At 38.7% G+C, this 60,455-nt stretch overlaps 6 protein-coding genes across 12 annotated transcripts in view; 1 reads left to right on the top strand and 5 right to left on the bottom strand.

Moving 5' to 3' along the window:
• Window positions 1-13,188: 13,188 nt before the first annotated feature.
• Window positions 13,189-14,659, bottom strand: m17 (IL-6 subfamily cytokine M17). The gene is made up of 3 exons (XM_039780308.1): window positions 14,581-14,659; window positions 14,016-14,164; window positions 13,189-13,853 (listed from the first exon to the last, which is right to left on the bottom strand). Exons 1-3 carry the CDS (start codon window positions 14,633-14,635, stop codon window positions 13,404-13,406), a joined length of 654 nt encoding a protein of 217 aa, XP_039636242.1. The 5' UTR covers window positions 14,636-14,659; the 3' UTR covers window positions 13,189-13,403.
• Window positions 14,660-17,274: 2,615 nt separating this feature from the next.
• On the bottom strand, window positions 17,275-25,883 carry taok3b (TAO kinase 3b). Of its 4 annotated transcripts, none has more exons than XM_039780863.1 (8): window positions 25,121-25,883; window positions 24,090-24,326; window positions 23,812-23,940; window positions 23,473-23,676; window positions 22,188-22,472; window positions 21,314-21,526; window positions 20,817-20,999; window positions 17,275-19,095 (listed from the first exon to the last, which is right to left on the bottom strand). In XM_039780863.1, the coding sequence occupies exons 2-8, from the start codon at window positions 24,273-24,275 to the stop codon at window positions 18,934-18,936; spliced, it is 1,362 nt and encodes a 453-aa protein (XP_039636797.1). In that variant the 5' UTR covers window positions 24,276-24,326; window positions 25,121-25,883; the 3' UTR covers window positions 17,275-18,933. The 4 variants fall into 4 exon arrangements, with proteins under 4 accessions (XP_039636797.1, XP_039636799.1, XP_039636798.1 ...); XM_039780865.1 differs by having other exon boundaries at window positions 22,227-22,472; XM_039780864.1 differs by having other exon boundaries at window positions 22,188-22,466.
• Window positions 25,884-27,889: 2,006 nt separating this feature from the next.
• LOC120546055 (heat shock protein beta-1-like) lies at window positions 27,890-29,763 on the bottom strand. The gene is made up of 3 exons (XM_039780811.1): window positions 29,097-29,763; window positions 28,887-28,950; window positions 27,890-28,730 (listed from the first exon to the last, which is right to left on the bottom strand). The coding sequence occupies exons 1-3, from the start codon at window positions 29,485-29,487 to the stop codon at window positions 28,571-28,573; spliced, it is 615 nt and encodes a 204-aa protein (XP_039636745.1). The 5' UTR covers window positions 29,488-29,763; the 3' UTR covers window positions 27,890-28,570.
• Window positions 29,764-30,862: 1,099 nt separating this feature from the next.
• Window positions 30,863-39,536, bottom strand: LOC120546054 (sushi domain-containing protein 2-like). Of its 2 annotated transcripts, XM_039780809.1 has the most exons (16): window positions 39,436-39,536; window positions 39,069-39,267; window positions 38,772-38,923; window positions 38,483-38,650; window positions 38,207-38,381; window positions 37,928-38,129; window positions 36,772-36,857; window positions 35,388-35,656; window positions 35,167-35,301; window positions 34,832-34,990; window positions 34,434-34,682; window positions 33,832-34,015; window positions 33,227-33,321; window positions 32,973-33,152; window positions 31,776-31,872; window positions 30,863-31,658 (listed from the first exon to the last, which is right to left on the bottom strand). In XM_039780809.1, exons 1-16 carry the CDS (start codon window positions 39,497-39,499, stop codon window positions 31,613-31,615), a joined length of 2,460 nt encoding a protein of 819 aa, XP_039636743.1. In that variant the 5' UTR covers window positions 39,500-39,536; the 3' UTR covers window positions 30,863-31,612. The 2 variants fall into 2 exon arrangements, with proteins under 2 accessions (XP_039636743.1, XP_039636744.1); XM_039780810.1 differs by lacking the exons at window positions 30,863-31,658; window positions 31,776-31,872; window positions 32,973-33,152 and having other exon boundaries at window positions 34,441-34,682.
• A 645-nt stretch (window positions 39,537-40,181) lies between these two features.
• myo1hb (myosin IHb) lies at window positions 40,182-51,692 on the bottom strand. 3 transcript variants are annotated; one of them, XR_005636603.1, is made up of 32 exons: window positions 51,646-51,692; window positions 50,368-50,529; window positions 49,857-49,972; window positions 48,827-49,025; window positions 48,629-48,709; window positions 48,223-48,402; window positions 48,031-48,129; window positions 47,815-47,928; window positions 47,620-47,691; window positions 47,413-47,532; window positions 47,011-47,078; window positions 46,828-46,933; window positions 46,594-46,674; window positions 46,402-46,493; window positions 45,876-45,970; window positions 44,633-44,679; window positions 44,276-44,356; window positions 44,084-44,189; window positions 43,837-43,954; window positions 43,578-43,691; window positions 43,398-43,474; window positions 43,241-43,309; window positions 43,022-43,106; window positions 42,754-42,916; window positions 42,535-42,618; window positions 42,235-42,328; window positions 41,778-41,833; window positions 41,566-41,701; window positions 41,402-41,472; window positions 40,967-41,080; window positions 40,780-40,879; window positions 40,182-40,693 (listed from the first exon to the last, which is right to left on the bottom strand). XR_005636603.1 is itself a non-coding variant. In XM_039778801.1 (32 exons), the coding sequence occupies exons 2-32, from the start codon at window positions 50,491-50,493 to the stop codon at window positions 40,667-40,669; spliced, it is 3,075 nt and encodes a 1,024-aa protein (XP_039634735.1). In that variant the 5' UTR covers window positions 50,494-50,529; window positions 51,646-51,692; the 3' UTR covers window positions 40,182-40,666. The 3 variants fall into 3 exon arrangements, 2 of the variants coding, with proteins under 2 accessions (XP_039634735.1, XP_039634736.1); XM_039778801.1 differs by having other exon boundaries at window positions 40,983-41,080; XM_039778802.1 differs by having other exon boundaries at window positions 40,983-41,080; window positions 41,778-41,827.
• Window positions 51,693-58,910: 7,218 nt separating this feature from the next.
• Window positions 58,911-60,455, top strand: part of LOC120545862 (synaptic vesicle 2-related protein) — a gene marked incomplete at its 5' end in the record, with an annotated part of 2,141 nt that continues 596 nt past the window's right edge. The window contains 5 exon segments of the mRNA XM_039780485.1: window positions 58,911-58,965; window positions 59,044-59,148; window positions 59,636-59,757; window positions 59,851-59,925; window positions 60,313-60,315. Coding sequence (XP_039636419.1) covers window positions 58,911-58,965; window positions 59,044-59,148; window positions 59,636-59,757; window positions 59,851-59,925; window positions 60,313-60,315 — 360 coding nt within the window.

The raw sequence follows: 60,455 nt of genomic DNA, 5'->3' as shown, positions 1-60,455 counted from the left end.
GCAGCCCAAACCGTCTCCTAAGCCCCTCCCACACAACGGAGTTTGACAGAACTGCCGGCATGTCAGACAACATGTTCAATAACAAAACACTAACACAACGTTAACTTTACTCACCAACAGTAAAACAATGCTAACTAGCAGGCTACTGTTAGCCATTTCAGCATCATATCAGACCGACCACTGTGCAAACGTTACTATCCATAGTATCCATCTTCTACATATACTCACCAACGTAGCTTTGTGGACTTTTGACTACAAATAACCAAGTGAAAGATAAATCATTCATCGTAATTATGTTACCTGTTGAGAAGAAATGTGGCTACGTCTGCATCGTTCTTCAGATCTTTAAAATTCCGCAGATCATGCCACCTCTGAAAAGCCACTCCAATATTCACCGGAGTTTTGGGAAACCTTTCTGCAGCTCGTGGGAGGGGAGAACGCTCTTATATGCGTGTACGAACCTGAACAGTGATTGACAGGCAGATAGACACACCCTGTGGCCCTGATTGGAGAAACTCAACCGGGAGCGGTGGAATTTTGCCAATGGCCTGTAGGAGGTGCCAGAGGAGGTTTTTTTTATTTTACATAATTCATGTAGTTCTACTGGAACATAGGTTCAGTTTCAGCAAATATGACAGAAAGTTAGTTTTATAAGACTTACCTACTGCATCTTTAAACCCTCTCTACTGTATTCCAACTTATAAACGTGCACAAAACATTTGCAGCTTCATGTCAGTTTGAATAACTATATCAGAATTAAAATTTCAAGCTAAACTTAAGTTCTCAATGCTTATTTCAAGAGCAATTATCAGTCAACTATTACTCCAATCTTTTGGTGATGTGACTTGTGGTAAATATACAACTTTATTAACAACAACTTTGAGAACAGTAATCTCAGTTGGTATAGTGATTACAGTGTATACCATAATGCAATGACCACAACAACCCCAATTTGATTCTGGCTGGGGACCTTTGTTGTCATCTCCCTTCTTTTTGTTCCCATGCTTCCCGTCAAGCTCATATGGTCACTATAAATAAAAAAGCTTTTTATCAATACCATGTCATTAGCTTTTGTTGTTACTGTAATGACAGGTATTGAGTATTTGTGTTGGATGCATACTAACTGTATACTTACTTCATTTTTTAATATTTGCTGGTGCTTCACTGTATTCAGTCATGGGTGTATACTGCCCTCCACAGGTCAAAACATGAAAAACATGTTAAATGATAATGAACCTGCACCTGATTATATTTCTACGTAATTTCTAAATTTTTCAACATACTATACTATGACTTTTTCATCACTTTTTTTGACATACTATGTATTTTTTTTTAAATCACAAAAGAAATGTTATGATATAATGCTGATCCAGAATGCCGCGTACGTGTGCTGACAAGAACTAAGAAAAGAGATATTTCTCCTGTATTAACTTTTCTGCATTGGCTTCCTGTAAAATCCAGAATCCTTCTGACATACAAAGCTCTTAATGGTCAGGCACCATCATATCTTAAAGAGCTTATAGTACCTTATTGTCCCACTAGAGCACTGCGCTCCCAGAATGCACTTGTGGTTCCTAGAGTCTCTAAAAGTAGAGAGGGAGCCAGAGCCTTTAGCTATTAGGCTTCTCTCCTGTTGCACCAGCTCCCAGTCTGGGTTCGGGAAGCAGACACCGTCCCCACATATAAGAGTAAACTTAAAAAAAGTTGATAAAGTTTATAGTTAGGGAGTGAGGAGTTGCAGAGTTTGCCTAGATAGGCGGGGGAGGGTTTATGCAGACACGGCACCCCTTCTCCCACCTCGCAGTTTTCCTTGGATTACGGTGGCACCTAAAATCATGGTTGCAGCTGCCACCGTGGTCCTGCTCGGTGCCCTCCTATGCCCTGAACTACTACAACTACTATTTCTAGTCATAGTTCCATTACTTTTATTGTTACTATAATTGCCACTGTTAATCGTACCCCCAACCAGCACTAGCCCGCCCACCCACCAAGACCCTGGGTCTGTCCGAGGTTTCTAGCTAAAAGAAAGTTTTTCCTCACCACTCAAGGTTTCTGCCTAAAAGGACGTTTTTCCTCACCACTGTTGCACTAAATGCCTGCTCTTGTTGGGCTTTGTAAATTATAGTGTGGTATACTATATGTATATACACTACCGGTCAAAAGTTTGGAGTCACTTAGAAATTTCCATTACAGACAGAATACCAGCTAAGATCAGTTGCATTGTTTGTTTGTTTTTTTAAATCAGGGCAGCAGTTTTCAGATTACATTATGTGCTTACTTAATTGCAAAAGGGTGCTCGACTGTTGTAGAAAGAAGAGGCTGATCTTTAATGCAATATCTACATTGCCCATTATCAGCAACCATTCATCCAATGTTCCAAAGGCACATTCTGTGTACTAATCTGATATAATTTTAAAAGGCTAACTGAGAAAACATTGGAGAACCCTTTTGCAATTATGTAAGCACATAATGTAATCTGAAAACTGCTGCCCTTGTTTAAAAAACAAACAATGCAACTGATCTCAGCTGGTATTCTGTCTATAATGGAGTGGAATGATAATTTCTAAGTGACCCCAAACTTTTGACCGATCGTGAGTGAGCGAACACACACACACACCGTAAATTCACAAGTTGAAATCATAAATTCACAAGTTGAAATCATTGTTAGAAATTCGCAAGTTGAAATTACACAAACGAAACCACATCCATTCTTCACAAACACTCCTGTGTGTTATACCTGAGGTGGGGTTTGAACCCACATCTCCTGGTTGTCAGTCAGCATAGTTCCCCACTGGACCATCTCCAGGGATGAACAAGATCCAACGAGAAAGAAGAAACTTCACCTTCATCATCCTTGTCTTTTTCTTCTGTTGCCTTTTCAAAAATCTTAACATGCAGATAATCCTTGAAAACCCCTTAACACTTTCCAAGACATAAGTGATAACCAATAAAACCCTTTAATATAGTGTAAGTGTATAGTGACATACTATACCATTACTTTTTTCGACATACTATGACTATTTTTGGCATACTATACAATTACTTTTTTATAACTTTTTTCGACATCCTATGCTATGACTTTTTTCAACATGAATTATTTGGTGGCACACTGGCTCAGGGGTTTGAATCTACTCCAGCAAGTTGACACTGCAGATTTTGAGCCAGGTTCAATTCCCAGTCATGGTTGGCACTTTCTTTGTGGAGTTTGCATGTTCTTTCAGACTCTTTGACATTATATACTATGACTTTTTTTGAGATACTATGAATATTCTTTTAGATACTATCTTTTTATTTTTACCCCTATTTGGACAAACTGTACTGAATTTCATTTTCTACATCTTTTTGACATACTATATCATGACTTTTTTGACATACTATGCTATGACTGTTCAACATGAGTTATTTGGTGGCACAGTGGCTCAGGGGTTTGCATCGCACCAGCAAACTAGACACTGTAGACTCTGACCAAGGTTTGATTCCCAGTCCGGCCAGTTTGCATGTTCTTCCAGACTCTTTTACATACTATACTACTACTTTTTTCTCAATACTATGACTATTTTTGAGATACTATACTTTCACTCCCTCCCTTTTTTCGACCTACTATACTGACTTTTTTCGATATGTTTTTTCTACTTTTCTTATCACTTATTTTTTTCGACATACTATACTATGAGTATTTTCAACATGAGCTATTTTGTGGCATGGTGGCTCAGTCCATAACAATGCTCCAACTAGCAGCAGAAAGAAGGCACTGCGACTCTGACCCTTTGTTTGATCCCCAGTCTAGGCTTAGCCTTTTTTTGTGGAGTTTGCATGTTATTCCTGACTTTCTTTTTCATACTATTACTATTTTTGGCATATTATACAATTACTTTTTTATAACTTTTCGACTTACTATGCTATGACTGTTTTCAACATGAATTATGTGGTGGCACTGGCTCAGGGGTTTGCATCACTCCAACAATTAGACACTGCAGATTCTTTGACTATGACTTTTTTTCGCCATACTATGCTATGACTTTTTGTCCTCCTTTTCGCAATACTAGGACTATTTTTTAATTACTTTTTCGACATACTATACTATGTCTTTTTTTCACAAAAGGAACGTTATAATTCTGAATAAGTTCTAAACTTCATATTAAGAACTACTATTGTCCACAGCATCGGTCTCTTTATTACACTTTTACTGACATGGACCTTACTCACCACCCTCATTATGTACCTGTCTGATTTGTGCGTGATGCTCCACATGCTGTCCTGTACTCGCTAGTCCAATGCATTGTTGTAGGGCCTCACCTGAATAGAATTATTAGAATTAAGTAACTTACTGTATACAGTATACTGTTTTTTTCACATCTCTAATATTTACCCAGGGTTTGTTACTTCTCTGATCACGCAACTGTTAGAAACATGGCAGGTTTTTTTTTCTTTTTTTTTGGGTCAGATAGAATCTCTCTCTGTTGATCCCGTTTGTTTGTTTGCTGCTTTCATGGCTGTACTAACGTTACAGCTGTGGCATGCCGAGTTTACGGTTTTACAGGTTTATCTCGCAACTCAGCCTGGCTGTCAAACTGGGAAGTTGATAACAACACACAGGCCAAAACACAAAAAAGAAATTCCGTTATGGAACGGAAATTTCAAAAGGAGAAAATACTGGCATTAGCATTGTTGTCAGAAAAGATAGTAAGCGGGCCACGGCTGTTTACAACGTGTAGCCTGTTCAGCGGCCGTAGCCGTCAACGGTGAGTTATTTTAAGCAAAGAGAGAAGGGCTGTACGTAGGAAAGAGAGGACCATGAGTTTGCAGTGTGTTTAGCGATTGTTGCCGTAAGTTTAAGCCAATAAAGTGTGTTCAGTCGGGTGGAGAGGACGGCAAGGTTGTGTTATTTTTAGCGGTTCCTACCATAATTCTAAGCCTAGGAGGTGTATCTGTCCGTCGGTTGGAGAGGACCGCGTTTTTAGCGGTTCCTACCGTAATTCTAGGCTGAAAAAGTGTGCCTTTCAGTTGGGTACAGAGCTCCGCGTGAGCACGGGCTTTTACGACAATATGTATTTATGTCAATATAGCCAGCATTTAATATTAGCTACTTCGCTGTTCTGTGAAGTAATGTCTGGTTATGTGAGACAAGCGTCTAGCAACATTGTTCGGACGCTCCGGTCTCAGCCTGGCAACCTCCGTGAACTTTGAGTCTGGGGAGGAGGGGGCGGGGGAGACGACTCTCTCCAGTATTTTGAATTTGTACCGCAGTAACTATTTTAAACACTAGCTGTCAGTATTATATATTGTACCTTTTAATATAATAAACTATGACTTTCTATCTTTTTTTCAAACCTATTATGCTATGACTGTTTTCAACAAGAGTTATTTGGTGGCACAGAGGCTCAGGGGTTTGCACTGGTCCAATTAGCACCAGCAAGTAGGCACTGCAGAGTCTGACCCAGTATGGGCATGCCCTTTTTTAATGGAGTTTTCATGTTCTTCCAGACTTTCTTTGACATACTATGTGGTTACTTTCTTCGATTAACTATTGACTATTTTTGACATACTATACAATGACGTTTTTTTTTTTAGGGCTGTCAGCATTAACGAGTTAATAGCGATGCGATTAAGGGCCGAGCATAACGCGTTGTTTTTAATCGCATGCCGCCATTTATTAATTTATTTTACCCATTTATTTTAGCCTACTCGGCTTCACGACTGACCCGTCTTATACATTGCCGTCAAGGGGGACAGCAGCCCCACACACACACACAGCCTGTACTCCACAGAGAAAGCAGCCCAACTGGAACTGCTGCAAAGTGCAAACACTGTGTCATTAACCGGTGATCACTGGACGTCAGTGAGTAATCAAAATTATTTAGAAGTTACTGCACACTATATTGACTCTGGTGAGTAGGGTTGGGTACTGAAACGGGTACCGACGTAAACTGTAGTAACGAGACCGAAGAATGAAAATTTTGGTGCCTCATTTCGGTGCCCGACTTTACACTACACCTGACCGCAGGTAACGTTAGCCTACTTTTAGCTAGCAGCTGGATTAAACACGGTTAAAATGCTGACAGCTAACGTTAAACAGTGTAAAGTGTGACTGTATTTCACTGTAGAGGATTCCAAAACCAGGACGTAACAGTCTGCTCTGCAGCGCAGCCATTGTTGAATTAAACAACACAGACGGTGCGTTCACTTAAAGCAGGTAGCCTCGTGGTGCATTCATAGTTATTGTAAAATACCCTTTTCCCATCTGGTGGTTGTTTTTGTCGTTCAACAGCAATTTACTGGTGAAATAAGTTATTTTTATAAGTTATAGTTATTACATTATTATTAAATCTTTAATTTTGACCATGGCCTTAGCAATAAACAAGTCGCCAACTGTTGTTTAGTACCCTTCTTTTTTTTTACTTTATTAAAAAGTACCGGTTCAGGCACCGGCACCGTTTTAAAAGTATCGCTTTAGCACTGGTATCCGAAAAACGATACCCAAACCTACTGATAAGGATAGGGATTTTTAGTCTTTTAATTTTTCTTTTGTTTACAGTAAATAAATAAACAAATACAAATCTTAGAGTCATAAAGTAACTTTCCTTGCATTCATTTGATTCCCAATCAAGATACACTGGTAAGAATTGCTTTCCATTGTTAATATGTACTTGAAAACAGTTCTGAAATGCAAAATAGAATTTTAATCACGTGATAAAACATGCGATTAACTATAGAAATTCAGTGATTAATCGCGATTAAAAAAAAAAATCAATCATTTGACAGCCCTGCTTTTTTTTCATCATTTTTTTGGACGTTCTATGCTATCACTTTTTTTTTTTTTTTTACCCCTTTTTAGACAGACATACTATACTGACTTTTTTCAATATTTTTTCCGACATACTATGCTAGGAGTGTTTTCAACATGAGTTATTTGGTGGCATGTTGGCTCAGTGGATAACAATGCTCCAACTAGCAGAGATTAAGCACTTCAGACTCTCACCCTTTGTTCAATCCCCAGTCTGGATTTGGCCTTTTTTATATTTTGAGTTCTTCCAGACTTTCTCTGGCATACTATACTTGACTTTTTTTATGACTTTTCGACATTGTATACTATAACTTTTTTCGACATACTATACTTTATTTATTTATTTGCTTTTTTAATCACAAAAGAAATGTTAATATAATTCTGAATAAGCTTCAAAGCTTCAGCTGAGCAGTCTGCAGACAAAAAAAAAAAAATTGTTAATTCATTTTTTTCTCATGGAAATTTGTAAATGTTGTTGTTCCACCCTGGACCATCTCTGGGGGTGATAACCAAAAGATCCATTGAGAAAGAAGAAACTTCACCTTCATCAACCTTGTCTTTTTCTTTTGTTGCCTTTTAAAAAGTCTTTAACATGTAGATAATCCATTAAAGGTGCTCTAAGTCATGTTACTCGTATTTTAGGCTACAACATTTTTTGTCACATACAGCAAACATCTCCTCACTATCCGCTAGCTGCCTGTCCCCTGAACACACTGTAAAAAAACGCGGTCTCTGAAGACAGCCCAGGCTCCACAAACTGCAACAAAAACAAACTGCGCCAATCTGGGGTCCGTTTCAGGAAGGAGGTTTAACAAACTCTGAGTCTAACCCTGAACTCTGAGTTGATTTACCCTGAGATGGGAAACTGAGTTTTCAGTTCCAGAACAGCTAATTTGAGTTGGTTCAATCAACTCAGAGTAGGTTCACTCAGGGTTACGCGCGTGCACAACCATTATATAAAGGCAGTATGAATGGAGCCATGATTCTACGATTCACCATGGTAACAACCACAAACAAACGGGGCGGGCGGAAATACTCATGCACACAAACCGCGAGTTTGAACCGTTTGAACATGCAGTTCGTTAAAAAAAAGCAACACAGCGGCTGCTGCTGCTAAAGAGAGAGAATTGGTGTGGGAGAAAATTGCTGCTCGAGTCAATGCGTTTGCATTAACAGTGTATTAATTTCTTTAACTTATAATATTAAAGGTGAAAACTGGAATTGTATTACACCTATAATTTCATTTAGAATCATTTGAATCCTGCGGGCGAAAAAGTAAACTACAGGCTACTAATCCCATTCTGAGGCTGCAGCACCATATCATTAACAGAACTATAAAGTATAATCATTTATTTGTTTTTAATGGCTCTCACTGGTTTGTGTCCAGGGAACACTACAAAAACATTTAAAAAAACGTTTCAGAGTGAGTCACTTTTCTGACAGCTCTACAGTGGCTTTACTATTACAGTGTGATCCGCTACACTGTTATAAAGAAAACTGCCGTTTGCAAAAAACGTAATGTGACAAAGAATCTGCTTGGATGTTAAAGCCTGTCCACGATGGTGGATGTTAGTGATATGAGGACGGATAAGGTATCTACATATCTAATGGACTGTGATAAAAAAATACCTCTCAAATTGGTTATGTGGAAATGAAAATACATCTATAGTCGGGACTCAATATCATCTCCCGACGTAAACTCTCTGTGAATTAATACAGCTTTTTCATCAACGGGATCGTCGACAAAAGGACAGGACATGTTTGAGAAAAAAAATGTTTTATAGTATGCCTAACATAAACCAATACGTCTCCTCCCTCTCAGAGGGAGGAGACTCTCAGAGGGAGAAACTCAAGGTTTCTTGAAGAAAACCTGCTTACGACCAGGTTAGGTTCACAGGCTCAGTTACTATAGTAACTGACTGAGGTTAAGTTACCTCTCTTTCTGAAACGGAAAACCCAGAGTTTCCCTCATCTCAGGGTTAACAAACTCAGAGTTTTCACTAAACCTGCTTTCTGGAACGGGCCTCTGCACAACGAACCATAACAAACAGTGTTCCAGCCAATAACCGACAAGAAGGAGCTGGTTGAGCCATCACTGCAGCAGCATTAGCACGTAGGCTACTTCCACAATGCATATTCATGACTCAACCAGCTCCTTGTTGTCGGTTATTGGCTGGAACACTGTTTGTTATGGTTCGTTGTGCAGGTTGGCGCAGTTTGTTTTTGTTGCCGTTTGTGTGTTCAGGGGACAGGCAGCTAGCGGATATTGAGGAGAGGTTTGCTGTATGTGACAAAAAATGTTGCAGCCTAAAAAACGCGTCACATCACTTAGAGCACCTTTAAAACATCTTAAATGTGCAGATAATCCTTGAAAACACTTTCTAAGACGTAAGTGATAACCAAACAAACCCTTTAATATAGTGTAATGCATTTATCTATCCATGAAATAACCTAAAACCTGCTTCACAGAAATGAAGCGACTGTGAAGTTGAAGCTTGGTTGAAATATTGATATGGCTTTTCAGAGTCCTGGGGCCTGTTTCACAAAAGCAGAATATATAAATCCAGGATAACTGATAAAGCGAGGCTTGACCTAGTCTAATCTGTGCATCCTGGCTTGGTGCATTTCACGAAGGCCAAGCCAGGCTGAGGAGGAGCGACTAGGTTGAGCCAGGCTGAAGTCATTCACGGCTTTCCTCAAAAGACCGCGAGGTCGATCACAGATTTACTGATGCCAAAATGGAGAGTACGCATTGTACATACTTTATACAGAGTGAGCAGCAGCTTCTGACGATGATGACTGATGATGACGTGAAACACATTATTTGTATAAAAAGAAAAGAAACACGGCCGCTGTAATGAAACAGCGAGAGAAAGCGTAGCAGACGATCACAGACCGACTGAATGCGTAATTGTAGCCTAAATATATACTTTAACTATTAACTGACCACTGCTCTGAATTGAAGCCGTCCTAATCATTCCATTCAAGGATTAGGCTATTAATCATTTGCACAAATTAACAGTTGTACTCTTTCCTTAAAAGTGAGCAGAAGATAATGTTACTCAGGAAATTTATCATGAAGATCAATTTTCTACAACGCCAGAATATGATGCGTAAATATCTCTTTCACTCTGTTCCTCCCTCTCTCTCATGGGCTAAAATATAAGTTTCCTAAGTCATATTAACTTCCACTGCTCGCTTTTAATGCATAGTGTACAATTGTTCGTTTTTGCAAATGACCGTGACTCATTGAATGGTTTCAGTTAAGAACAGTAGTTCATAAATGTATATTTTTAGACTATCATTCAGTCGGTCCGCTATTATCTGCCACACTTTTTCTCGCGTTTCATTTTTTTTTTTTTTTAATGGAGGCCGAGTTTCCTTCTCTACATATTATATGCCTTGCTCCCTGTATATATGGACATAGAAAATAAAGACACTGAAGAAATTGGACTCTGAAATCTAGAAACTATGAAGATAATTAAGTGATAAATTTCATGCACACTGTAAACATGAATGGAACAGAATGATATTCAGTTATTTCCCCCCAAATATGAGGTCAAAAACCATTGAGGTGTCCTCTCCCTGTTGTTACATGAATGTACAGTAGCCTACATCACTAGATAGTTACTAGTCCAGTGAACTAAGACTATAATTTGGGAGGATTGTACAATTAGGATATGTTCTTAAATTGTACAATCCTCCCAAATTATATTCCCAGTTTACTGGACAACATAAATTGTGTGCTAAGAATGCCAAATACAATGCACATGGAAGTGGAACAAACATGATCCTTATTGTTAAAGAATAAAAAATAAAATAAAAAAAAATCAACTAAAATAATTCAAGGTGCATTGGTCAACTATAGAAATGTACAGCATTGTATGTATTGCCCTTAGTAACAGACTTCATTTAAAACACATTTGAAATTTTATCAGCCTTTTCTAATTATCTCAACAACTCATTCAACTAATTCATCAAACTTCTAACAACAATATGAACAGCAGTCTTCATACAGCAATATAACAGTAACAATGACTGTCACATGAATAATTATAAATAAAAAAATAATGGTCACAACTTTAAATAATAACAGTACTTAAATAAACAGCAATATGCACCTGTTGTATTTTAATCCAGGCTGATAATAACAATAGGGGAAAACCACTGCTGGGTGATCAGAAAAGGCTGCAGGATTAAATAAATCCTGACTGTTAGCCTGGTCAGGAGCAGGCTAGCTGTACAGAATAAATCTCCATGGTGATTTATGTGCCTCCGCTTTCGTGAAACCAAATCAAGGCTTAATTCATCCAGGATAACTGAGAAATCCCGGCTTAATCCCTTATCTTGGTTTTGTGAAACAGGCCCCGGAGAGCTCAACTGAAAAAGAAACTGCTCCATAGTCTAAAGGTTGAGTTCAAATCCTACCTTTGCCATTCATGTATTTATTTTTTATTTTTTGAAGGAGTCTCTTATGGATAAAAGCCTGTGCCTAAACTCATTAAAACACCTCAGAGGAAGAAATCATTCCCAACATGTTTCTCTCTTCTTTTAGGATGAGTAAACACATTTTATCATAACTCAGCTTGAACATCTCAGAGGAGATGGAACCCACTGATGGAGGCCACGCTGATGTTTTTTTTTTTAACCTGGTCTCAAGAGATATACGTACCTCTGGCCACTTTTTTTCAGCACCACATATATGTACAGTATACCATCACGTACATTCTTCCACAGTTTTAAGAAACAAATGTCCACTTGGGATTCTTCTAAAGAGAAGACCTTGTTGCACGCTATCAAAACATGACAGAATTATCTGGTAGAGTAGTAGAGTGAAGACCAGGCTTATATGAAGAGAGTGATGAGGTGAATGGATACAGGTGTGCCTCGTCAGCTGCCTGGAGAAGCTAGCCACGCCCCTGGCGCACACATGCCCTGCAGAGAGGAGAGGAGAAAAAGCACAAACACCAAAAAAAGCCACCGACAAAACCAGAACCAAACACAGGATCATAACACATTTGTAATGGAAATGTAATGTGTCCTGAAAAAGGTTGCAGGGGACTCTGTTTTTTTTTTTCGTGACGCTCAGCACGAATTTCAAACAAATGTACAGTATATCAATTAGAAGTAGCCTATCCTTCATGCCTGCACCATGTATTTTTTCTGTCAGTCGGGACTGTCCTTTACCTTGGAAACAGTAGTTTGACAAAATGTATACATTGTTTTGCTGTTGCAGAAGTCAACACATGTTCATAGTGATATGAGATGACAGGTGGATCAATGGTTACAGCAACTACAACAGGTGCTGGGTTCAGTCCCCAGGCCTGCCCTGTCCAGTTCTGTTGGGGTTTGCATGTTTTCCCTGTGTTGGTGTTGAAATTGTGCAGGTTATTTTTATGTTTCTCCGAGTCAGGTGGATTAGAGAGAGTGTTTTACAGGGAACACTTGTGACTAGTCCAAGGTGTCTTCATTTTCACAAATACTGTATCTGCTAGGGTGGTAAACTTTATAGCTCTCTGTGGTCTTGTAAAGCATAAGCATAAGTGGTTAGTGAAAATGAATGCCTACTGTCCTGAGGTACCCTCTGTTTTTGTGCTATAAATAAAGCAGAGTTATAACAGGGAACTTGATTCATGACCCAGAGTGAATCCCCCATCTACTTCCAGTTTCCTGAGAGCTTGTGATCTGAGGAAAGTTTAGTTAAGCATTACTTCATTCAAACATATGTATTAGGTATTTTATTTTATAAATATATACGCTATAGATGACAAGTTTGTGTGCAGTGTCTGTTATTCATCTATTTATAAAAGGGGTTTTCTGCAGAATTTCAACTTCTCTTCTGTTTTCCCCATCCCACCCTTCACACACTTGCGTCTCCATCTATATGAGGATGCAAGAGTGCAAACAACACATACAGTTATCTGACCCACACACACCCACACCTTGTGACTGGCCAGACAGCCCGCCAGTTTCATGAAATCTTTCCTATCCAATACTGCCTTGTGTTGAACACATGCGTCATTCTGAGCTGATATCACACAGTCAGCGTCTCAGCAGCTTCCTGATTTTCTTTTAACCCCTCTTGATGGACTTATTCTGTGCACAACACAGCATATGATGCTTCCAGCACAAATTATACTTTTTTGTTTTGCACATACAATCTTTGTTTAAAGTAGAGAAACAGATATATTGTTGCTCAAATTGAGTTTGGCGAATAAGAAGACAAATGTAGTGCATGGAAATATGTGTTTAAGATTGTCCTTTTTCCAATCACTTCCATGTTGCTAAAATTGATGCAACCCCACTCAGAAATGAAGATCAAAAAGAAGAATCTTTTAATAATTATACAGCAAATAAGTTTATATCAGCAAAGTAGAACATTACACATTATACAAATTAAATATACATAACTTTAATAGATATACATTCACACTCTTGATCAGCATTCCTCTTATCAGAAAATAAATATTAAATAACATAAATAGGATTCATTACACTGATGTACCAGCCACCTTCATACTCAAATATCCTTTAAAGTCTTTATCAACCCAGTGATTGGAAGTGTTGATGAAAACTGACTGTGGCCAGTATTAGGTCATCCTCAGAAAAATGTGTTTATTTAGATCCTCCTTATACACAATTTTTTTTTTTTTAGAGTCCTCAGTTCTTGAAAAACATTTAACAGGAACTCCTTGTAGGTCTTCAGGACCACACAGCCGTAGACTTTCTGCTGGAAGACGTTCTGAGGCGGTGGTAGTGTTGTCGGCCTTCCTGCTGGATCTAGTACAGGCAGGTTTGGGAAGAGGCTCTGATAGAGGCTGTTTATGAGTTCACCCAGGTAAATGCTGCGAGCCCTTACAATCTCAAGCTCGGTCAGCAGCGGGCTTGTGGATGACTGCAAGTCTGTCTGCTGATCATACACCCGGTTGAAATGTAGGAGGAAGTCTTGGAGATGTGTGTAGATGCTCACTATCCTCTTTGAGTGCTCCATGCCGGAGATGTTAGGGTCAGGGATGTTGTTAACTGACACCTTGCAGAAAAGATCGGACATTTCTCCTTGAGAGGCTTTCTGAAAAATAAAGATCAGATACTAATTAAGCCACACATCTTAAAGAGGAACATGAATAGTCTGCATCTATGTCTAAAAAAGGTAAAAGGGTGGAGTACTGAACAAGCCGATGAGGATTTAACACAGCAAAATAAAATACAGCAGTTTTATGCCTATACTCACATATGTTTTGATTAGGTCGACAGATTCCTTCTGTATGAGTCTGCTTAGCTTAAGAGTCTGCTGCAGAGGATTCCCACACTGCTGGTTTCTGCTTGCTGCCACAGCTCTTGTTGAATCAACAGCCATAACCAGCAGGAGAGAGAGTAATGCTGCGGAGAAAGGAACTGGTCAGTTTAGGTTATCCTACAATCCAGCAGTGAGGGGAACTTCATGGTAAAGCCACAAGTGGAAGGCAGGAGTGATAAAAATAGACTTTTCACTTTACTTCAACCGGTGAAAAAAGAACACCAGAGGTCTGATATATTATCAGTTCAAACATTTTACAAAATCATATATTATAGTTAAAGTATGTTTAGATACCAACAAACATTTTCAATCTCTTTAAACATTGGCAAGATTCTCCAAACTGTTGAAAAAAATAAGCTATGTTTAAAAGAACTGTGAAGCAGTAAAGTACAATCTGAAACTTCAGTCAGTTTCACAACAGCTGTAAGGCACCGAAAATAACCACAATAACGTGCACAAGGTGCAACTTTTTTATATTTTAATAGAAAAGAAAACTTACTTGTTGCTTGTTCCATAAACTGTTGAAAATTCATACTCTTTACATGACCATTCATTCTCCACTCAGTATCACAGGCAAATTACACAGACTCGTCATAATCACACTCCTTTAAAACTTTTTTTAAAGACAGAAACCACACATTTGTCAGAGGAGGAAATGACGTGCACTTTGTGAGGCAACCAAATTTCCCAGAATTTCCTCCTTTTTTTTCAGATGTGCATTTTTTTTCTTTTTCCTCTGTATCTAATAGGTGGCTCATGCCCCAACATGCCTGGTCACAGAGCAGGCATTTAGGGATGTTGTCTAATTAGGCCTTTTATTAAATGTGTGACCATCCAGTGTAGCACTGAGTATTGTTAATAGCACTTCCTTTTTATTCAGGCACAGAAAAATATACTAGAAATGTGATACATGAATATCACTTGAGGAAGATGAATCTGCTGACTGTTGAAAATTATGTCAGTCATGCATGGAAATAATTTAACCCTAACCCTAAGGACTGAGGTCAGCCTATACCCTTTGACACAGTTCACCAACATATATTTTACCGCCCTCTAGAGAGTGTGGGTGAGAAGGTGAGAACTCTGTGCACTGTGGGAAGCTCACTTTTACTTTTTCACACCTGCTAAATTGCACAATGATGATGTTTTTTATGCACTTTCTACATAATAAGAGCAAATGTACCTTGAGGAATGTGTAAAGTTCCTTAAATTCAAGTGAAAGCATGCAAATGTTCTTTGCGAAAACCTGCACGGTAATAATCTAATACCAAAATAGATGAATGTGGTTCTTCCCATGGCTTTACTGGCTTAAATATGACTTAAATCATTCATCAACAAACTCACACATGCACTTATTGGTGCCCACATGTAGTGTATAGAGTGTATAAAGTAGAATTGGGTCTGAAATAAATAAGAGGTGTCATGTAAACAATCCCTGAAAAGTAGTCTAAGATCAACTTCTCATATTTACTTCTTCATCTTCTCTTGATTTTGATCGGGCTCTGTTTAATTTTGTCAGTATATAACTGCATTTGTGCAGGAAGCTGGCAAAGTCAGGAAATGCATTTCTCAATCAGAAACTTTTACAAGTACGTAAAGGGGAGGGTCTGCTTAGCTAAATTAAGCAATGTGTTAATGTCGTCACATTGGTTGTCACACCAAAAAGTTTCTGACAAGCTGTGCTCACATTATCAGAGGATGAATTCATCATGACATAAGATAGTGTTGCATGCTCCAGTGATTTGTTTGGGTAGTATGTAAGGAGGGACCTAGAAGGATTATGTAAAATATGAAAATAACACAAACTGGGTTTTTCATATCTTGTCTAATCTCATCTTCGTCACCACTAACTTCTAGAAATGATGGTCACTCCCGCTTGGAGACACCCTATGATGTGTTAAGCCAGCTGTCTGCATCACAGGGTTAATGAGAGGCCAGACTGCAGACAGAAACAGCTCACTGAGAGCTGATCTGATCGCCACGTTATTTGGTAATAACGTCTTTGTTTCATGGGTCCACACACTTTGCTGTTAAACCACTGACTACTTGAGAAAAGTCGGGGAACTCGACCCACCACAACACTGTCAGCACTACTGCAGGTAAAGGCTAACCACTATACTGCCATCCTCGGGGCTTTCCAGTTGCCCCAGGGGATAATAGAGGGGTTGTGGTGAGGCGGGCAATGGCTGCAGATGGTGCCGCAGACGTCGACAATTCAAGGAAACTACAGTCGGATTCCTGCCAGCATATACAGTACAGGTATGCAAAAAAAGCCCCCAATCAACACCCTAAATCAAGTTTACCCTGAAGTGTAAGGAAGCCTAGATAACACCAGACGCTCTGCAGTGTAACTTCCCTCTCACATCATGTTTCCATTTCATGGTTACAATAAACAGCATTTGATATACTGTAGGTCACAGCGGTCACATCACACCAAAGAAAAGCAAAAGTGAGAAGTCTTCAACCACATAAGCAATCATTACAAGGAAATTCAACCACAAAGGATAAGAAATGCACTATCATAAGATGCAGGATGTCGATTGAGACTGTTTTTTTTTCAACAGAATCTCTTTTATTTTGTCTTTGAACTGCACAGGAAATGGTGAATAAGGTTGTTTAGGAAAGTCCCCTTTATTCTAACTAAATACATCTTTCTAGTAACTTAAAATTCACACAAATTGTAAGGTTCATAACCATTCTGAAGCTCTCAGGCAAACCTTACTCAAGCACCCCAATAGCACTTTTTTATGGAACCATTTGTTCACAAGGCTTCAGTTATATGTGACCAGACAAAAGGCCTTACTGCATATGAGAAACTTTTTCATCAAATTTCAGAAAGTTTGTGAAAATGTAAAAGGCTGAAAAATCTAGTGAAGCCACTCAACTTCGGAACACACTGGTCAAACATAACCAATTCAGAATTTTAGGTTTCTACATGTAAAACAAGAGCATTTAAGTTATATTGCCATCAGAAATTGAATGTCATTATATTCCTCCATTTAAAATACTTTGTGAATTCAGGGGACATCTTCCACCTTTCAGCCCTGTGAGGAACATGACCGAACATTAATACAAGTTATGGCTCTGAAATGAAAAGGAAAAAACCCAAAACAAAACAGGTAAAGAAATACCTGTCAAACATAAATAGTTGCATTCAAGACCACCACATTAAACAGTGTTTAAAAAACCGACCCGTGATGAAATAGTATTTATTTTTTCATACATATACTTCATTTGTAGAGGGTTTCACTGCATGGGGTACTCTAAATATGTCATGAGTGTTTGAAAAACTTAGTAGTGTTTTGACTCAGAGGGGGTTTCAAAATGCTTCATGTTTACATTTTGTAAAAATCAATCGTCTCTCCAAGACAAAAAACTACAAGGCTAAAAGTGGTATTAGAAATTAAGCACCAAACAATTATCTTTCCATTCAGTATAAATGGAAACATTGTGCAACCTGTTCAACGACCATAATGAACATGGCAAAAAATATGTAAATCTGATCATTAGACACTAATTACTCAAATGCAATCTGGACCCACATGTTGTGTTTGCTTTTGTTGAACCGTCAATCCGTAAAAGATCACCATACTGATATAAGAAGTCTGTGGTTCCATCCACCAGCATTTATACAATCTGAGTCTAGTGATTTGACTTAGCAATATATTGAGCTACTGTATGACCATATCTCTATATTATAAAACAAAAATGAAGCAAAATCTTTATCGTTAAGCTCTGTTATCAGTAATAGACCAGTGTCTCTGTATGTTCTAGCTATATTCTCATGTACAAATATTCATATCAAAAGTTATACAGCACAAGTCTCACCATTTTCCTTTACAAGAACTTTGATTAGTGAACAATAAATGATTCACAAGTTTAGATGAAACCAAAACAAAATGGTGCCGGCCTCAGTAAATAAAATATAGATATAACAAACACTGAACTTAAATCTGCTTCAGGCACAACTTAAATAAAGGCATTTGTGAAATTATCATATCAAATATGGCGCTTATGTCCAGTATCCATAGGCTTAAAACAAAAAAACAAAAAATGCTTTTATTTACAAACAGCTAAAATCTCTGACAGATTCATGCTTCACTTCACAACCTGAATTTGTCCTTAAAGTGCATGCAATAATAAGCAGTTTTACCAAGTGGGATCTTGAATTGTGATAAGATAAACGGGTTGATCAAGCGAATTCCAATTGATCCTATATATCAAATAAAAGAAAAGGTAAGAACTGTTGCCTAGAAATGTGAGAGACCACAGTATACTGTATGCATAAGCACAATATGGAAGTATGACCAAAATAATAAATTAATAAACTCTGACTTTATCCAGTGACCCCATACAGTAATATTCACATTCAGAGCATAAGATAAAACAAAATAAAACCAATAGAAAAGACAAAGCAGCTTAACACCACGGTGGAGTCCGCAGCTCACATTCCACAATGTCCTCCATGTAACACACACATTAAGCATCATACGAACATGATGGGTTTCTACATAACATATCAAAGTGCCAATTTTACTAAAATTTCCTGATTTATTCAATTCATACCAAAAGGAGTGAATGGCATGGAGGAAAGAGTCTGTTATTTTTAACACATAAGTTTTGAGTTACACTGACTAGGTTTGATTTTTATTGACATGTTGTTGTAGATTTTTTTTGTTTTCCTTTCACCCTTCAAGTTTCACAAAAGAAGTTCTCATTGCACGTAACACCTCAAATCAAAGATGCAATATCTAAGAGAGAAGAAAAGCAATAGAGAAAGTTATCCAGCTTTGTCACCATGGTAGTGACAAAAAGGGCAAGGATTTGTTGTCCTCTAAAGATAAATCCACTTTCATCTGTTGTCTTCTTTGGGGAAGTCCAGAGATTCCAGGCTTCTGAAGCCAAGGCTTCTACTTTCTGTGTCAAAAGCATTAATTTCTCTGTCCTGACGTTCCAACAAGTGTTTGATCCTTTCGGTGCGCTCCTTCTGAAGTGCTGCCAGTTCCTCTTCAATCTGTAATCAAAAAACATGACGATAGTTATTTTATTATATGGACTCTATCTTTAAAGCGTAACTCTTGCCAAAATGCAACCTAGGGTCTTTTTGTGAATGTACCCGAGTCAAACTTTTTTTTAAAAGCATATTTAGGACGGAAGCGTCACTTTTAAGATTTACCGTGTGGGGTAAATATTACTTCTTTATAGGGGGAAAGATGTGATGTTATGAGTACATTAGGTGAATAACTGCATTACCCAGCATGCCACAGTAGTTAGGAGCATGCGCAGAAGCCCCGGGCAGCGGTCGTTGTATGTAGCCATGCGGGTAGCACTGAACGGTTGTTATGTGCAAGTTGTCGAGTAAATATGAAACTCAGCTATCACGCCTCGTCTGCTTATTATCAAATAAAGAAAGATAACATACCGTATTCTCGTTTTTCGGTCAAATGGCCTTTTGAACGGGAGTGGTAGGGGCACTTTTATGCTATCCTCAAAATAGCTATTTTTAAAACACTAAGAAGGCTCGACACAACATGAAACTATGCTCGAAGTATCACCAGGGGCTCTACACCTTAATGAAAGTGTTGAGAACATTGTTTGTGTACACAGAGTTTACTGAAAAGAAAGGTTTTAAACAACTCACCATAGCTCTTGTTGTTTCCGGCCGCTACCACCTCGGCAGTCAAAACGAGTCAATATCAAAACAAGTAGCCACAGATTTAGTATAACCCTTGTGCACCGGTGTAGTTAAGGTGTAGAGCCCCTGGTGATACTTCGAGCAAAGTTTCATGTTGTGTCGAGCCTTCTTAGTGTTTTAAAAATAGCTATTTTGAGGCTAGCATAAAAGTGCCCCTACCACTCCCATTCAAAAGGCCATTTCGCTTGTTAACATTTGCTAACATTTGCACTCAGCACTAAACACAAAGTACAGCTGATTGGACAAATTCAGATTTTTGACCTGATGATGACATCAGTCTTGAAGGAGACATAAATATATGTACCACATTTCATGACAATCCATCTTATAGTTGTTGAGATTTTTCAGTCCAAAGTAGTGGACCGACCCACTGACCAACATTGCCATCCCAAGAGCCATGCCTAAGGCTAAAGATATTTGAATAAAAAACTAGAGTTTTAAATAATTCTTATATCTTGTGCATACAGCACTGGGGTCTGTGGGACTCCTAACAATGAGGAAGTAAAGCCAATGTCAACCACAAATAAAGGCCTTTGAATAATAACTAGCTTCCTCAAGCACCACTCCATGAACAAAAGTTTTACATTGAAGAATTTATTGATTTTTTTTGCCAGTTTGAAATCCCCAATTTCTTGTGCACTGCAGCCCTTTTTACTAACTCTACTGTTGACCTGAGAAAGGCTGCAGAGTCACCAGCCACTTCTTTTCACCTGCTAGCGATGAGCTTCAGGGCGAGTAACACATCACCCCCAACTGTGCAATTCCAACAGGAATTTGTGGAATCCACACTGCCTTCCCAACTGCAAACTTGCATGTCCAGGAAAACCACAGGTAACTGAATCCGACATCTCCCCCCCATATTTGTGGTCACTAGCAGTGCACTAAATTGTAAAAAAAAAAAAAAATCCCAACAAAACTACTGCCAACATATAAGGTGCATCTCTGGACATGTATCCATCCTGAGGTCATTTCTTTATACAGTAAGGTATCAAGCTGCATTCATTTGAAGTATTTTAGAATGGCTTCGATCTTAAACCTACCTTCTGTTCAAGGTGTGCCCTGCGTATGGAGACCTTCTGCTCAAGTTTCTGCTGCTCTCGCTCGTGTTGGGTCTCCATCTGTGACTTGGTTTTTCTCTGGTAGGCATCCAGGAGCTCCATCTCTTGCTTCAGCTGCTGCTTCAGAGCTTGGCACTCTATTTCCTGCTCTGCGTCTAGTCGCATCTAGAGACCCAGCGAGACAGAGGTAGTTACAAACACATTAACAACAAGCATAGGTTGGGCCTCATTTATCGAACTACAGGCCAACAATCTTTGAGAAAGACGTACGAAAGAACATTAAACAGAGCTCAAAAAATTCAAATGTTTGATAAAGTTGGTGGTTGATGCACATATAGTTGTGACTGTTAGTAAGTCTGAGGTGAAGAGCAAACGAATGTGTTGTACAAATATATATATATATATATACATAAAACATACAAATGATGAATGAGGCCCACTTCTGCTATTCATGACAAGATGCTTCAGGAGCTTCGTACCGCTTGTGAAGCCATCATCTCGTTGATGCTCTGCTCATACTGCTCAGCCAGTATGGCCAGCTTGCGTGTCTGCTCCTCTTTTAGGCTCTTAAGGATGTTCTTATGGTCGCCTTTAGGAGAGACCTCCAGCTGATGGTTCCTAAGAGCTTTGTACTGCTTGTTCTGCACTTTGCAAGTATCCTGGAATTGTTTCTTGATCTGCATCTCAAGTGCCTACAGAGGGTTAAAAGATAAATAAATGTTAGTGTCCTGTTCTTTCATGTTACATTCAGATGAACACAATCAAAAGTCATTCAATTATGGCAAAACATGGTTTTAGTAACTGGTTTAATTTGACTTTAACATGGATGCAAAATAATTCTACTAAACAAAACAAGAAAAACAATTTAAAAAGTGAACAGTTAGCTATATGACTTGCAGTATCTCTCTTTATTTAACTGACAACCAAACAACTAAGGTATAAATAAAAAATAAAATGTTTCACAGTATCCCTGAACATTTCAGTTTGCATACAGAAAGTGAGCTTTCACCTCAACATTGTAGGTGAAGCAAACTAAACTGCCAATAGATAAAGGGATGAGAAAAGACATTTGTGAAAGATATAGAAATATTTTGGAAGAAGCAGTTGTCATGGCAACATTATTAATGTTTGTTTTCTACAGATTTTTAAAGGGCAATTTAGAATAACAAGTCCAATTTTAGGCAAACTGAATGTCAGAAGTGCAGAATAGTGGAGGTGACAGATGTACAGTACCTGCAGAGCCTTCATATCAAACCAATTATGTAATCCTCCTGTCATGAAACATGTCATGTTCCTTTGTATAAACTAACTTTTAAAACCTCTTGAAATAAAGTTTTCTGGATATCAACTCACTAAATAACCACATAGTGGCAAAGAGAAAGTTCCAGCAACCTTGAGGTTTCTGGGCTGCTGCCGCTGCTCCAGAGTGTGTTTCCTGTGTAGTTCTCTCTGCCGCCGGCCGTTGTACTCCTCCTGGTTTTCGAGCTCTGTCTGGTGCTGCAGCCGCATGAGTTCAATACGCAGCTTCTGCAACATCTGCAGCTGTCTGCGCTCCATGTCCTGGGTGGACTCGTCCTGCCGGATCATCAGAGCATGTTCCATCTCCTTCTGGGTCCTCTTCTTGTTCAGCTCCTGGGACAACACGTTTGATGTAATGTCGTATTTAATGACAACATACACAGATTCAGCTTTCCAAACATTCTGTAAGGTTTATTGATTTAATTGTGAACACTAAAAGAAACCAGAGCTGTGTATCTTAGCACTATGTTTCTACATGTGAGCACTGCATTGCATATAGTTTCTTATTAAAGCAAAGCACTTGACTGCTTCCACTGGTTAATGTTGGTGCCTCTCAATATTCAGTGTTAGGTCCAATTCTTTTATGTTTCTTTTTGCTGATATATTTCATGAATGCAGTGTCTTCGATACACTTATGTAGATGATGACAACTTAACATAATCAACATAGGGTTTCCCAAAGAGGTGGTAAGTCACCCAGATTGTAACTCGTCTTGTGATCAATTTAATTAGAAAATGACGGCCTGAACAATAGCAACACTAAATATAATAATTTTAGCATGTCATTGTTAGTGATGGTGGCCCACCTCTGCTATAAAACACAGTGTGAAAATGCAAAATTATGCATTCTAGTTGTCAATGGGCATTCATTCAATCTCACTGTTTGAAGTGTCAGAAAAAGTCAAAATTTAAAATGTTTTATAGGGTCGGAATAAGCTATATTGTTAAGCATAACGTGGCTTGCTCTGAAAGCCACCATGTTTACTGCCTTGTTAAAACCCACTGTGGAAATGTAGATTTGCAAAAAGTAAAAATCCCACATCTTTGTTGGTTCCAGGTTCCCAATTTCTGTTTCATGTCATAAAAATGTATATATATAATTGAATACCCTTCAATAATCAACAAATGATTCCTAATAAAAACTATTGACTGTATCCTTATCCCTGACATTTATAATGTGTTATCCTTGACATTTAGTTTCACTGGCAATGATCATTTCACAAAATAGTCTTGTGTCCAAACATCTTCTGAAAACAGTTGTATCCAAAATTGGGATATTTCATTTTGATATTGTCTGCACATTTCACATTATGTTATGTAATGTCAGGAAATCACATTACCTCTCTCAGTTGCTCCTGTTCAAACTCATGCTTCCTGACCAGACTCCGGCGTTTGAGGGCCCTGCAGCTCCTATCGTAGACTAGCCTCTGCTGGGCTAGCAGATGAGCTTCCTCCTCAGCCTGAGAGCGCTGTATTGTTTCTTTGTGCCTGGACAGACGCTCCTGCTTCTCCTCCTTGGGTGTACAAGGGTCTTCATCCATCTCCTAGACAGACACAAATAAAAAACACATTGGAAGGAGTGTGAATTATCTGAAGACAATCTCAAAGATAACAAGTTTCATATTGAACAGATATATAATATATGAGATCATAAACTTTGCATTGTTCATGATATTTACTTCTTTGATCTTGTCTTTGCAAAGCCTGTACTCCTTTTTCTGATTCTCTAAGAAATTAGTTAGCTCTTTCTTTTGCTGAGCAACAATCTGTTGCTGGATCCTCCTCTCTTCAGCTGCAACTGACTTCATCTGTGAAGAGACATTAACATTTTTTAATTAACACCCTTTATTGATCTCTTAACTGTCAAACATGCCTATGACCCAAGTTTGGCATGAAGTGAATTAAATATCTCTGTAGTTTCCACTTCATTTATAAATAGCACCTATTGAGGCTGTACCTCTTTGTCTGTTTGTGCAGCGTGGCGTTTGGCCAGTCTTTCCAGCTCAATATAAGTGTTGTTCGCATGTGTCTCTAATTCCTTCTGCAACCGGAGCCTATGCTCATCCATCTCGGCCTTTAGCCTGTTCTCCAGGGCGATCAGCTGTTTCTGGTGCTGCCGCCGCATGCGCTTATACCCAGACATCTGCTCCCGCAGCTCAAAGTCCTGCTCATGCTCCTGGATCTACCTGATGACCTAGACAGAGGGACACAGGAAGCAGGAAGTAAAAGAAACAGAGCAGGCTGTGTGAACAACTGCCATGGTGGAGACAGGAGGAAAAAGATGACAGACAGCTGGTAAGTAAGAGGCTATGGCCTAAAAACAGAACAAACTGGAAAGTAATCAGTTTGCAGATTACCACACATCCACAATAACCCAATAACTTGATAAGGGTTGATACAGAAGTCTGACAATCCTTTATGGTTTATGGTATCAATGCCTTTCAGCATCAGACAGTGTCACACAAAAAAGACGTGAATTTCATCAATATACAGGTGCCCTGCTGTTTAATCCCATCCATACTCTTAATTACAATTGACTCTGATTACTAAAAAGCAACATGAATTAATCCATCAATCACTTCAGCACCAAACGTGACATTCATATGATGCCAGGCTCAAGACCAAGCTGTAAAATGCCTATTAAGACAGGCATGAGAGAAGATGTGGAAATGCACCATTTACAATCTAACAAAAACTAAATATCACTGGTAGTAGACATCAGGCAGAGATTTGTATGGAATACATATACATGCAATGCACACACATAAAAGCAGAGGCAGAGAGGGAAGCTGAGGATCGAAAAAAAATGACATCCATTAACAGGATCTGGTTGCCATGACTACAGATGTACAGCTGAGAACACAGACACCCCTTCACCCCCCGCCCGCCGCCAGCACGCATACACGCACACGCACACATACACTAACACACGCGCGAGCACACACGAGCTTTTTTTATGCAAACGAAGAGAGAGAGAGAGCTGCGTACCAAAGATGCTGATTTGATGGTGGAAATGTGTTCACAGATCTTGCAGTCGAGAGACCGGCTCTTGTGAGAAGTAGGCCGCAGCTCTGGCCTGGTGTCCCTGTGCACAGCCTCATCCCTCACGCAAGCATGGTCCTGCAGGGGGGGAGGAAAAGGAGGAGATAGTGGGGCTGGGGGCTTCCCAGGCCCTCCACACTCGCTGTTTCTGCTAGAGCTGCTATTATTGCCGAATCTCCCTGAATGCAGCACACATCCAGCTTTAAATGCATCCTTCCCCTACTTGTTTCCCCGCTACTGTCTGCAAGTTCTTCCTAAGAGAGAAAAGGGCATTGCCAAACAATTGCAGGCATCACCGAGAAGGCAGCTACTGGATGTAGTCGTTTTTTTCTTGCGTCCCCCTCTTCTCAAAGAGGAGAGGAACCAAATGGCTCCGGTGGATAAGGGTGAATTATGCAATGCCTACCATTGATAATCGGAGAAAGATAGCACAGAGATGTATTTTACTGCCACTCTTCTTTTCCGTTTCAAAATGCAAGAAATGTTTGGGAGGAAAAATACTTTTCCTGTGTTCCAATGATCGCATGTGGTACCATAATGAAATTTTTTTGAATCAGATAAGGCACATCCAAACATGGTTTTCCCTCGAATATTTCGCTTGATGATCCGTTTGTATTCCACTCGAATTTCTGTCCTACATTTACAGCGCACTTGGTCATGGTAGGTGGTTCTGGTGCCTTCTATTCATCTCTTTCCTCAGTCCCTCTTTCTACACTCCCCCTTCCTTTAAAGAGACAACGCAATACTACAGGCACTTCTCAACCAGCCTAAAATAATTCCACATTAGGCTCTATTACAGGATTATCTTTTAGAATTGAAAACTAATATAGTAAGAAAAATGCCCACTTATATGGATAGCATAGTAAGTCAGTATTTATTTAAAAACAAAATGAAAATTGCATGTAATTATACATTTTCACCAAATCCACTCCTATTTGATTATAGTATAATATTTAAAAAAAAATAGAACAGCATTACGATACCTTTTATTAAAAAAAGTTTTTTATTTTAAGTTTTCTTTTCAACACTCTTCTTCTCATCAGAAAGAGAGATGGGGAAAAAAGACCCGTATTGATGTAACACTGAGGTTAAAAAAAAATGTTCCTCTGTGGACTGTGAACATAAGGCTACTTGTATTTTGGAGAAATAATGGAGAGAAGATACTTTTGCTACTTTTATTATTCATTACTTCATGTGACTGTTGGAGAGCAGCAGAGACAAATGTTTGAATGCAATCTGTGTGGCTCTCTCCATGGTGCTGAATATGTCACACACATGTTAAGAGTCTGTTGGCCAAAGCTTACCTTATTGTCTGGGACGATTTCAAGATGTGTTAAACTCTTTATTTATCCAAACACTAGACACACTATCAGTTTAGGTGAAGATGTAGACCAGGAAGGAAAGAAGGAAAAGTAACTTTTGTTTGCAAAAACTTTAATCCCAAATTAATCTAAAGTGGGGTTTTCCCACCCTGCTCACTTGAATCTTGATCAACAACAAACCAAAGTAAGAGCGGGGCCATTTCACCACTGTAGGCTTGAATTCATCAAAAGGACAAATTCTAATGAAATATGATAATTAATACAATAAGCCACAAACGATTACTGTGAAAAACCTATATGGTAGCATCACTTATGGTAGCATACGTTTTTCTAGTGTCAGTTTGAAGATGCATTTATCTTTGGTCATAGATGCTTCTCTTCTAGATCTACAGTAACCTCCATCTCCTACCATTTTTCTTTTTGAAATACTCGAAGAAGCGAGTGGACTGCCACTCTTCTGTTTTCTATTGGCACTTACTTTTTCATCCTTTACTGTATACTAAAATTAAGTTAAACCACTATGTGCTACTTCATCAAATTGGTTGGGTAATCAACACACCAAGACAAAACAATCACCAGAATCAGTTATATTTGTAATGTGTATATATTTCAAACTAAATGCTCTCTTTTTCATTCTACCTTCTGTATTCTCAGCAATTATTACCAACATTGCATTAATACATGACATGTTGACATACAGTACAAATACAGGAACTCAGTTATGTTACCATGTAATACCTCGTTCAAGCAGTAGATGTCCCTGTTTACTTTTGAGTGGCCATCACATCAGCTGAGCACCTGGCTTTTACTCTTGAGCCTTTTAGCCTTTACATTAAATTAAGTATATTGCACTTGCATGAAGCTGAGACATTAATGTGTGATTTCCTAGTTGCCAAACATTCATATCATCCAGCTTAAGGCTGCTGAACATTTGCTTTAAAGTTTGGCTTTGCATGTCTTGTGGAAGATCACATTTGACCACATTGAATTGAAATCACAAATAAACATTTTGGTGCAATAGACAGTATGGTGTTTGAGAAAATATGTTCAAAGCAGATCTTTTAGGAAATTAATATGGTGTAATAAACCTAAAACTAATTAGGATAGATAAGCATCTCTCCGTCAAGATCTTTAAGAGAAACTGTTGATGAAGGTCTACACGAATGAATAAAATGAGTTTAAATACTAAATACAAACTGTCTCTCAAAGAGGACATAAGACAATGTCCAAATATTACACTAAATAGGACTTTGGTGCCCTCTTGTGGGCCATTTGACATTGATTTTAGGAATGCCATGAGAAATAGAGCAATGGATGAATAGTCAATACAGAACTGTTTCCTATTAATCCTATAATCTGATAACAAATGCATGAGTAATGAAGGACGCTAAAGGAGAAAATGACATTGTTTTTTAATTTATATAGCAGAAGCTAATACATTTGTTAAATATTATATATCAGGACATGCTCATTAGGCTGGTTATTCAATACAGCAATGTACACCTTTAGGACAAACACACAGCAGTACACAGTTGCAGTGTTTCTCTTCATCAAAAGCAAAACAAATTTCAACCAAATGATGTATTAATCATCTTGCCATGTTATACAGAAGCACAATTTAATATACATACCTGTTTGTCATTAAATAAATAAACTGTTTAGATATAAATAATCCAGTCCACTGTCCATTCTTGGCCAGTATTGTCAGCCATAATCTCCACAGTCCCTTAGGTCATGTGAGGTCACAACTACAGTATGTTGTTAGGAATACAAGGTACTGCTAATCCATTTATAAGTGCTGACAAGCTAAATGAATTCCTTATTTTCAGGTATGTGTTCATTTCAGTTATATACTTGGTTATGTGTTATATTGATGAGTCTGCATTTTAAGTAATTGTGACATGGTATTGTGGTGTATTGACTGGTGACAATGCATTACAGTATTAGTATCTCATAGCAGGAACACAAGCTAGTTGTTACAGTAAAGAACAAACTTCTTCATGCCCATACCATAAAGGTTGCTACAGACAACTTGCTACATCTGATTGTAGTTTTAAAGTCTTGCTTACTGGTCTCACTTTTCACCATCCTGCGTCTGTCTGATCTGTACAGGTATGACAATCTCATTCGCTGGAATGCTGATGGATGTCCCGGGGGTGGGGGCCTCTACGGACAGAACTCCATCACCAGACAGAGAAGAACTGATGTGCTGCAAGTCCACCCCCTGCGGAAGCCTTAAATAAATAAAGAGTAAGTTTATGTTGACCTCTTGCCTTTTAAATGTTTCACCATTTGTTTGGATTACTAAGACTGTTACTACACATTACATTTTTTCTGATTTTCAGCGAGATAATTTTTCAAAATTCCTCCCATTCTCAGAGACAACTTACTTGTATTTCCGGGTGAAGCACCTTGACACCGAGCCATGCTCATCCTGCTTTTCTTCATGATTTCCTTGTAATGAAAATCAGACATAATAAAAACAAGCAGTGTCAAGAAAACAATGGTAAAGATAAGGCTCTCTATGTAGTACCTTTACAACTTATTACAATGCTTTTACTTAAGTTTTTCACATCTCACTAATAGCTTGTGCAGAGTACCTGATATTTGCAAATAACCCTCCTTGGTTGTGATTGTAATTTCCTCAGGCGAAAAGTGATTGACGTCCAGGTTAATCTTCCAGCTGTCCTGCCCTGTTCGGATCTCTGACACTCCACTTGTCAGTTGTCTCAGACCCTTTTGGTTCAACGCTGCAGGGTGCTGACCAATGAATGGAGGCAGAAGGGGAGTTTGTGTGTACCCTGGCCAGGAGAAAGATGCTAGTCTCCTCTTTGACCACTCTATCCAGTCCAGATCACTAGGTTCCAGGAATGGAGGGAGTCCAAAATCCTGCGCAAAGATTCGGCTCGGCTGCGTCCAGTTTGGGAAAGGATCCCAGCTTACATCTCGGCGGAAAATGGGACGGGATAATATTTTATTTTGTTCCCCCATATCCTAGAAAATAAGCTCGGAATGAAGGGAAATTATGTTGAAACTGCAAAAGACTGTAGCTCCACCCTAACAAACAAAGTCTAGATTGATGACCTGGAAACTAAGCAATGGTCAGCTGTATTTTTATTCTCAACAGAAAGTGAGCAGGAGGTCTGAGGTAAAGGCTGCTTTGGCACCTGTAATGCTCTACTCACACACTTTATATACCCAGCTGATTCATTCTGTCCAGCATTAAGTGTGATCTAAGGGATGAGAATGACTTGGTATGTGTGAGCTAGGGTGTTACTCCTCCGTTGCCCTGGGACCTGGAGAGGATAATGCTAACAATTTTGTATTTATATCTCTTGAGTGTCTGTGGCAAGTTGTTGCTGAATGACTCTGGAAGCAGCAAGCAGACCGTTTATTCAGCAGTGGCCTCTGCAGTCTTGTCACATACTGGTGCTCTTTGTCCATAGAAATCACAGCCTTGTGTTATGTGAGGGAACAGCACGTACATTCAGAGTCACAGGGTAAACAACAGACTTACTTCCAGTTTCTCAACACAGGATTGAAGAAAAAAAACTCAAGACCAAACAAATATTATCATGTGATGAGTATGTAGGGCAAATTACATTAAAGACGTGCTTACATCCAGGACAATGTGATGGACTGAGGCATTGACGCTGTCGAGTGGTGGTGAGGAATTTTGCATCTAGAGCTACGTCTTTATGGGTGTTATGTCGTACAAATAATGAACCGAGCTTTAGAGAAATAAATCAAGCCATTTGCCATCAGAGAGGAATGGTATTTATTAATGAGGCAATATCTACATCCTTTCCATCTGCACTCATCCAGAGCATTAGTCCAAAGTATTAACTAAATCAATATGGAGCAGATATGGTAGAAATACTGTGTCACCAAGAAGCTGAAGTCAAACATAATGCCTGGACTGATTCCATTGCCAGATAACTATTGTTAGCAATACCATCTTGAATGTTGTTATTCTTAAATGATCTGCTTTCCATACCAAGTTCCATAGTAGCCTACATTATAAGTATTACTGTGACCTTGTAAGGCCTTCAAGCTAACTTTTGCTATATATGTGTCTTTGGTAGTACATTTTGAGAAGTCTTGTAATGCCTTGCATATAAAAAGATTAGCAGTTACATTTTCTTTTATGTTTTTGTATTGTGAAATACATTGCATTGTATTTTTGTTGTTTGGGTTATAGTTAACTGATAAATGGTGGGAAAAGATAACTATAAACATTTACACACACATTGTAGTTTTGAGACGAAAAGCTGGTTGTGTTGTTGTGACTGTGTAGTTTGGCAGAATACACAGTGAAAGAAGAAACTCATCATTCATATTGAGTCTGAATTGAAGCTACAGAATACTGTATTAGAAAAACTTTATTGTCCACCAAATTTGAAAATAGTAAACTGTATAACAATATTCATCAGCATTTGATGACAGTACACAAACAATAAGTACACATCAGTGAGATAGTCTGTATACAGCTGATCTGAAGTGCTGACCAAAGATCTTCTGTAGCCCAAACACTTGATGATGTATGACATTAACATTAATGGAGTGTTCAGACAGTTGCAGGTTGGATCATTAATGTTTCACTTTTGACATTGTTTTATCAATTATTGTTAGCTTAAAATATGACTTACGGTAAGTTATTGAGTGATCATTTTTACATAGCTACATTTGACATCATCCAACTTAATGACTGACTGTGAAGTAGATGAACCCACAAGCCTTCCATAACAAAGTGTTTTCACTTTTTCAATAAACCTAAACCTGTAGTTTTTAGCCCAGGATGTTTTGTGGTTATGGTGGGTGCGGTCAAAAGTGCAACACAGGTTAAAATTTCCTCGTATAGAAGTCAGTGCAACAATACTTTTCTGCCATGGAAGATGTAGTGTGTAAAAGATGGAGTGTGTAGTTACTCTTTAACTGTGACCTTTGCTCAACCTTATAATACATGTTAGTCTGGATCATGGCTGTGGTTTAAAAGGTTTATGACCAAAGTAAGATGTTTCTTTTATATTATGCGTGTCTTTATCTTTCGTAAGCACGTATTGATGCATGCATTCATTTTTAAGTTTTTCATTTTTCAGTAGATGAAAAGTTGTGGTTAGAGGGCCTCACTTGTCACAGCTTCTTCTGAATGTGCATCTTTTCTGAAATAAAAAATAAATGAATAAAAACAGTGAAAAGAGAAAATACACATTCTCTGTAAAACCTTTTCCATACCAAGTAAGTTAATTGATACATCAACTGAAGATACTGCACCGCACCTTTTCTGTTTCCTGGAGTGGAGTATGATTGTTGTTATAATCACAATCAGTGCTACAGCTCCAATGATTGAACCGGCCACTATTCCTGCAACATTACCTGAAAAATGACACAGTTGTTTTTAAGCCAGAGGCTCCAAAACAATGAGTATTATCATTAGTTTGTTTGATTCCTTGTTTTTTTTGTTTTTTAAACCTTAACTTGATAGTTAACTGCTGTTGATTTAAACATATGTTTAGTATAGCCTTTGAGTGCATGTATTTGTTTCCATAGAAAGGAACCAGGCAAGGGAAAATTCATCCTTGTAATATGTGATTATGCTTCAAAATTCTTCCCAGCTATGCAGGCAGCCTAAACTATACTTATTTTACACTTGAGGTGTGTCTCGAGGTGTGGCAATGTCTGTTGGTCGGTCGGTTGGTTCACCACTTTGGTCCAGATTGATCTACTGAAAGGAGTGGCACACAATCTTGTACAGAAATTCATGGTGCCCAGAGGATGAATCCTAATGACTTTGGTGATTCTCTGATTTGCTAGCTACACGTGAGGTTAAAGGCAGGGTTGGTAACTATTTCCAGTATATACTTTTTTATATATTGTCACAGCAATAAATGACTTATGGGCTCTGAAAAAGGAGTAAAAAGATCTGTAATTTGTAGCTGCTGTAATCCTGTAAAAAACACTCACCAAGCACTGCCTCGCAGTCCACTTGGAAAGAACCAATAAAATCTTCCTTGCCCCACAGCATGTACTCTAGCCCTCTCGTGTATGAGCCAAAAATGTGTGTAGACAATCATTGTCCCCAGAGGATGAATTTTAAACTTTGATGATCCCTTAACTTTTCTTCTAGCACCATTAAGGGCTGAGCTTTTTCACGGAGGTGTTGCATTTCTAAATTCTTTGTATTTCCAATTTGATGTAAGCATTTTTATTAGAGTCAATGGTCTTATAAGTAATTCTTACTTACATAAAATATTTGTGTAAATGTCATGAGAATGATTAGATGTTTTGTGCATTTCAACACTTCAGACAAAGCTGATTTGATGGATCAAATGATGCACACAAGCACACACACACACACACACACACACACACACACACACACACACATACAGGCTCAAATACAGACACTCACACAATTGCCACTGCTGATTTGTGAGGATCAAAATCATTGGACAAGATTCATTATTTATTCATACTGGTAACCACGCAGTTTGAGTCATCTCCAGTCCACTGGCCATTCTCCTGGCATATGCGCTCTGCTGATCCTTTGAGTGTGTAGCCGTCATCGCAGGAAAGCTGCACCTTAGCTCCTTGTACATATGTGGTCCCCTCCTTCTTCCCGTTTTTTGGTGGTGAAAGCCATCCACAGGATATCACTGCACAGTATAACAATAACTAACACTGTAAAACCAATTAAATGTACATAATAATCACATTTGTGTATACTAACCTCGCTTTAGATCCTCCACAAGAGAAATGTGACTCTGGAAAGACACTTTGGTAGCATTTCCCATGCTTGGACTACGACCTACCAGGATATCATACCTACAGGACAGAGGTACTGATCAGAAAATGAGCTGCTGTTGTTAAGAAAGTTATTTCACTGTAATGGATACCACTTTCATTTACATAAAGAATCATCAGAAGTTGAGATGTCAATAATTTTAGGCCCTGCATGGGTAAAACTCTGCATCCTACATTTCCCATAATGCAACTGGTCTTTCGTGAAATCTCCTTGCCTGGTCTTTCCAACCCATAACTACAGTTTGCAATCCAGGCTTTTTGTACTTTATAAGCCCGAGCCGAGATAACCCTGACATCAGTAGGGGTTATTTTGTCAGATTTTACAAAAGCTCCCTTCAGAGCCACAGAAGACATTGTACAACTGTTTTTACAGACTTAGTGGTAGTCCGCATGACGAGTAAACTGAACTTCATGTGTAAAATTGGTGGAGTTAAGAGAATTTAAATCATTCTGACTGAGATGGCCAACATTTGTTTCATAAAAACACAATCATTTTTAGTTCAATAATTATTATACGTTTTCTTCTCATACCTACAAAACTGAGAACCCTCTCCAGAGCATATCTCGGATGCTTGATTGGCTAATGGATCATCTGGACTTTCGGGGACAGAAAACACTGGAACAAAAGTATGGTCATGTCTGGGAACATAGTAATATGTGTCCAAAAGATAGTTTGAATCATATGTGAACAAGGCAGAGTTGTTGGAGATGGCCCCTGTAAGACAAAAAGAAACACACTCACCATTAAAAGTAATTACATTTAAGTGGAAATTTTGCAACATTATCTGCTGATGTTTCATGAAATGAGAGTGATTTTCCTGAAATGCCTGATTATCAACCAAATTAATCATTAGCCACTCTAATGTTTCACATAATAAAATGATGAATGTGTTGTTTGTCATTATTTGGGTCTCGTGTTTTCATTACATAATACAAGTTTTGTTGAAAGAACACAGTCATCACATACCAACAATTGTAGTCTATGTCCCAAACATCATACCTATTTAACAACATTTTATGAGGTTTTGTTGGGTATACAACATGTACAGCTCTTACATAAAACTAGGTTCAAAACAGGACTACATGAATTTCGAACAACAGCATGTAATCGGCATTGTGAATCATTTTATTACAGCTTGCCCCAAAGCTGAACACCTCCTCTGGATTGGTGAGGTTCAGCACAAGTTGGCCGTTGCTGAGGGTGAGGTCGTCTTTGGCGTCACCGTTCATCTTTCCCAACAGTCCGAGAGTGGAGTCTTTGAACTCCTCTGGCAGGAGCACGGTGGTTGTCATAGTTCCCTCTCTCAGTCGCACTTCCACCCCGGCTCCACTGGGGAACATCACGGTCACATTTGTAGAGGCAGGGGAAAACACAAACACACCTAAAAGGGAGATTTGGTCAGAATAAAGGCAGTTCTTGTAGCGCAGCTGTCAAATGAAATGAACACAGGGAATACATTTTATATGATCTCATCAGGGGTAGTAAAATCAATGACTTCATTATAAGCAGAAAGGTGACTGAGGGTCTCACCATGTAGGTCCATCCAGCTCTGCTCAGAAAAGGAGAGGGTTTTTTGATTCTGCAGTACTTCAAGGCCGTTGTGACTGCTGACCAGCCGCACCTCAATAACATCAGAGGGGGTTTCTTTCATGGCTACAGCCGTCAACTTTGTTGCTTTTATCGTGGTTCCTAATAATGAGAGAATCAGATCAATGACATTGTGAAATTGTTGTAATGGCCTAGTTTATTTGCAGTGTGTATTTTATATATACAAATATGTGTTATCATAATTTAGTGGTAGCATTCACTGATCATTGTTGAGAAAGACAGAAACTTTTAAAAGCTCAGTATCTTCAGTTACTCACTGTTCACTGGCTCTGTTCTGCCCTGGATTGTCAGACGTTTCTTTGCCGAGGTCACCAAGGTATATTCCCCTTTGCCATTGAAGGAGTAGCTGACACCATCAAATGTTATGAAGTGGGGATCTCCAAACACCACAGCTGTCATTACAAACCAAAAATTAAGACTTCCCATTAAACAATAATCATGTAAAAACACATACACCGTAATACCCTGAATCACTAACCTGAGCTGGGTGACTGGTAACGCCTGCAGTCACTGGAGGGCCGGTGTTTGAAGTAGTAGTGGCAGTTGTCAGACCACAGGCAGCAGTAGTAGAAACTGAGGACGTCGTAGACCCAGTGGGACTGTCCGGGAACTCGAGGGGGTTTCTTGTATGGAGGGGAGCCCCAGTCGTGTGCTCGGTCTGGAGTACTTCCCCCAATTGAGTCTGCTGTCAGCACCTGAGCACCAGTGCTGTCATAGCAACACTGTTGTCCTGCTGCATACCTTGGACTGTTGATACATTTACAAAAACATTGTCAAGAGTCTACTGCCACATTATAGGCTCTGTGAGACTGTAGAGTGCTTCGAGCTAAATGCTAAATTGAGCTCACAATGACTGCTAACATGCTGATGTTAAGCATGTGTAATGCCATCTTTGCCATCTTAATTTAGTATGTTAACATGCTAACATCAATAAACATAAAGTACAGCTAAGACCAATGGGAATGGCATTAGTTTTAGGATTTAGACATAAACCAAAATATTGGACACAGTGAATAAATGTGTGTACCAGATGTCATAGTAATCCATCAAATAGTTTTGCGATATTTTAGTCTGGGCCAAAGTGGTGGACCGATCAACCAGCAGAACGACATATAGCCTGCATAGCTAAAATATGGATATTTAGTCATTTTTAAGTATTAGTGGCTAGTAAATAATGTATTATTGCTTGAGTAATAATAACATAGATTACAGCAGGGCAGCTTTGTCAGTTGCACACATCAGTTTTTTGTATTAAATGCATTGCACTATAGTTATATCAAAATTTATAAGTGCCAAAACTTATAGTATTGTCACGACAGTTCCTCAGTTTTGTTTGTTTTTGCCCATTGTGCCTCTTTGAGCCTCCTACCAGCCACATTGTATAAGAGTATAGATAATACCAAAGACAGCCAAACTGCTACAAAGTGCTGTTATATGTATAAAGTATTTGACAAACGTATCACAATTTTCTCAGATGGAATTCCTAAAATGCTAACCTACAGTATCTACCAACAATGAGGTTTGTTAACATCATAGAAGCTCAACAAAAATACATTTAAATCATAAAGTTGCTATGGAAAAATGTTTGACATATGCCACATAAATTAGGTTAGCACAAGAAAATACAGATAATATTTTTTTTTTATTTTAATCTGTCTATGTATTAGAGGGGACTGTAGGTTGTCCCCTCTAGCCAACTATCACAGACTGCAAATGTTACCACCAATACTACCTATTATATAAAGTTACAAAATAAAGCTGCCTACCCAAATGCATTGCTAAGGACGCAAATGCGTTTTTAATATTTATAATGTTGACACCTGACCATGAGGGCAAGTTAACAGTCTGAGTGAAGGATTCACCTGGCTTGTATAGCCCTCACACAGTGAACACTTCCAGGGTGGTAGGTGCACACGCTGCCCTTCTCTACATCACAGCCATAGTCAGTCTGAGGAGAGAGAGACAGCGTCTGTAACCAGGCAGCCAAATGTGCATTTTACTGTGTTCATGTATATACTGCAGTCCAGAAGCATAACAATAATATGACAAAGTCATTAGTTTTTTAATTTGCTTGTCCAAAATTTGAAAGCAGTTAATAAGCAAATGTTGCACAAACAATTAGTGGCTGCCCTCATGCAGTTTTAACTTTATATTTGTCACCCACCAGCCATTGAAAAACACTATTGGCTTTGCCTAACTCTACCTGTAAGTTTGTAAGATAAAAGGCATAAGATCGATGCAGAAACGTGTTCAGCGTCGAGAGAATGCTTGTAAATACTACAATTAGGGGAGATCTCTCCTTGACTTTGAACTGATAAGCAATGAGCATTAGTAAAAGGCTACGGCCCCTGACAATCACCATAAACACATAAAGTAATTACATACATTTATCAGTAACACTTTACTTGAAGGTATCAACATAATTGTGACATGACACTGTCATAACTATGACATGACACTGTCATGAATGTGTCATAGACGTTACAAACAAGTCATAAACGTTTATGACTTCTGTCATCAAGTATCATTCGGTTTTTGTCATGACAAGTTGACATTGACATTGACATTGTCATGACCAAGACAACTTCTGGTAATGCCACTTTGATTAATGTCAAGTTGTCATAATTAAGATAAACCAAACAATGTCAACTTGTCATGATAAAAACCGAATGACACTTAATGACAGAAGTCATAAACGTTTATGACGTGTTTATAACGTTTATGACACGTTCATGACAGTGTCATGTCATAGTTATGACAGTGTCATGTCACGATTATGTCGATACCTTCAAGTAAAGTGTTTATCTAACATGTGCCTGTTCATGCCTGTGTCCAAGTCATTAATCTGTGAAGTAATGGTTTTTCTGTGGATAAGTTTATGCATCCACATGCTACTTGATTGCATCTTCAAACGTATGTGCATGAGTTAATTTCATTCATCTTACAATGATTCTGCACTTGTTTTTAATCACTAAACCTTTGAAGCCAAATCTTAACTTGCTACCCTTTTATACTTACATGAAACCTCCCTGTGTCTGCTCTTGCTTGAGCCAGAGTGCAGGGGCAGTCTATGATCTCACTGAGGAAGTTGGGCAGCTGATTTTCCAGCTGGTCCCATGCTAAACATTTCTCCAGGGCCCAAACTGTTGAATTTTGCCTGAACTTCTCCTCCAGATGCCAGGCCAGGGCGTGATCCTCAGTCCATGCGGCTTGTACATTCCTAAATGAACATGGCAAATACTGTACAGCTGACAACTAGAATAACATGATTTATTACAGCCATATGTTTGTACATACCACATGCCATCAGGGTAGGTGCTGGGGCTGATGCGTAGAGAGCCAAGCTCCCAACTCGAAAAGCCGTTCTCTGCTGGTTTGGGCAAAAAACTAAAGGAACCACTGTTGGGCTGATCCTTTGCAAGTGAGTACAGATATTCCCACTCACCCTGCCAATTGTCTGAATAGGGTTTTCCTACAGAGAACATTTAACAGAATTCAGTGTTTTTACCCAATTAATAGTCACGTGATTTACAAAGTGTAAATGTGGTGTATACAGTAAATTGGCATAGTCACCTGTCTCGCTGTATCCCCAGAGCTCTATGTTGACCCTCTCCACGCTAACCAAAGAGGTATTCCATGTCATCTCAAGAGTGCCTCCAACATCTGGTGTACCATAGTACTGCCATTTTGTTGAGTTGACCATAGTCGCCTTAAACTGAGCATCTAACTTGCCAGTATGTACTGTAGCAAAACATTTGAATCAAATAAATCACATTAATGTAATTTTAACACTAAATGGAAAACTGCGCATTAATGAAGTTTATGGAAGAGTATTGAGGGCATCCACAGGCAGTTATTGTACCTGACAACCAGGCTCCAACTCTACTGAATGTAGTGCCATTATCTGAGGAGATGTGCAGGGGAACCCATCCTGTTTCATACAATAGTGGGGAGATACAATGGCCTCTACTGTTTTCATCCACATACCCCACAGTATTGATATTGTGGTTGAACCTGCCATTATAAACGAATGATCAGCAGGTTACTATAATGTAATTCATCTGAATAATAATTTCTCTTAACCATGATCAATTAATCAAAGGTAAAATCAGATCAGGTTTAGCAATATGTTTACACTGAGGTGTAAAAATAGTCTTACCTGCATATGATCTCAGAACTCTTATTGAAACTCGCTTCAAGGACAATAAAATCCGTCCCACCCAAAATGGACCCGGAATATGGAAAGACTTCCACACAGTATTCTTTATAGTCTGTACAGCAGTACTCCAGAGACGTGCATGTCGAGTGGCATGAACATAAGTCAAATTTTACTCCACAGTTTCCTTCACATGTCTGTCCTGTCCAAAATAAGGATAAATAAGTATTTTACAGAATCTGGAGTGGACCACCAGTTTCAATCGATATATCTAAAACCAATTTGAAATTATAGGTAGGTATTTTTGTTTTTCAAATGTCAGAGATGAAATACAATATATGTAGCAATTTAGAAGTTTGTGGGTACTTACCTAATGTCCTGCAGATGCATAAAACCAGAAAGACAAATATTACTGCTGTGGATCTTTCCATCATGACAGTGTGTGAAACTGTTAGCCAAGTTTTGTTTCTGCTGCTCTCTTATCTGCTTCTACAATTTCGTCCCAGGTATATATACTCAGCATGTTTCTAGACCTTGGCCCTTTTCATCACAGGCATTCACAAACATCTGTTTAATCATCAACCAGAGGTCATTAAGATAACAATTCTGACTGTATTTATTCTCATATGACTACCTTTGACCATCTCTCCCTTAAGTGTCAATCCATTTGTAAGATTCATAATCTGCATAAATTGCATAGATTTTAGATTGTATTTCAGACTGGCAGAAACTCATCTTATTGGCTTTTACATACTCAATATCATGTTTAGATAAAGATACAACACACACTCTAATATGAGTGTGTGGGATGAGATCATTCCACATCACCATTTCCCTTCTTTTTCTAAGTAGGATAATGTGTGCAGAAACAGTGAATTACAGGATTAAGAATAAACCTCATTACAAGTATGTTTATTACTCAACCTGAAAACAATCAGAGCTGGGGAACCTGTAGGGCCAGCAGTAAATCATTAGGGGGAGCTGCTACCTCAGGAACCATCTCAGTGACACCTTCTGTAGCATGTCAAGCATGCATTTGAAATGTGCTGATGTAATTTGCTCTGTATTAAAGTAATTTTCCTCCCAAAAATACATGTACTTTTTTTACATGCAGTGTCCACTGGGGTAAAACATGTTTTAATGTTAAAGTACAACATGGATGAGGCATTGTAAACATTCATGACTGCACACATTCCTCATATTGTTCTCTACTGTTATCATCTAGACAGCATTTCAGATACATTTAATACAACAAATATTACAAGTGCTTCTATTCATTAAGGATGGCTGATTTTAATGAATGTGAGCTGGGATCTGTTTGTTCACTTAGAGATGATTTCAACTTCAGACACATTAGGAACAACAGACATAATGATATTCTGGCTAGCCTCTACTATTAGCTTGTTGTCTGCGCTTTACAACTAAGTAATTGGCAGTGTAATATTTGTTACACATGATTGAATAACATTGTCATAAATATGCAAAACTGAAAAACCAGCTGACATGAAACACAATTGGCAAAAACCATGAAGCAGGATCACAGAACAAACACTGCTGTTACTCATATTTTGCAGCAACATCATCCCAAATCACTGGTAGCATCATCTGGACTTGGTTCTTGTAGATTCCTAAAGAAGAAAGTAAAAAGCTTGGTCAATTGTTTATACCAATAGTAATTTGACATTGTCTTATCATGATGCTTTAATGAACCCACCACCATCAAATGGCCATTTTTTGCCCTGTAGACCATGGACTCCTGACCACTCTTGAAGTCCACGAAGCCCTCTCTGCCGGGCTGGATGTCAAATCGCACACTACAAGTGACAAAAACAATTTCACATTGAATTTGGCACATCATCATTTTTAACATTTAGATTTCTAGCTTTCTTATTACTACATACAGTCCAGATTATGTACCTGCCCTGGACCACTTTAATGGAGTTCTGCTGGTTGCCAATAAGACTCAACTTAGTCAGGGCCTCAAACAGGTAGTCACACTGAAGGACCAGATCACCCTAAAAGAACAAATGGCGCCAGTTAGATGTGATGGTTTTACAATCCAGAAGCCTTGAATGAACCAATTCATAAAGTAATGTTTTTTTATCTGATCTTACTCTCCATATTGTCTCTAAACTTCTTCTGAACAATAAATTGAAAGCCAATTTAACTGAGTTATTTTGAGTCTGAGGAATGTCTTTATTGAAATTGCAAACTTAACTGTCTAGAGAACCACAATACACACATACGTGTATACATGATCTACAGATTGACATTTAAAAATACAATTTACACATTGCTTTAGATATCTATAGACACCAGTCTGTTGATACATCTACCTTTTGCTTGATGTCATCACATGTAACATGAAGGATCAGGAAGTTGTCACTCAGGTTGCTGACCGACACACCTATAAAAAATAAACGTGTACGTAACAGCAAGTTTAAAACGTGTGTGTCGCTCTCCCTATAGATAACGATGCTTATTTTGTCTCACTCGTTACCTTTCAGAGAGATGTAATCTATCCGCTGCTTGATCTTGGCATCCTCGACCAGGTAGGCGGCTTCCTGGGTAAAGATGAGCTGCCGGAGACGAGGCCTGAACCCGTTTCTGTCATACTTCACCACTGGCACACTGTACTGTGGGGTGGGGGGAGACACAAGGTTAGTGTGGATGGAGTATAAAGATGCAAAGTAAATTCCAATATTAATTTACCTTGATGTGCTCATGCCGGATCATCTGAAGCACTTTGATGCTTATGTCTCCTGCACCTTAATAAAATAAGAGAATCCATGAGAGAGGATCTCACACAGATCAAATAAAATAAAACTATAGTGTCTCAGTAATTCCATTATAACTTTATTATCAATGTACAAAATAGTCCATTAACAGGCTCACAAAGTATTTCAGCAGTATGTACAATCAGGTTTGTTATTTAATTTGTAAATGAAAACTTACTGTTGCTGATTTTTTACAACCTGGAAATTCAAAATGCAAACTTGTACTTTGAATACATCTAATCGAATGTAGTGCAGGCATTTGCAGTCTCCACAGACTAATATAACTATTCTTTTTATCATGTTGTATGTACAGTGTACTGTACTTAAAAGTAATAATGTTAAATTCTATATTCTTGTAAGTACACTCAATGAAAATAACTCAGCAGTCTTACCTATCCTGGTGTCCATGAATGGTCTGCACACACTGAAGGGGTAGTTTTCTTTTTTTCCTTTGAACATGGAGCTCGTCTGTGCTTTTAACAGAAGCTGGAAACAAGGAAACAGAAAGAAAGCAGAATGTAAGTTAAGACATTTTATTTCCTGAAGAGAATTTGTCTGAGACCCAATAGTTGCCCACAAACCTTTTTTTTATTTAGTTGTTTTTAATGTGGAATGGATGTGTTGTGAGTGCATGTATCGCATTTCCTTCACTGACATTTTTACCATTGTGTGTGACAGAGGGTGGATTGTACCTGTGCTTTCCTCTGTGGAGTGATTCCCCGAACGTACTTCCGTACCATGTGGCGAATGTAGAGCTTCTTCAACAGCTGGGAAACCTAGAAAAAATACAGTTTCAAACTTTTAAAGGGTGTAGCCATTAACTAAATCACCAAACACTGCCTTCATGCACACAGCCTAATACCTAGAAACAGTTGGTGTAAAAAAGAAGAAAAAAAAATTATATCACCCACTTCCTGCATTATAGGCGGAGGGGTGAGCCAAGAGTCTTTTTCCACGACTGTTTTGGGAAGGTTGTCCCTCAGCCGTGTGAGGTAGTTCTGCCTTACGTACGCCAGGTACTCACTGTTGTCAACGCAGACTGGCTGATTTCGAGTGATGAAACCTTTAATGAACCTATAACAAATCAAAACACAGATAGCTTCACAACATAGACTTGATTATACTTTAAGCCATCTCATCTCGTTGAACCTTCAAATAGATTTCATTGTGTGAACTTACTTTTGGATTACCTTGACAGCCCATGCCCTCTTTTCACGCTCCTTTCTGGCCAGCAGACCTCTCCAGCAGGTCTCAATCTTAGTGGCTATTTACATAAAACAATGTAATAAAAAGCAATATTTTGAAATGTTTGTCATGTAGGCTGTTCACCTGCATTCGGTATAGGAAATGCTTTTAGTTTGTGCTTATAAACACATCTGTGGGCATTTTAACACTCACCAGCCTCTCTCTGTTTAAGGTAGTCTCCTTTCGCTCTGTAGCCTTTGTACTTGGCCTGAATGCTTGTTGCTGCAGCAATGACAGTTACAGTTCACCCTCAGGAGTGCTATGATGCTTAATGTGGTATTATAACTAAACGTACAGAACAACATCTCACCTAGCTTGTGTTTGCAGACCTGAAAGGCATCTTCTGTTGCAAACAGAGTTCTAGGGTGCCGGATGAAAATCTTTGTCCTTGAGGAAAAGAGACAAACACTGAGAAGTTACTGTATCTCTTCCAGGTGAACCCATCATAGACAGTGTATGACATGTCACCCTTGCATTAACATCTGCCTACCTGCCCATCTTGTACTCATTAGGTTTGTAGCCCAGGTGCTTGATCAGGCACTGCACACCTTCTGCTGCTGTACCTTTCCAGTTGGGCCAGGTTTCAGGACACAGAGGCTTGTACCTGAGCACAGTAGAATAATGCACAGTCACACACAGCTTTATAGTCAGCAGCAAAAATGAATACATGCCAAATATCTACTGCAAGAACAAAGAAAACTCAATGTGCATTTTGGATGAAAGCAAAGAGAAAAGGTGTGCTTAGCTACCTCTGGAGAAAGAGCTCATATTTGCGTCGGTAAGCAAACCCAGCACGCCTGACCCTCAGGTGCTCCATCAGCCCCAGGTACTTCATCTGATGTCTCACCAACACATCATCAAAGCGTCCTGCAGTGGACACAAAAGGTCATCTAAAGAGTTAAAAACTGGCTGGCTGGCTGACTGTAGGCTGAATACAGCCAAAAGTATTGCTAGGCTCTAAGGTCTATTCAAAAGTAAAGGGTTTTCGGGACACACCTGGCTGCTTGGCTTCATTGGGTTTAATGCAGCGGACATACCAGGGCTCTTTGGACATTAGGATCTCAGTCAAGCTCACCAGGCTGCTCTTAAACTGAGTCACCACCTGGGGAGTCACAGGTATGCACATGTCAGTGGTTTGTTTATAGTAGTGGTGTAAATTATTAAATCATGTTCTGAATAGTTTCTTACAGTTTCAGGTCTCCTCTTGCTGTCCGGTTCAGTAGAAGGAAAACAGTGTTTGATTATAGCATTCTTGGACTGTCGCATGACCTAGGAGAATAGGAAAACTGTATAAGCCCCAAACATATCAGACAAAAAGTATACCTTAAATAATAATGTAGGTGGTTATTATGCTCCTTTGCTTATATATATATATATATTTTTTTTTTTTTTTTTTTCATTTCTTTTTGGTGTTTTTTGGTAGCAGTGAAGGATATCAGAAGTCATACAGTAGATTCAGAACACGTATTGTATTTGTGTAATGCAATGATCCAATACTTTTGCGTATCACCTGGTTTTTATACTAAAGAAATTAAATGAAATTACCTCTTTCCCATTTCTATACAAGAGATCATTGTTTTTGTCCAAGAATCCTAAAAGGTTAAAGAACAAAGAAAAACTTTAAAATAGCAAGTATTTTTTGGCAATAACACAAATAATTAAAGGTTGAATTCATAAGACCTAGTCGGACGCTACTGTGTAGTTTAACTTGCCCTTGAAGGGTATCTTTATCAAGTACAGCACTTTGTTATAACATGCTAGCCTACTGATCTTAAGCTAAGCTACTAGAGCTTGTGGGTTGTTTCTTTTTTTTTGTTAAACCTTCATTGAAAAAAACATTTAAATACACAACATTTCAGACATGAGCCCAACATCATGACACATAGAAACAATAATGTGACTTTATATATATATATATATATATAAATAATAAAAAAAATAGAATTGGGATAAATTTACACAAAATTCTAATAGAAAAAAATTTATGTGGGCTCCCACGTGATTTCTTTTGTTAAAGGTGCCCTGCCACACAAAACCATTTTTACTTGTATTTTTTGAAATACGTTAGGTCCATATGTGTTTGTGTTATGTCGTGTATGTGAAAATGAACTGTTACCTCCTTTGTCAGCTCATGCCACTGAACAGAAATAAGCGGAGAAATCAGACCAATTACAAAAGCTGGTCAGTGTGACGTGGTGTTGCCTGAGCTCATTACTATTCATGAGCTCGCCCAGTTGCGCTGTGTAAAGGATGTTGATAGCCAGGTTCTCATTGGCTAGCTGTTAACCAATCAGAGTCAAGCAGCTTAGCTCGTTGAATATTAATGAGAACTGGCACAAATTGAGTCTTCCTGCAGGCTTTCTATACCACGCTAGAATGGTTTGAAACAAGGTAACCAAGGCTTTTTTTTTCACAAAAAATGAGTCCATGGTAGAACTTCAGACATTACCACAACATAATGAAATACGTGTGGCAGGGCACCTTTAATATTTGTTTTGTGTTAATAATTTTGCCACTTTTAAGGCATACTTTTGTCAAAATGAGTTAACATTGACAACAATACTATTTCAGAGTGATGTATTTAGTTTATGCATATATTGAGAACTGAGAATGTGACCTATGGAATGGCACACAGAAATAGCAGTCAGTTGACTGCCATTTTATTTTATCTAACGTTTGCTAATGTTACACTACATTTTAGCAATAGGCTGATGTTACATATGCTCATTAAATGGTATTGTAATAGAGAGAGACATTATTTACCATACAGAGCTATCTCATCTCTTACCAACAACACAGTATGTAACCTCGCCAGCATAGTGCAAGAGGCGGAAGTCTCCCCTTTCCAGTGTTTTCCTCGTCTTTTGGTCTGCAAGTTTATGTCTGCAGGAAAGAGAAAGTTATTGCAGGGCATTATGCTGTTTATGGTAATGCTATATGCTGGCCTTAGCATGTGTGGATAACCTGCAATTTCTGATAAATGTAAATGAACTGTATTTATATAGCACTTTTCTAGTCTTAACAACTACTCAAAGCACTTTTATATAGTACAGGAACCATTCACAAACATTCATACACTGTGGCCGAGGCTGCCATACAAGGTGCCACTTGCTCATCAGATAAACATTCACACACATTCACACTGATGGCGCAGCATCGGGAGCAATTCTCCATTCAGTGTTATGCCCAAGGACACTTCGACATAGGAATGCAGGGCCAGGGATCAAACCACCAACCTTTTGATTGTTAGGCAACCACTCTACCACCTGAGCCACAGTCGCCACTATTTAGATAAACAAAAGTGTAGAGCTCACGTGACGAAATGAGGATGACCACTGATCTTTTCCTCCATCTTCTCCAGGAAGGTGAGATCTGTGGCCTCTCCAGGACGTAAACATTCCTCGTCCTGTATGAGAGCATAAGCATTAATAATTCAGCCCTGTTTTAGTTTTGTGGGCGAGTGTCGTTTGTCTTTCTGTAGGACCATAACTCAATCATATCTTTACCAATAAAGAGATGATTCCTCTATGTTTCTCCTCTACAAGATCACAGATGATCTTGTTGTTGAAAAATGGCACTGGTTCCCACTGTGCATAAACAAATGAGAAAAGCATTAGGGGTTGAAAAGTAGTTTTTATTGTATGTGAGTTTATTTTTACCATATACAGTCTATGTTTTCAGACATAAGTAGCACTTTGAGACATATGACAACAAAATATAAGGATTAATAGCGTTATTACTTCAATCCCCTCCATCTCGTACTCCTCCTGCTCTGACTTGAGGGTCAGCTGGATGAAAAGCTGCTGCAACTTCTCGTTGCAGTAGTTGATGCAAAACTGCTCAAAGCTAAAATAAATCATAGGCGCTGTCAGTTTTGGATTGTTCATTTCACACTAAATCAGCTCACATGTGCATCATCTCACCTGTTCACGTTGAAAACCTCGAAACCATAGATGTCCAACAGACCAATTACTGTTTTCCTGGAGGAATCCTACAGTTGATTTACACAGATATGATTTCTGCACATTGAAAATCTGCTATGGATGGTATTGTAAAGCAGGCCCTCTGTGGAGAAAGCTCATATGTTGGTGTTACTTTAAACCAATTAAATTATATTCTGGAAAAAAAGAAATTAGCCCAAAGAAAAATTTGCCAGATGTGCTTTTTCTGGTATTAGGTGTTTTCAGACTCACAACCAATCAAATGGCTGCCTCAGGCTGGCTGAAATCTCATTACCCCAATTTTCTCCCAATTTTCGTGATCTTTATAAGACAGGTCTGGCTCGGCAAGATTAGAAAGAGGGTAGATTGCTTTTTTATTCTCACCTTGTTAACTAAAGATTCATTGATCTTGTTGACCAGCCAGTTGAAAGTGCGGCCATAGATAGCTTTGGCGAGGGCATCCCTGGCATATACTGCATGGTCCACAGAGAAAGGACTGAACACCTTAAACATCAGAATAATGTAGATAAAATAAAATGAACACGACCAAAAGGTTAAACAAATTTTAAACTTTAAATTTAAATTAGTCACCTCCTCTGTTTTGGCTTCAATCTTCCTGTGGGTTAGGCCCTGTTGTAATACCTGAATAGGAATCCCCAGCAACTGCACAGCAAATGCAAAGCAAAAAAAAAACTTGTAGCACCAAATCCATTCCTGGTCTCAATCAGAAAGCTACATGGAGATAGGCAAAGGGATTCAACTATCTGCAGTTTGTTTGGGACTCACCTTTGACACCCAGTGCATCTCCTGGTTGTTGTTGAGAGAGGCGTATCCTCTAACATCTGCTTCAAACTTGATATTCCCCAGATGGAGAACACTAGCGATTATTCCAAACAGGTGCTACATTTACACCCAGAAAGAAATACTTCATAAATCACCGGCAAAATGTATCATGCATAATTTAAATAAAGTTTAACATAAAATTTTACTGTACTACCTCACCTCAATATCACTCTCACCGAACTCTATGACAGAGAGGGCTTTCTGCACTGTCTTCCAGTCACTTTTATCATTGATAGAGCTCACTTTGGCACAATCACCCTGAAGAGCACAAAGAATAAAAAATCTTTGTCAAGAGGTTTTTGCCACACCATATAAATTAAGTTTATGACGATGTTTGTTTTTTCCACTGACCTGCACCAGGTACCTGTAGTGCTGGCAGTTTCTCTGCAGGCCGAGCCAGCGGAGCAGATCTTCCTCTCCTCCCTCCACCAGCTGATAGAAGATATGGAAGTTTCTTTCTCCGTGGTTCTGGTGGACCACACGGGACTTCTCCAACAGGTAACTGAGGATGTGACCCCCAACAGCACCACCCTGTAAGAGAGAGAGACAGAGAGAGTGTGTGTGTGTGTGTGTGTGTGTGTGTGTGTGTGTGTGTGTGTGTGTGTGTGTGTGTGTGTGTGTGTGTGTGTGTGTGTGTGTGTGTGTGTGTGTGTGTGTGTGTGTGTGTGTGTGTGAACTTTGAGGTCATTATATTAGTTGTTGTATTACCCTAACATTGTAATTTGCACTGTAATGTAATGAAAATATTTCAGTCCACCTGGTGGTCGAACTGGATGTCCATGTATTTCCCAAAGCGGCTAGAGTTGTCATTCTTCAGGGTTTTGGCATTTCCGAAAGCCTGGGTGATATAAAAAAATAAAAAAAGGCAATAAATGGCAGATTTTAGAATCATGTCTTTCTCAAGAAAATGGTCTTACATAGCAGAAGCATTGGCACACATATCCATCCGACTGACCTCAAGCACTGGGTTGGAGAGAAGCAGTCTGTCCCGGACGTTGTTCAGGAGTTTAGTACTTGGACAGCTGACAGCGTAGAATTGCAGGATTTTTTTGGAGGCCTCTGTCTTGCCGGCTCCGCTCTCCCCTGAGATCAGGATGAAGTGGTTGTTGAACTCAGACTGCATGCTGCGGAAGACGTTGTCTGCCAGCGCATAACTGATAGTAGAGTAATAGGTTAAAGTCAGTCCCCTTTTAAAAATTCAGACTGCAGATTTTCATCAGAAAATTAGTTTTTAAAGTATAGTCTTGTATAAGAAGCATTTCTCTTTCCCTTTATAACAAGACTTAAAAATAAAAACTTAACTCCATATCATTGTTATTCCTTTATCAGATAGCTAGCTGACAGTAGGAAGGTGAAAGGAAATGAGGGGAAAGAGACATGGTGCATGACCTGCAGCAAAGGGCTACGGTTGTTGCGGTTAATGGTTGGCACTTTAACCCCTTGGCAACTATGACGCCCTGCATTTATAATTTATAAACTCTGATGTCACATTGACATCCCATCTTTTTTTCTTCTTATGTGATAATGTTTCATTCAATTGAAAGTTTAACATACGTACTGTATTTATAACAAGAGTAAGAGCCTACAGCCACACTACTGGCTCTGTGAGGCTGTACTAAGGTACAGAGGTACCTTTAGCTGAATGCTAATGTCAGCATGCTAATAAACTCACAGTGACTACGCTGATTTTTAGCAGGTAAAATGTTTATCAAGTTCACATGTTGGGTGGCTTATTAGCACTAAACACAACATACAGCTGAGGATGAGATTAATAGAAAAGTATTTAGCTATGCAGGTTTTGTTCTTAAACCAAAGTTTTGGATAAATTATTATTTTGACCTGATGGTGGCGCTAGAGGAAAGGTCTGGGGATAACCAAAGTCAGTGGGAATATATCCTCTGGGAAACATGAATGTCTACAAAATGTCATTGTGTGAAAGTACACAGTACAGTATAAATAAATACAGAACATACAGAATATCTTACATATGAGGTGGCAGCTCAAAGAAATTCACACCCATGTAGGTATCCATTTGCTTCTTGCTGTAGATATCTAACTCTTTATATGGGTTGACCGACACCAAGAGAGTTCCAATGTAGGTCTGCAGAGAAAGGAAAGGAAGTCATGTTCTGCAACTCTTTCACATTTGAAAGTATAGGAGATTGTTTTCGCAAACATTACATAACATTATAAAAGCTTCCAGCAGTGTGGCGTCCATGCATCACTCTGCTGATAAGTAATTTTGTTCTTCTTATCTAAAGCAATAAGTTTGGTTAATCACTTGTCATGACCTCACCGACAGCGGTGAACTTTAGATTGCTCACTCCGCAAATGAAGAGAACAGGAGCTGCTGCTTCAGCAACACAAGGTGCCGGATTCAGCAATAGGCAACAGAGCATTAGGACCTTGTTGGGTTGAAGGTTGAGTGTGTGACGGTTAATTAGAGTAAAAGAAAGAGCAGGGTTATCCAACATTACACCACACAGGAAGACTCACGTAAATGAGATTCTCATGGAAGCGTTTCCTCAGGTTGTCCAGGAAGGCACTCTCACTCGTGTAGGCGTCCAAGAGAACGAAATCTTGAATGCCCACACGATCCCGGGCTGTCAGGGAGGCCTCCATGTTCCTCAGGATCTGGTTACAGCGTTCCTCCAAGCTCTGTCCCCGAGCAGGAACACATCAGTGGCATGACAAGGAAACAAGGCATCACAACAGAACAAAATTAAATGTCAAAACTGTATTATGCACTTTGAAGACCTTGATGATACAATGTATTGCTCTCTCTGCCCAGTTCTCATTCATTCTTTTCTTTTCTTTTTATTTATTGTTTTTTTTTATTGAACTATCAAGTCAACATGTACAGAGTATCATAGATTTTCACTTTTTGTATATATTTATATATATTGTTTTAAACAATTAACACAATACACTTTAAGTTAGTCATAAAAAGAAGAAAAAAGAAAGCAAAAGAAAAGGTGTGTGGCAAAGAAACAGTGTGGGTTATGTTACAAGTTCTCATTCATTCTGTCAAGATTAGGACGACAGTATACAGTATGTCCCGTCCTTTTCCTTTGTATCCTGTTTTCCTCAAAAGTCATCTGTTTTTGTTGAGGTTGTCATCGCTCATTAACACACATACACACACATGCTCACAATCATGGACAATCTAGGCAGTCAGAGCCATTACTGGCCTTGGCTACATCCTCCATGCTCATGACAAATCTAATTTCAACCACCACTATCTAATCTGCTTCTGTGCTCTCTAATGAGCCATTAGTCTTGTTTATGGCAAGGACAGAAAAAACATGAAATACTCCACCTACACTAGAAACGTCACATATTCCACATTTTTAATACACAATTAAACAATAACTGAGGCAAATAACTTAAGTCTAGAAATAATAGAATATTAATAGAAATAATTATATGCATTATAATATGTTTAAACATATGATATGTTCTGCCATTTAAAGATGTACAACTGAAGAAGGCAGATAAATAATCAGCAAAGGCAATGCACTTTAATTAAGGTGCTATGAAAGAGCCACCCAGTATTATGCTTCAGTAGTTTGGCTCTCATCACTGCCAAGTTGACCTGTCAAGTTAGAGTAACTGACACTCGCAGATCATTCTCCAGTAAAACAAGCGAATGCTTTACTGACCCAGCAAAATGTACAGCAAAATCTCACAAAAAAAATCATAAACTGAAAACCAGTGGTGATCGCTAAAATTTTCAACAATGTTTTGCAGGAAAAAGTGCAAAAAGTTACCTACCCTGAAGGTCCCTGATGTGTGTGTCTCTGTACCTTTTCTGAACTGAACATCTGGTTTATTTAAGGGAAAAGACAGTAGTAGGACAGGAAACACTGATTGATTACAGTTTCTACTTCCCACAAAAGGAAACCATCAATAATGTAGCGTGTATGCAACAAAGGAAGCACATCTCATTCGAAATATGTATTTGTGTGTGTGTGTGTGTGTGTGTGTGTGTGTGTGTGTGTGTGTGTGTGTGTGTTTGCTTTTGGGTTTGTAGGGTGTTGCCAGATTCACAATTTCAAATCTAACAGTGAGTTGGATAATGGAAGATTTAGAAAAGCTGAAACATGTATTGTTATCCATCAGCAAAAACAAGAACTTGTCGATCTTGCTAATTTAATAATGCTGAAGGCAAAACTGTGAGGCAGTGGTGGCCTAAAGGTTAGAGAAGCGAGCTTGTTAGGCCGTTGTTCAGTACCCAGAACGACATGATAAATCTGGGTGGGGAAGTGATAGTGCAGCGCTTGTCGTTCCCTCTTTACCGCCGCTGAGGTGCCCTTGAGCCAGGCCCTTACCCCAACAAAAAGAATGCTCCAGTGGAGCTGCTCAGTGGCCAGCAGATCAGAATGTGGTTGTACTGGGCAGTACTGGAATGTTTTACTGTGTGAATGTGACAGGTCGTCGTTGCAAATGACAATTTGTTCTCAATCGACTTACCTGAATAAATAAAAGTTAAATAAATTATTAGAAACTCAACTAAACGTCCACAATCAACAAAATATTACGATCAGGCTTTATGACTAGGAGCCATAAAAAAATAGACTCTGTATACCTAACCCTAACCAAATTATTTTATGAGAAACTATCCCATTTAAATACTTTAAAGTGTATACTGCATTTTGACATGTGAATGTTGCAACTCTGTGTATGTATATACTTTACATACAGTATATAATGTAATTTTTTAGCACTTATTTTTAAAGCATCTTTCTTATTGTGTTTTACAAAGACAATTATTAAATGCTGTATGTATAGTAATGACAAAGTCAGTTTTTCCCTAGGTACCCTGAATAAAATGTAGATTTGCCTGTTTGACAGAGGCCTTTTATTATAAATTTATACAACAAAAAAGAGAAGTCCAACAACTGGTAGAAGAACTATATTGTGAGAAATTAAAAGCTTTTCAAAACATGCTTCTAAATGCCTAGCTGAAGGTAGTGACCTAAAAAAAGAATAATAGCCATATCAATAAAACTAGATAACAAATGCTTTTTTCTAATTTCATCACACAGGTGGTCTCTTCCAAACTCCTAACATTTCTTAAAAGGAATTTCATCATGTGTCTGTAAAAAAAGGAAGAAAAAAAGTTTTGTTGTCGAGGCTCTATATGTCTCGCATCAAATGCAAAAGTAAACAAAGAGGTAAAGTGACTGGCCGCTAGGTCTGTCTCAGACACTCTGTGGGCGTCTGTGTGAGCAAGCTGTTGGCCCGGGCACAGAGTGCAGGCCAGAGATTTTCTGCCATTCAGAGGAAACGTGACCTCTGCTGAACACATAGCTGGTAAAACAACACTATGCTGTAAGAGGATGGACAATTTCGCTAAAGAAAAGGAAAAAAAAAAATAAGATGTGGCTTTTCTTAGCAACGTTATATGTACACAGGACTGTGCTCGTGAGGTTTAAGATTTTGAGGATCATAGAAACATAAATGAACAAAACACAATCACGTGTATAAGGTAAGACACATAAAATACAAAATAAACAACTAGAGTTAACTTTAAATTTTCAGGCTACAGCGGAACAGGAAAGTCTATCTGACCTAGAGACCATCACCTGAGAGGGCGCTCCATTGTCCCTGTCTATCCAGTATGGTGCAGGATCCTGTTACGCAGCCACAAAGTGGCGGTTAGGCTCCTGAAAGAGATAGCGCTCCTCGTGGGTCATTGACTGACACCCGACATCACCCAGGGCAACACACATTTAGGGGGCTCCAGGTGTCTAAAGAAACCTGACCATCACAGGCCTCCATCACACCAGACAGGTACAGTACCTTCTCTCTTGCTACTGTTTCACACAAGCATACAATAAGATACTTTAAACAGTTTTCCCTGTTTGGCTACATTTTAGCATCGCTAAATTGACTAAACATTTGTTACTTCTGGACAGTAAAATGTAGTTAGCTTTTATTTAAAGGAGCATTAATTCCTTTTTTGGCCACTTGGGTTCAGTAAAACAAGCTATATACACAACATTCATTCATTCCCATATCACTTTAGAAAGTCGCTGTTGTGAACCTATTAGCAAACAGTTGCCTATTTCTATTTTGCCACCTTACATATTGTTGTCAATATTCACCCTCTTTTAGCACTGTTTTTGGTCTTGACCGACTGCTGGGGAATATACAGTATCTGTCTCTTCAATGGCTAAATGCTCCACTATGTTCATAAGCAAGTCGCTAACTCTGTCTGTAATTTTGTGCTGAACAGGTAGCATACAGTGGGTTTCTCAAAGGTTTTTCATAAAAAAATGCTTCTGCGGCAGAGTGAACTGAAACAGTTGTGGGTTGTAAAACCAAAACAATATGCTGAAAAATGCTAAAACACTTTGTTAGCTGAACTGCAGTCGGGTGATAGTTCTTTGTGGATTTAAAAATATTGATTAGTGCAGCTTTAAAGCCATTACTTCATTTGAATTTGACTGCGATGAATGGGCTGAAAGACAGAAACCACTTTTTACCTGTATTGTCTTTTTTTCTACAAATAACAGAATATGCAAATGAGATGCTACAATTACTTAAAAAAATCGACTAACAGTGGCTTTAAGTACAGTAACACAACCACAGCCAAGATACACAAGCCATGTTCATGTAATTACCTCCTTAACTCCCAAAGCCATGTGCGTCATGGTTGAATCAGTCTTGTGTGATGAACCTGATAAATCCAAATAACTTTGAACTTCAATCCTCCAGGTACACAACTCAGGCAGTCACAGCCTATGATGGCTGTTTTAGTAGCTGATGAGTTCTCCCATAGTGGAGCCTCTTTAAGTCAGCACAGATATTTTTCACCAAGAATCTACTGTTTCCTCTACTGCACAGGTTTGCATCGGTCCGTGATTCAAATACTGGCTTGGAGCAGGCCTGGTACCACAGCCTGGGACAAAGAGGCTGACGAGGAGGAGGAGGAGGAGTGTGACACTGCTGCTTCCTGCTGGGCTGGTGTCCCTGCATTGTAGGTAATGAGGCAGTAATGAGCTACCTGGCTCTGGAAGCACCATGCTGGTTAAACATTCATGGAGCCCAGGCAGCAAACATTCATTCAGCACTTCACCTGAGTGTTGAACAGCTACACTATGTGTTTAAGGAAGTGTGTGTGTGTGTGTGTGTGTGTGTGTGTGTGTGTGTGTGTGTGTGTGTGTGTGTGTGTGTGTGTGTGTGTGTGTGTGTGTGTGTGTGTGTGTGTGTGTGTGTGGGGTATGTAATACAAGGATGTAGTAATTCTATCCTCTTGGAGACCCGTCCTCACCCTCCTTCCCATAAAATTACAGCACAGGTATTCAATTACTGATCTTTGATTAGGCAGATGCATTTCAAACTAATTACTAACCGCTCATCAGAGCCACAACGATCCGACGAGTTTGGGATTAAACTATTGCAGAGTAATTTCAGACTGACAGTAAAGTGCTACTATCATTGTCATGCATTCTGTTGGTGCCATCTTCAACATAGAGAAGCTTTTATATGAACGTCTATTCAAATGATTTTTCTGTAGGATGGTGGAACTGATTTTATATATGATATATATACATAGCTACCACAAAATGTTACGTTTTTAAGAATTCCTGCCTTGTGAAAAAGTGGAATGGAGAGTCGACAGGAAATGTAGGAAGAGAGAACAGATAAAGATGAAAAAAAAGATGACATTTCTGGTTCATTTGCGACAGGCCCGCAGGCAGCGTAACATTCCCCTCTCATTTCGTCTCTTTAAAATGTAACACTGTGCTTCCTGTAAGAATAAACAAAGGCATCTTACGTTACTGCCTGAAGATCGGCCAAAACACACGGTGACACAAGAGAGCATCCTGGAAAAATCCTCATTAACATATAATGTAATCCATTATGCAAATCCTAAGGGTTTTCTAGGATCTACTCAATCTTTAAAGAAGACCACTGTTCTCCTAATAAGCACCAACGATGAGCTGTGGTGGCCACATCCTATTGATTTACACATCACTCATTGAAAAACATAATTTTATGCAAACACCACATATCTCAACAATCCAGTATGACACGTTTGTTTAATTCATTGTATTAAAATATAAATGCAGTGGCAGCTTCTGCTTGTGTTTGCCATCCATCGATAAAGGACTAAAAATATTTCTAACTGAAAGTTTTACTTTAAGTAGTTACCTACTATTTGGATGTTTTACAGTATGCAGGTATCCCAACTCAAAACTAAATAAAAATGAACACTAAAATGCTCTGATAATAAGGGACGCATTATTATTATTAGTTTTTTGTTTATACCTTTCTATTGTCTGCATATATGCCCCCCCCCCCCTTTGTCACTGAACAAATTAGCCAAAGTTCTGATAAAATGACTGTGCAGTATAATGACACATATAATAAAACAATATTTTAAATTGTATTTCTTTTTTAAAAGAGTATTGAATGTAAAGAAGACTAACAATCTGAAAATTAGCTGTAAATTTGCAATACTTTCAGTATTGAGCACTAAGGACACAAATTGGTCAATCCTCAAAAACTATGGAGGTTAGATAGCCAGCCCAGTAAGATCACAATAAAACTGGTTCCTAGAGTATCTCCTTTACTTTTGCATTATTTCATGCATAGCCTCACTCCCCGTCACTTGGGGTTCAAAGTGATAATCTACCTGAGTAATTAAAAATGCTTGATAGTCTTCAAAATACACATTGTACAGTATTAACTCTCACACACGCAAGAACACACTTAAAAGTCGATGAATAATATGGTAGTAATACAGGCAATACATCGCAATCTTGTTTCTAAAGAGTGAAGGACCAGTGTCCTTGATTCACCACTTGTCCAAATAAATATTCACAGGCCCAATTAGTCCCAAACAACTAAACTTTCAACTAATCCTTTATTTATGTGAGCAAACAGATTGCTGTCGACAGAGCAGGACTCTGAGGCCAAAACGAGCTGTTAGGCTATTGGTTTCTGAAGTGGTACAGCATCACAAAACCAGCTGTTTTAGTGATTTGTGCGTGCAGAAGGAATTTTAAGAGATTAAATATCTGTTAGCAGGATAGGTCATTCATGTGTGAAAATAAAAAAGAATATGTATATATTTTTTTTATTTTAAGCATGTACAGTAAACTAATTAAATCTTACCTTTGGATCCATGTCTTAGTTCTTTGTGCAAATCAGAAAAGCTCTCTGCCAAGGTTCTGTGTTTTGTCTGAGTCTGGCCGAGCAGCTGATGCGAACAGAGGATGTGGGGACAGAGGGCTGTATTGTATATTCTACCTGTATTTATGACCATCCCATAATGCAGCAGCCTCAGCATGTCCTCGCAGTGTCCTACTTTTCTGCAGCTTTCATTTTCAGGTTGGCCTTATTCACTTGCAGAGGTACAGCATAGGACTGAAAGCTTCAACAACAGTCACAGACAAGATGCCACTCTCGATTGGGAAATGTAAGTGTTATAAGTTTAATTTAAAACCAAAATTGTGGCATATGCTTACCAGCATATCACACTGCTGAGTTTTTTGTAAATAGGCCATGTCCATGCAACATGCTGCATTAGCAAGTACATTTACTCTGTACTAGTACTGCCTAGTACTGAGTATTTCCTTACTTCTACTCCACTACAGTTTAAAGAGATATATTGTACTTTTTTTTCAACAATTTTATGGCTACTTTTCAGAAACATAAAAAACACATGATAATTATAAAATAAATGTATAATATTTACTTAAACCAGTGGCTTGTAACGTTTTTTTAGGCTTGTGGCGCCTTACTAAAGGAAGTGTATATTTTGAGTTCCTTGTCATAGTTGTATATGAGTTAAAAAGGGGGATTTCCATTCTAAACTTTTTAGATTGTTTCATTTAGATGAATGCTAGAGCCCCAAAAAAGTAAGATTATGAAATATTTAAAAAAGAAAGTAACAAAGATAAAAGAAATCTCCAAACAATTGTGAAGATAATATGTATGGACAACACTTTTACTTAAGTAGGATGTTGAATTCATGACTTTTACTAAAGGATATCCGTACTCCATCTCTTTACCATGGGGATAATACCTGTGTTTCTGAATGTTACTAATTTACAGGAAGTCTCATATACTTTTCACTTTATGCTGACCATTTTACTAAGCATAGCATCATGTTTTGTATGTTTTAGGTATGTTTTAAGTTCTATGTAGCTACTGGGTTTCAGTTCATTTTAGTTTGCAGTTACTAGAAACTTGTTTGAGATGCTGTAGGTAGCCCAGAGTCCAGTGTCAGAGGAGCAGCAGGCCAGAACTGCACACTGAAGTCAAAGCCTCATAAAGTCTGAGTGTGGTGTTCTCAGACATGCTACAGGAAGTAATACTGTTATTAGACAATAGTACCACATTTTAAATTAATCCATTCCTCTCCTGGGGCTTCTGGGAAGAGATCAAATAGGCTTTGGTAAGTGTAATTACCACTATGATTGTTGTGTATGTGAATATAAATACACACACAACTATGAACTAAAGACATCAACAACCTTGATAGCCTTGTGGCTATTTGACAACACCAGAAGGGTGAGAGCACAACCTGCTGTCGGCTGCAGGCTATAACAGTTAATCAGCTATAGTGAACCACAGGGCTAATAGCTGTAAGCTGTACCTTACATCATCCTCCCTTTGGTCATATTAAATATTTGTTTCATTTCATAATTACAGCTGTTAATCTCTACTATATAACATTAGTGTGGTCACAGGATTAGTGTAAGGGTCCTGAAACACATCCTCTCTGTTTGCTTTACCTTTTGGTCATCAATAAATTAAGCTTAAGCTTACTGTTGTACTTATTGTAAGGACGTCTGGATTCAAACATAAACTGAGAGCCTTTATTAAGGGGGCAATGGGAGATTAATACAGTTTGATTCATCTCTACTGGATAGATTTTTATTTGTAATTTAATTAATTACACTAATTTAAATAAAGAATATTCAGCTTTGCTGATGATCCTCAGCATCTTGGGCGCCCAGCTGCACTGTGAGTGGATGCTGTCCGCCTATCAGGTGGCTCTCATGACATCGGGATGATATTATGGGATAATCCTGATGACAACTGAGCTGCTCCAAGCTGGACATTCATGTCAGGGTAAGTAACAGCTCCATGATGGATCATCTTTTAACATTTGTCATATTGCATTTTAAACAAAACTGTCCTTCTATATAGTGACGCAAGGGGCTAATATTGAACCAAGATGTAATCTGGAATGCACAAATTTTACATCAGCTGACTACAAAGACCTTTTATGGATGTCCTCTGTTGAAATGCCAGGTAAAATGCTCCCTATTAGCATTTGTTAATAAAGGGGGTTCCTCCACATGTTTTCATTACTACATCCATAAAAAAAAGATCTGAAACAACACAGATATGATTTCTGTTCAAATTCAAGAGCTGATGGATTTTGCAAATGCATTCTTATTTTCTCTAAATTCCTCACTGAGGAACCATACGTTCAGGCCAAACATGAAATGTTTCAACAAACAAATCAATCAAGTTGGTGCACACACTGAGCTATCTTTACATTTGTCTTCACATACATTTACATTGCGACTTTCTTAAAAAAATGGTTTAAAGTCTTTTAGGCATGTTGACATGTGCTCACCTTTGTTACCCCTCAGGCCTGCAGTACTTAACCTTAGACCAGCTAGATACACAAAGGTGTTTTTAAGGGAGTGGCTTAGGCTGTTAAATTGTAAATAATTTGTGTCTTTACAACTCTTAACTGCCACATTTAAAAGATGTTTGCTGTTTGTTTCAGGTCTTTTAGTTGGCCTTCTGACAATTGACTGTATTGGCAGGAAGAAGAGCATGGCTTTTTCCTTCTTCTTGTTTTCTTTGTGCATTCTGCCATTATATGGTTGTATTGGGAGGTAAGTTTGTGTCTGTGTGCTATTTTGTCATACTGGCACAACAGCAAACCTCAGGGCTGACCTCTTAACACTCTGTGTCTGTCTTTCTGTCCACGCAGGACAGCTATTAATCTGCATCTTTATTGCCAGAGCCTTCATCTATGCAGGATTCCAAGTTGCTTATGTGTACACAGCAGAGGTAGGTCTACATACCATTTTAGAACTTTAACATTTGTTTTTGAAATGTCATTTGAACTTGACAAAAATGCTCTCTCCTTTCATTAGGTGTTCTGTTGTGGCAAAATGTGATAAAATCTGGTATAAAATATATAATGTACAATTAGTATGATACTCCATAAGAGATGACATGTATTCTGCCTTGAAAATAAGGAAAGATCTTCTCCCTCCACATACCACCCTCAGTACCACAGAACACCTGCTGCGGCTGCGATACAGTTGCTACTAGCCACGATGATATACCATTGAAGCAGTCGCGCTAGTTGCGGATAGTCTACCCGGTGAAAAGTTCACTCAAAACTGCAAGATCAGCAAAATGACTTCATACAGTGGAAAATCCCCAGAAGAGGTGGTCTTAAGCTTCGAAGTAGCCAATTGAAGCTTTACACGCATATTCTGAAGGTGGTCATTGGAGCATTTGGCAGGGGGAGGATCTCTCTTTTTTACGATAAAAAGTGGAGTAAGACAAAGGAATCTTTAGCAAGCTTACCG

The sequence above is a fragment of the Perca fluviatilis genome, chromosome 17 (genome assembly GCF_010015445.1).
Source record: "Perca fluviatilis chromosome 17, GENO_Pfluv_1.0, whole genome shotgun sequence".
In the NCBI taxonomy this organism is placed as follows: Eukaryota; Metazoa; Chordata; class Actinopteri; order Perciformes; family Percidae; genus Perca; species Perca fluviatilis.
This window is presented reverse-complemented; position numbering and strand designations above follow the sequence as displayed.

Coding starts and splice junctions, on each gene's coding strand:
- myo1hb (XM_039778801.1), bottom strand. CDS start 50,493: ATGGAGGCCTCCCTGACAGCCCGGGATCGTGTGGGCATTCAAGATTTC. Junction 44,190..44,275: donor GCAAGAGGAGACCTGAAACT/GTAAGAAACTAT, acceptor GTGACTCCCCAG/GTGGTGACTCAGTTTAAGAG. Junction 43,692..43,836: donor TATGAGCTCTTTCTCCAGAG/GTAGCTAAGCAC, acceptor TACTGTGCTCAG/GTACAAGCCTCTGTGTCCTG.
- LOC120546054 (XM_039780809.1), bottom strand. CDS start 39,499: ATGATGGAAAGATCCACAGCAGTAATATTTGTCTTTCTGGTTTTATGC. Junction 36,858..37,927: donor CAGACACAGGGAGGTTTCAT/GTAAGTATAAAA, acceptor CTCTCTCCTCAG/ACTGACTATGGCTGTGATGT. Junction 34,016..34,433: donor GTTCAGCTTTGGGGCAAGCT/GTAATAAAATGA, acceptor TTTGTCTTACAG/GGGCCATCTCCAACAACTCT.
- m17 (XM_039780308.1), bottom strand. CDS start 14,635: ATGAATGGTCATGTAAAGAGTATGAATTTTCAACAGTTTATGGAACAA. Junction 14,165..14,580: donor GTTTATGGAACAAGCAACAA/GTAAGTTTTCTT, acceptor CTTTCTCCGCAG/CATTACTCTCTCTCCTGCTG. Junction 13,854..14,015: donor TCGACCTAATCAAAACATAT/GTGAGTATAGGC, acceptor TTTATTTTTCAG/AAAGCCTCTCAAGGAGAAAT.
- LOC120546055 (XM_039780811.1), bottom strand. CDS start 29,487: ATGGGGGAACAAAATAAAATATTATCCCGTCCCATTTTCCGCCGAGAT. Junction 28,951..29,096: donor GGGTTATTTGCAAATATCAG/GTACTCTGCACA, acceptor TTTCATTACAAG/GAAATCATGAAGAAAAGCAG. Junction 28,731..28,886: donor TGCTTCACCCGGAAATACAA/GTAAGTTGTCTC, acceptor TATTTATTTAAG/GCTTCCGCAGGGGGTGGACT.
- taok3b (XM_039780863.1), bottom strand. CDS start 24,275: ATGTCTGGGTATAAGCGCATGCGGCGGCAGCACCAGAAACAGCTGATC. Junction 22,473..23,472: donor AACAGGAGCAACTGAGAGAG/GTAATGTGATTT, acceptor TCAAACGTGTTG/TCCCAGGAGCTGAACAAGAA. Junction 19,096..20,816: donor GGGCACACCTTGAACAGAAG/GTAGGTTTAAGA, acceptor TTTTGATTACAG/ATTGAAGAGGAACTGGCAGC.